This window comes from Lampetra planeri, chromosome 45, assembly GCF_965212315.1.
Source record: "Lampetra planeri chromosome 45, kcLamPlan1.2.h2, whole genome shotgun sequence".
NCBI lineage: Eukaryota > Metazoa > Chordata > Hyperoartia > Petromyzontiformes > Petromyzontidae > Lampetra > Lampetra planeri.
Genome location: NC_136151.1, coordinates 205,354 through 277,442, shown reverse-complemented (window position 1 = coordinate 277,442; position 72,089 = coordinate 205,354). Strand labels below are relative to the sequence as shown.

Genomic DNA, 72,089 nt, shown 5'->3' with positions numbered 1-72,089 from the left:
TTTGTAACGTCTGTGTTTTGGTTCATGAAGAAGGCCAGACAAGAGATAATATTGCACCCAGACAGAGAGACGATTTCGATGCAATTTGTAACATCTGATTGTTTGCTCATGGATTTTATGGAGGGAGTATGACAACGGAAAATACCGTGGGTGATGCACACAAGGACACGGACGTACGGACACACACATGAACACACCTACACACGGACAGATCCTGACACAGTAAATCAAAAGAAAACCCCGCCTTGTGGGCAGGACCCAAAGGGATTTTTCGGCATAAAAGAAAGGACCCTGAGCATTGGAAATCAGTTCGACCAGGAGAGTCAACTCATCACGAGTGCGACCAACGGGTCGACTCAGGAGCGAGCGACCAGCATAAAGAATCGGCTCATAACCAGCTCGACCGAGAGGGTCGACTCAAGGGCGAGCTGCGACCAACGGGTCGGCTCGACTCTTCAGCTTCTGGGACTCAGCCGAGTTCAGCCGGCTCTCGGGGCTCGACTCAAGCGGCTCCCCGTCTCCTCTGCAGGCGGGCAAGACCCGCTTGACAGCTCAACTCGGCCAACCTCTGCCGAGTCGGAGGTCCCTCTGCTGGCCGCCAGCGTCGCGGTTTGGCGACGAGGTGACGACCCAACACTGCGCGCTGCGAGCGAGCTGTGGGCGCCACCTACCGACCGGGTTCCGAACTACGACAGCGTATCAACAGGCATCCAACCAATTCACCACGGTGACAGAGGAGCGACTAATACGTATGACGCGCACCGCCCCCTCACCACACGACCACCAGGCGTCTGTTTGACATAAAGAACCGACTCCGAACACTGACTATTGAAGACAACTCTCACCACTCAAACCCACTCGAACCCATAAGCCATCCGTGGCTGTGAGGGCACAACGAGAACGAGTGATGGCCATCCGTCGTTTATAAGAGTATTCGTAATTTTATCTTTAATATTTAGTGGGCTGTACTCTTAATCGCATAAATTCCCAACAGATCCATCAATACGAATTGATTCTTGGCACCTTCTTCCGCCGAGCAACGCTCACGTGGGGAGTGGTGGCCCACCAGATCCTTAACAGGTGATCTGGTCCCCAATTAGTAAACTTGATAAGATAACGATCTTCGGAAAAGGAGCGCCGTCGCAGGCCCTTACTCCGAGCCATTCTGTTGTCAGATAACCTGCCGATGTATCTGTTGAGATTGGTGCCTTTAAGAATAATAACTGTTTTGATTGTGTTTTTTTTATCGCCGTATAATCTTTCAAGTATTTTTCATTCATTAACGTTAAGGTTTTCTTAGCATAGTATTTGCATGTTTTAACGACTCTCTCTCTCACTAACAACCATCGCGTTATGCGGGATCTATGTGCCGTTGTCAAAGTGAAATCAGACAATCGTTGATGATACTGTATTGATGCCGTATTGACGTTCCGAGATTGAGAGTTCGCATACTATATCATAGTTGAGGTTGAATTAGTAATAAATTGATTAATACAGAAGTGGTTGTGTGATTCTTTCCTGAAATTTATGCATAAGATCTGCTTCTGCGTTGAGATCTAAACTTGGTGACCTTAATAAACACACTAACACGTACTCAGTAAATGTTAAAGCGATAACGGGGTGAACCGGGGACCTAAAAAAAATAAGCGAGAATGAGACGAACCTAGACAACGATGCCGAGTTAATCTAAGTTAATCTTGCATACTTACACCACACCTGCATAACTGCATAAGATTAATTGCCTTATTCCGATCGATAACCCACCCTCGTCACCGAGGCGGGGTCTGGTTATCATAACGACTTGCATCATCATAATTACACCCACTCGCATAATTACTACAATTACCTCTCGAATTGGCATAATTAAATGTGCATAATTACATAAAATTAACATATTTCCGGATAATTACACATTTGGCCAAATTTCATTTGATTACTATTATTTTCAATGAATATTCATAACCCACATATACAACATAATAATTTCACCCACGCACGCATACAACATATCAAAATTTTCATACCCAACATATACAACATAAGCAAAACTTGATCATCATCTCTCTTGCATCCAGAGTCATTAATCCTTCGTCATATTATGTGGTTGTTGTGTTTGATTCCTGTTAGTTCGCTTGTGACTAACAAGACCAGCGTTTGAGCGACACAACTTTCCGCAAAGAGTGTAACTGCGGTGTATGATAGTACTTACGCCAGGAGGCGGCAGTATAGACGGGAGGGGGATATCTGGGGGAAAGGTCACAGAAGGGGCACATAGGGGAAGCCCCGGGAACCCGCTGGTAGTTTCTAGAAAGGGGCGTGGCCAGGGCGGAGCAAGGCCACACTGGGAGCATAAAAGAGGGGCCCTGAACGAGAGCTCAGGGCTGTTGATTGTAAGTGGGATCCCTGTCGTGCTGCTCAAGTCCATCATTGTTCTGCTCAAGTCTATCGTCGTCATTATCACCATTCTCCTCTTAGTCGTCGCTGCCATCGTCGCTTGATATTGCGCTGTTATATAGTTGTTGACTGTATTTGTCAGCGCCATCGGTGTTAGACGGCTCGTGTTGTGTATAGGCTAGGGTGTGTGTAGCCTAAGCGACTGTAGGGTATGTGAAGGAAGATTGTGAGAATAATAAATTAAGTTCCTCAAATAATTACTGCCTCTAAGTTGAACCACTACACATGCACAGTGGCCTGAAGTGCAAAACTTGATCAAGGAAGCAGGAGCGCTGTACAGCATATCACAAGGGTCAGTTCTGTTGCGCATGTATCTCGTAGAGACCAGGCCGAAAATAATTTTTGAAGGGGTGTTTCCAACTTATGTTAAAGGACAATGTGAATTCCACCCTTGGCCCAACCATCCACAGTATCCTTGGTGCTGCATATCTCGCCTAAAACACAACCACCACACGTGGCTATCTGCATACTCTTTAAGTGTCAGGAACAGCTAATCCATGCACAAAAAAGTGCAACTCGATCTCGTAAACTTAATAGATGTGCTTGTGTGTTTATAAAGTTTGTTTAGGTCGACTCTCTCACAAATGAGTACCTGGTGCAGTGTCTAAACATCGCCACTAGTGAGACAAAGGCGGCCAGACGGGGATGGTGCTAGAAACCCACCTTGTGTGCCATGCTGACCTTCATGGGTGCCCGCTAACAGCACTTTCCCCAAACGTTTGTTAAGGGCTAGACAGGGGATATTTTCCTTTGTAACGTATGTAATTGTAACTTTCACTATTTGCTAGTATTCAAGCTAAAACATTGATTCTGTTATTCCCTAATTGGTTGGGGAAAATGTGGGTGTGCCCATTTCATCTAAATGTCCATCCTCATATCACCCGATTTCTGACTACTGGAAAGCATAAACTAAACAATCGCCCTCCCTTATCATAGACTCGTGTGTTTTACGAATTCATCGTTGAAAACACTACCTACCTATGTCACTATCTACCCCTGTCACTACCTACCCCTGTTCATGGGCGAGGGGGGGCGTGTGGGGGCCGTTGCAAATCCGACTACGTGGGACTATCCGATGCCTTCAAACCAAGCTGGAAGTATTACATCAGAGACCGTAATGTTGAAGCGCGCACCCCCCCCCCAAAAGCGCGGGGCCCGGGGATGGTCCCCCGAATTCGCCATACACTAGGGACAGCTCTGGCCACATGAGTTAAATCCCCTTAAGTGGCAGTAAATTTTACATGAGGAATAATACGTGGTTGTTCAAGCCAGTAATTTTATAATTGTTTGTATATGAGAGTAGACTGTTTAACATGTTTCTTTATAAACGTGTTATTTTTATATGGTATGTCTTTAAATATGATATGTGTGACAGTCATTCATTAAAATATAAAGTGTGTGAGAAGAGGTATGACGAGTTAAACAAGATAAGGGAGTGAGATGACGCTATTCACACAAAGATGCTGGAACAAAGACTGAGGGAGAGGAAGGAGTGCCGTGTTTCACAGTGCGCATCACTACTACAGTAGGACAGAGGTCGCAAACGGGTTTTGATTCCTTAACCGTACCCGTACCCGGCCGCACCAGGGTCGCAAATGGGTACCCGTACCCGTACCAGGCCGGGTACGGGTACCCGTACCCTATCCGTACCCTACCCGAAATGAGTGACAAACGGTTACTCACCAGTGACTCACGGCCTACCCGTACCCGTACCGGGCCAGGTACGGGTAGCCGGATATCGGGTAGGATACGGGTATCGGGTACCCGATTGCGATCTCTGCAGTAAAAGTACTACAGCACTACAGTATACCAGCTCCCAACATCACCGAACAACGCTTACAACACCCACGCCACTAACGCGAGTCGAGCTTGTGATGGATTACTCGCGACAATGCGAGTTTAGAGCACGATGGACTACTCGCTATAACGCGAGTCTAGTACGTGACGGACTGCTCACTATAACGCGAGTCTAACGCGTGACGTAATACTCGCTATAACGTGAGTCTAGAATGTGATGAACTACTCCCGAAAATGCGAGTATAGCACGTGACGGACTACTCACTATACCGCGAGATTTGTGCATGACAGACTTTTTTCTGGCGGCGTGGTTGTTGGCTGCATTGTCCGGTGATGCTGGAAGCTTGTAGTTCTGGATTTGCAAGTTTTGCATAATCACGAGTTACTAAATGTAGACTAATCTCCTATTTGCGACCGACCAGCCTCCAGTATTCGTGAGTGTACGTGCCGGACCACCGACACCAGGGAGATGTGTGCAGAATGTTACATTCGAAACTGAAAATATTAGGCACGCCCCCCCTCGGGTGCTCACGTCGTCAGACTCGCGGTAATCCAGCTCTGAACTTGCTATTGTGCCATTTTACTTTACACATACTTACAGGCGACTCGTTTATACATTTTGGTAGAAATTAGTCATTCGTGATATCAATTAAAAAGAACGCGAACACAATAAGGGAAAGTGTAATGACAAGCGCTCCCGAAAGTGCTAAAATGATAAGTGCATTATCTCCCGATGAGTCATCGTTCCTGAATTTCTCACAATCACCACCACCTCAATCGTCGTCAAAGCATCATCAAAGGTAATTAAAAAAAGAAAATTGTTCTTTATAATTTATTTATTGCAGTCATTGTTATCAAACATTTACCATCTTCAACCTATGTTCACTCATACCAGGAACATAACCCCTTTTTCCAATGGAAGGTTTCTGCATTTGCGAACATTATCAAGATTCTAACCCTCACGGATAGAAAGGGTTTGCTTTATTGTACTGATGCGTGCTGTACTGTACTTGTTTTGTTGGAAGCATTTTTTAGGTTTTAATTTGAAGTGAGCTTCCCTCAAGCATTGAAGGACCCTGTTTTCGGTGGAGTGATAGGTTCATTGACTAGATCACGCCATCTAAAAGAGCTGCAATGGGTAAACACGCGATTCACAAACTCAAAGCCAAATAGGAAAACTATGGATTGGTTCACAGTTTGTAATACGACTCTCCCTCATTATGTTTCATGTACACCCTACATCAACCCAAACATTAAACGTGAAGTATTTTGAATGTAAAATAGGATTAATATTTTCTAGTTTGAAATATATCTCATAGAGTATATATATATCCATAATACAGGTTTTTGTGGTTAGATCGCGTAAATATATAAATGTCTTAAACCCGCCACCACCCGACACGGCCAATAAGTAAGGTGTTTGACGAAAACATAACATGCCACTTCGTTACTAGTGTAATGCGAGCAAGGACAGGGTGGGCGCTGCCTCCGCACCACTCACACGGGCCGGAGTATTGGGGAGGCAGAGACTGGTCGTCGGGGTGAGTGGGGGCGGAGTCAGAGTCACGTGAGAAGGAGGAGTCAGGGTCACGTGAGAAGGAGGATATAGGGTGAGAGCCGGAAGGGATCGGGAGTCGTGAGAGAGTGGAAATAGGGGAGAGCCACGCTGGGTGCTGGCGGAAGAGTGGCGCCATTGCCACGTGGTCGGAGTCACGGCACCGTCGGCCAGCGGTGTACGTGGGGTAGCAGTAGCTAGCAGAGTGTGCGAGAGCACACGGAGCAGCGGGATGGCTGCAGAGTGTGCGGGGCACACGGAGCAGCAGCATGGTTGCAGAGTGTGCGGGGCCACATGGAGCAGCAGGGTGGCTGCAGAGTGTGCTGGGCACACGGAGGAGCGGGGTGGCTGCAGAGTGTGCGGGGCACACGGGCACCGGTGTGGCTGCAGAGTGTGCGGAGCACACGACGGTGTGCGGGGCGCACGACAGAAGAGGTGCGAGTCCGACCGGGGACATCGCGGGGTGCGAGACAAGAACCCAATAAAGGACAAACGGAGACCTACATCGCCTAAAGAATCCTTTATTACATTGCAGTTAGAAGTGGAACGGGATGTCGAAACATCTCAAGAAAAAGAACATACCTACACCATCTTCTGAAGACGACGACCATCTTCCTCCGGCGGTGGCGCTCCCGACGATGGAAGGCGGAGGCGACGCAGGGATGGGCGACGCGCCGGGAGTGCAAGATGTTACCGGAGCGGCTGGACCGTCTGCGTCGGAGGGCGCCGAGGAGGGATGGCGACACGTGGCGGCCCAACTTGATCCACTGAGGGCTGTTTTGACGCAGTTATGCGCCCTGGTGACGACGACGACGAGTCCGGGGAGGCCAAGCGGGGAGCCTACGAGTGGGGCCGAGCCGTCCGCCATTGGGGCCTTTGCCGACGCTTCCCGCCCTCTCCAACACGCGGCACGAAGCCGCCATCTTGGGCGTGGTCGGGGACGAACGGCGGGAAGCCACCATCTTGCTGCCTCCACTGAGGGAAGCCGCCATTTTGACCCCATCGCAGAGGGACGCCATCTTGTCGCCGCCGCGTGGACCACCATCGGCGGGAGACGGCGATGTGGGGACCCGCAGCCATCGTCTGACGACGGTGAAGAAGTTCTCCATCGGCAGGGATTGGAGCGCATTCGCCTGCCGTTTTCAAGCGGCGGTTCGATCCGCCAAGTGGACGGATGCGGAAGCCTTGGAGGTCTTGCCAACGCTCCTTGACGACGAGTCCGTCAGGTTCTTCCGCTCCATCAAGGCCGCGAAGAAGACGACGCTAAAGGGGGTGTTCGAAGAAATGGCGGAGGCTTATGAGCCCCCGGACGATGCACATCGCAGGTTCGTGCAGCGGCAACGGGCACCTGAAGAATCGCTGGTGGCTTTCCGGGGCGCTGTGTTGGAACTGGCTATGGCCGCATATCCGGACACGGAGCCCGACTTGCTGGAGCCCTTGATATTGGGTAAAATGTTGGAGTTGTCCAGGGATTTGGGCATCCCCATGCCAGTGTGCAGCCACGACAAGCTGACGTCCCGGATGGCGGCTAAGTGCCTGGATGCCCAATTCAACCTTCGCCGGTGGAAGCAGGTGGCGGTTTGGACGGGGAGCCCCACCGTCGAAGGCGGTGCCACAGGGTGGGACCCGTTCAAGGCCGTTTACGTACGGGACGAGAGGGGGCCTGAGGAGCTGACGGCAGCATCGACCCAGTGGCCTGCTCGAGGGGGAGCGGGGTTGCGCTCGGTGCCGTCGTCGCGGGAGCGCCAAGACAGAGGGAGTGCTGCACGACGAGCCGACTTGTTGTGCTTCCACTGCGGCCGTCGGGGGCACTTCGCCAGAGAGTGTTGGGCTCGCATTCGGCAGCCGCTCCAGCAGGAGGCCCCGGGCACGGACGCGATGCGGCAAGATCACCCACGACAGGCAAGTCGGTATGCATCAGACACCCGGCAAGACCTGTCATCTCATGCATCACCATCGCTACGCGGGCCGGGTGCCATTAATAACGGGGGGGGCGTTCATTGATCCGCGTCGCTCACTGACGCAGTGGCGGAAATTGGCACGGAGAGTGGTTGCGGCCGCTACTGGGTCGTCGACCGTGCCGGGTTCGATCCAAAGGCTCGACGTGCGCATTTTGGTGGACTCAGGTGCGTCCGCGACCATTATCTCCGATGTGATATTCCATCTCTTGTCCATTCCGCCGGGACGGGTGCGACCAGTTTACGACTCTTGCATAGCGGCGAACGGGGGTAGTATGGGCATTGTGGGTCAGGTGGACGCCAGTATATCGGTTGGGGGCGTTTCGGCTTCAGGGACGGTGTTGATTTCCAGGTCCCTCGCGGTGCCCTGTTTGTTGGGGACCGATTTCCTGGCGAAGATGCCCATTCAAATAAGGGTGGATCATAATTGTATCGAATTGCCAGGGGGTCTGAAAATGTCTTTCTTGCCGTCACCCTGGGGCCAGTCCGCTCCTGACCGCCAGGTGCAGGCGCTGTCCGAGGTATCGGTTGATATTCCACCTGGCTCGCAGATGCTTATTCCGCTGCGGTATCGGAAACCGGTGCCTGGAATCGAGGGTGCGGCCGGTGTTTTGTTATTGCCGTCCACTGCTATAACGGGTTGCTTGACGCTGGTCGGGGCACAGACGATTGTCCGGCCGGGTCAACCTCCGTTTTTACAAGTGTTGAATGGGAGCGCGGATAATGTTGTTGTACCAGCCGGAAAGGTTTTGGCTCATGCTACGACTGCTTTCACGAGCCATGACGATGGGGACCGCCGGGGCCTTGTAGGGGGGTATCAGCCTCCACGTCACAGGATGATTGATGGATTGCCGAGTTGTGCCGAGAAAATGCGTCCTTAACTCGGGACCAACGGTCCGCGCTTCGCGCACTGTTGGGAAGGTATTCCGACATCTTTAGTTCGGACGATTTTGATTTGGGTCGCACCTCCTTGCTTTCCCACCATATTGATACGGGGGATGCCGCTCCGATTTGGATGAACCCGCATCGGTTGAGTCCGCCGGAGCGGGATCATATTCGCGGCGCAGTGGAGGAGATGCTGGCCGCTGACATTATTTCCCCGTCCAACAGTCCGTGAGGCGCCCCGGTGGTCCTTATGAAGAAAAAGGATGGGAAGTTGCGGTTTTGTGTAGATTTTCGCAAATTAAATAAGGTGTCGGTTGAGGACGCGTACCCCCTGCCGCATATGGATGATTCCCTCGATGCCTTGTCTAGGGCGAATTTATTTTCTACTCTTGATCTCTCATCGGGATTCTGGCAACTTCCCCTGGACGAGTCCTCGAGGGAAAAGACGGCTTTCCGGACGCCGCAGGGATTATTTCAGTTACATTGTCTTCCCATGGGCTTGAACGCCGCCCTCGTGACGTTCCAGCGGCTGATGGAGCTCGTGTTAACGAGTCTGCAGTGGGAGACGTGTTTGAAATATTTAGACGATGTTATCGTCTTGAGCCGCACGTTGGAGGAACATCTGCGGAGATTGGACGCGGTGTTTGCTAGAATGCGTTCCGCCAATTTGAAATGTAAGCCCAAAAAGTGTCACCTGTTGCAAAGATCCGTGCGCTATTTGGGCCACATAGTCAGTTCGGACGGGGTGGCCACGGACCCGGAGAAGATGGCGTACGTCCGAAACTGGCCGACTCCGGCCACAGTGGGGGACATGCGTCGGTTCGTTGGGTTCGCTTCATATTACCGCAGGTTCATTCCAAACTTTGCCACGATCGCTAGGCCGTTGCACCTCCTTACGGCAAAGGGCCGGAGGTTCAGCTGGGGACCGACGGAAGAGGTGGCGTTTCAAGGCCTGCGCGATCGTTTGGCGTCGGCACCGACGTTGGACTATCCAGATTTTACTTGGCCTTTTATTCTGGATACTGACGCTAGTGACACCGGGATTGGGGCCGTTCTGTCCCAGTCTAAGGACGGCGTCGAACGTCTGGTAGCTTACGGTAGCCACGTGTTGTCTCCGGCGGAGACCCGCTACTGCGTTACTCGCCGCGAACTTTTAGCTATTGTACATTTTCTTCGCCAATATCGGCCCTATCTGTACGGCCGTACGTTTATTGTGCGCATGGACCATGCGGCTTTGCAATATGCCCTGAGAGTTGACCAACTGTCTGGCCAATTGGCACGATGGTTGAAAACCCTGCAGGAATTTTTGTTCGAAATTCAGTATCGTAAGGGGTCACGTCACGCGAACGCGGACGCACTCTCCAGATTGCCGCAGGGGTCCCCTTGCACTTCGGGCACGAATAGGTGTACGCGGGTTCCGCAACCCCCTCGGCCTGTTATGTCCGCTGTCGAGGTGCCTGAGGCTCCCGTGTGCCCGGGACCAGCTGATGGGGTTTTGAACTTGCCGCGTTCGGTATGGGTTCGTGAGCAATTGCTCAATGATACGCTGAGGGCCTTGTGGGGTCGGGTTGCGAAGGAGACAGGTGGACCGCTGTCCGATGGGACGCCGGGAGCCGCTCTCCGGGATGGGTTGCTGATGTGGAGGGAAGGGTTGCACGATCGCTGGCGTCTGGTGGTGCCGTCGTCATTACGGTACGAGTTGGTTCGGACTCTCTACTCCGAGACGTTATTACATCTCGGGGTGCAGAAAACCTTGTTGACGTTGAAGCGGGACTATTTCTGGCACGGCATGACGACTGATGTCGTCGGGCACATTCGGGCGTGCTCTGACTGTGCCCGGCGGAAGCCGCCTAAACACCCATATGTTCCACCAGTGGAGTCCATACAGGTGTCTCGGATTAACGAGTTGGTGGCGTTGGATATTTTGGGGCCCTTTCCGCCGTCCGCTCGGGGGAATACATTTTTGTTGGTCGGGGTGGAACATCTTTCCCGCTGGGCGATGGCCTGGCCCTTACCCGACCAGTCAGCGGCGTCTATCACGGTCGCGTTCCTGTTCGGATATGTAATGGACAAAGGGGCGCCGGAAAGGTTGCTCACGGACCAAGGGCGAAATTTTTCTTCCAAATTATAGGCCGAAGTGTGTGCTGCACTGGGGACCAAGAAGGTTCGGACGTCTTCCAACCACCCGCAAATGGATGGGATGGTGGACGGCTGAATCGGACCCTGTCGGCCATGCTCTGTCACACGGTTAGCGAAAAGCAGGCTGATTGGGATTTGCATATCCCTGGGGTGCTCTCCACATACCGGATGACGCCTCATGCGTCGACGGGGTACTCACCTTTCTTTTTAATGTACGGCCGCGAAAATGTGCCGCCGGTGGAAGTGCAGCTGGGTACAGGGGCGAAGGGCCCTGTTAAGCCTCTCCCGGAGTATGTTCGGGACACTGTTCGTCGCGTGGCAGAGGCGCGGGCGGGGGCACGGTTGGCTACGGCCAAGACCCAGGCCGGAACGAACGTTGCACTCGGCACTCAAATTGTGAGTCCCCCTGGCGAGTGGTGGACATGGCCTGGCTGCACTGCCCACAGGTGCGGGTGGGGACCTCCCCTAAGTTGCACAAACCGTGGCAGCGGCTGGTTGTGCTTATTGAGGTTCCTAGTCCGCAGTCCGCACGTGTTCGGTTCGGATCGTGGCGCTGGTACGTTCATACGTCTCGATTGAAACCCTACGTGGCCCCGCGGAAGGATGCGTCATCTCCTAATGTTGCCTTGCCGGTGTCTGTTGCGTCTGATGCGCCACTGACTTTGCCTGTTCAACCTGCAAGTGCGCCTGTCGTGCCTTCTACAGACGGACCGGCCGTGACCCAGCCGGACACAGTGATTCCTGCTCCGGGTGGACCTACCACGGTGACGGGGACACTTGACCCCGCTGCCCCTCCAACCCCGCCGCGGACGCACTTGCAGGAGACCCCGGCGACGGGTCTCTCTGGGGAACGGGACGCTGGACTTGACAAGCCTCAAACAGCGGCGGGCGGTTCCGATCCCGCCGCTACTAAAACCCTGTCGCGGTCACAGTCTGTGCGGGGGCCGCCCCCCGTTCGGGACGGGCCGGCGACCTGCAATCGTTCTAAGTCCCTTCCCTTTCATTAATTGTTGTTGTTATAATCTCCGTTTGTCTTGTCATACCTGATTGTTATGTTGTTGATCGCATTATTTTGTTCTGTTACAGCCGGGGACAGCTGGGTTTTTCATAAGGGGGGGGGGGGGTCATGTAATGCGAGCAAGGACAGGGTGGGCGCTGCCTCCATACCACTCACATGGGCCGGAGTATTGGGGAGGCGGAGCCTGGTCGACGGGGTGAGTGGGGGCTGAGTCAGGGTCACGTGAGAAGGAGGAGTCAGGGTCACGTGAGAAGGAGGATATAGGGTGAGAGCCGGAAGGGATCGGGAGTCGTGAGAGAGTGGAAATAGGGGAGAGCCACGCTGGGTGCTGGCGGAAGAGTGGCGCCATTGCCACGTGGTCGGAGTCACGGCACCGTCGGCCAGCGGTGTACGTGGGGTAGCAGTAGCTAGCAGAGTGTGCGGGAGCACACGGAGCAGCAGGGTGGCTGCAGAGTGTGCGGGGCACACGGAGCAGCAGAGTGGCTGCAGAGTGTGCGGGGCTACACGGAGCAGCGGGGTGGCTGCAGAGTGTGCGGGGCACACGGAGCAGCGGGGTGGCTGCAGAGTGTGCAGGGCACACGGGCAGCGGTGTTGCTGCAGAGGGTGCGGAGCACATGACGGGTGTGCGGGGCGCACGACAGAAGAGGTGCGAGTCCGACCGGGGACATCGCGGGGTGCGAGACAAGAACACAATAAAGGACAAACGGAGACCTACATTGTCTAAAGAGTCCTTTATTACACTAGTACAGCATACGGTGTGTTGGGCTTGCTCTCCAACACACCGGTGCGCTGTCCTAGTAACCAATAGCATGTTTGTTTACGTGACAAACCTTACTAATTGGCTGTGTCGGGTGGTGGCGGGTTTGACGACACATTTATATATTTAAGTGATCTAACTAAAAAAACCTGTATTAAGAATGATATTGGTCGTGAAAGCCTACGTCTTCTTGGTTCTTTCGGTAAAGTCACGTAGAAGGGAAGTAATACAATAATAAAAATAAAACATAATAAAATAATTCTCACGACGTTTCGGCCACAACGCAAGCAGCCGTCCTCAGGTGAAACCAGGTCTGTCGAGGCAACAGCGTCTGAATGAAACAGCACACGTGCTTTGAGCATATATAAGCTGGGTTGGAAGGGGGGGGGAAGGGGGCGCCTTGACAAAAGAATTTGCATATCAAGAGGAATTTAGCATATTTATGGGAAATGCAGGTATGTGATTAGTACTACTTGTGTCCGTGCATTATGCAGGATTAGCAGCATCCAAGGGAGGGGATATGGGAAATGCAGGTATGTGATTAGTGCTACTTTGCCCGTGCATGATGCAGGATTAGCAGCATCACAGGGAGGGGATAGGGATAGCATTAATAAAGGGAAGAAGTGTTAATAGTATGTAGCTGCAGTAACTAAAACCACCACATAAACAACTGAAGTATAAACTACATAGTATCATCATTATACTAGATATACTCTACAATAAGCTGAGTTACTAACAGTAAGTAATACATTACAATTATAAAGTCGTAAAAAATATAATATGCTTCCATCTAAATTTTATTCTCTTACATCACACGGGCATACACCGTACTATATACTGCCATAGACAAACCTAACGTTAAATTATATACTGTATTGCTATAAACCACCCTAAACCTTATCCATTGTAATATTACACTATGTATTATTCTACCCACCCTAATGTATATCACACTGCTGTATATTCACTATACAATTACGGTACTATATATTACTTTGTACATTGTATTAAGCATATACATTTTTAAACTATTTGTTATTATACACTGTACCGTTGACCGTCGTGTGAAAGATACTAAGAGGAAGCAACAAAATATGTCAATGCAGCGGAGCAAAGAATCCATTCCCTGCGGAGAATACAATGCCAGTGAGTGGAACGCGGTCTGAAAGTCACCGTAAACGTGAACACAATCAGTTAAGATCCGAAATGGTGTATTACGTCCTTCCAATGATTGCTAAGCCAGAATCCATCTTCTCGGTTGAAATTGTCTCTGTGTTTGTATATGTGGATAGCCTCATGAACGAATCTCTCATGGTAGCCAGATAGCTTGCAGAGAACCTCTGTCTTGGAGAAGTCAATATCATGTGAGCCCACTGAATTGTAACAGTGATCTGCCACGGCTGAGGTGTTTGTCCTACCGTGTTTCAAGTCTGCTTTATGTTCACGGATGCGGTCTGAGACATGTCGTTTGGTTTCTCCAATGTAACTGCTACCACAGAGGCAACTTAGTTTGTAGACGACAGGGTACTGTATGTCTGGAACCACATCTTTAACAGACGGGACCAGATCACGGATTTTATGTACTGTGTTGAATTGGACCTGGATCTTGTGTTTAATCAGGATTTTGGAGATCTTTTTTGTGACCCCAGCAATGTAGGGTAAGGTGATGGTCTTGAAAGGCTCCTCAACGGGATCCTTCTTGATGGTTGGAGTGATGGCTTTGCGGATTGTGTAGTCGGAGTAACCATTAGCCTTAAGAGCTTGGCGTACGTGTTTGAGTTCACTGGCAATGTGTTCCTGGTCGGATATGCATTGGGCTCTATGGTATAGCGTCTTGATGAGGGAATTCTTCTGGGATGGATGGTGGTGGGAATCCGGTTTTAGGTAAGCATCCGTATGGGTGGCTTTCCTGTAGACAGAGTAGCTCATTGAACCATCAGGTCTCCTTTTAATTAGGACATCCAAAAGGGTAGCTTGCCATCTTTTTCGACTTCCATGGTGAATGTGATGGCTGGGTGTATGGAATTAATGTGGTCGAGAAATTGGTCTAGAGCAGGACGGCCATTTGAACAGATGACAAAAGTGTCATCTATGTACCTCTTCCATAAGGTCGGGCGTAGAGTGGCAGTCTGGATGGCGTCAGTCTCAAATTTCTCCATGAAAATGTTGGCTACAACCGGAGATAGGGGGGAAGCCTACGTGTTAAAGTAAATAGAATGAAAACAATATGTAGTGTACAATACTGTATACGTATCCGTGTACAGTACTGTACACTACAGGAAGTAAAAATTCGTGAGCAGCTGAACCTCACTGCCTCCCCACTGGAGGCTGGGAACACCACGTGGTCTGCGAATGGTTGAGCCACAGGGGCAGAATCGGTTAATAAAATTGACCAAAAACATCAAAACCGCTAGGAAAGCGTTTGCTGTACTGTGTTGTATCAAAGTTTATTTCAGAGGAGCTGTATTTCTCTTGCAAACAAGGCTCTCTTAACCTCAGTCATACTTGTCAAGAATCAAACCTTGTCATTGTCTGCTGTTCTTTCATTGTCTTTATCTATAATCTAGCTATTGCTAGTTAATAATCTGATACAATATGTGTGTTTTTTGTAATTGCCCAACATGTTGATGTTATACTGCTTTTTCACGTTTGTTCGCAATTGTGAAGTTGTTATTGTATTGTCGATAATTTCTGAGTCAACATGAACATTTTGAAGTGCATAACTATTATAAATGTGTCAATAAAATGTGGTATTGTATGTCAAAACTGTGAATATCACAATATTTGAAATTCCTTTCATAATTTTACCAAATCTGTATCTTGTAATGTGCAGGAAGGAGAAATGCCTTATCCATTGGCCATACGCACCTGTGGAGGACAAGGAGGAACAGACTTCAACTTTGATGGGAGGAACAATGGAGCAACGCTGGAAAAAATCTGGGTGTGGGTCGGAGGGTGGCAGATCAAGTGCGTGAAGGCCTGGCTGACGGATGGAAGGTCTGCACAGTATGGCAATCCCTCGGGATCTCAGAAAGAGTTTGTGTTCCAGCCTGGGGAGCTCTTTTCATCCCTCTCACTGTGGGGGAATGGGGCTGGCACACGCATGGGCGCCTTTAAGTTCAGGACAAGCAAAGGCAGGGATTTCTTCGTGAAGATGACAGACTGGGGCCTAAAGACCGAGTACCCAGTCGACATCGGCTCTGGGATCTGCCTTGGAATTCAGGGCAAAGCCAGTTCAGACATCGACTGCATGGGCTTCGTGTTCATCAATTCAGTGAAACGTTCAGAATTGATTAACGTGACATACCCTACACTGCGCAAGCAGCTTCCACAAGTCCAGATGGAAGAGATCAAATCAATCAGTTACAAGAATAAGGGTTCTGTCGACCAAACCTATAAAATAGAATCCTCCAAGACCTTGACCAAAACCTCCTCCTGGTCGATCTCAAACAAGCTGGAGGCAACCGTGAGCATCAGCGTCAAAGCCGGCATTCCGGATGTCGTAGAGGTTGAAAGTGGCTTTAGTTTCACCGTTGGCACCGAGAGTACGCGCAGTGTGGAGAATTCAGAATCGAAAACCGAGCTCCTCTCATTCGACGTCACGGTTCCTGCAGGCAAAACCACGGTGATCGACATAACCATCGGTCGTGCAGAAATCGATCTCCCGTACAAGGGTACGGTGCGCATGTCCTTATTGAACGGCACCACCTTCGACATCCCAATGGAGGGTGTCTACAAGGGCCTCGCCTACACCAAGGCGACTGCAGAAACAAAAGAAAAGTGAATCGGCATTGGAAAAGCACGCACGTGCTGTGCTTTACCAGCTGCATGCTGCATGCAACGCTGCCTAGCTTTTTAAAAATAATTTATTGAAACCTGCGGTATAAAATATGATGCAATACATACGCCATTTGAGAGAGTACAGTTATTGCAATTAAGGAATCTTTGAATCGGTGAAAAAATTATTAACACAAAGATGCAGTTATTTCAACGACTTTTTCTCGCACATACCGTACATAAGCGAGTCTGTTCGCTCAGAAATCACAATGAAATGATCATAATCATAATGTTTATTTATCCTGGAGGAATCCGATGATCTATGAATCGCTTTTTTACAGATGTCCAGTAGGGGCGAGTCAGCAAGTTACAACAACAAACAATACACAACATGAAAGGAGTACAAAGTAGAGCAATGGTAAGCAAGTAGCTAAAACGTAAATAAGTAAGTAAAAAATAAAAAGTATATACGTACAAATAGCATAAGTAAATTCCTGACAATTTTTCAACACTAAATGCTAACTTGGGCAAGGGAACAAAACGACGACAAAAACAGTTCCAGATCAAACCAACACTGCAGAGGGTATCTTCATAATATTGGATATTATTATGAAGATATCTTCATAATATTGGATATTATTACGAAGATCCGTGTGCCCCGCACACTCTGCAGCTACCCCGCTGCTCCGTGTGCTCCCACACACTCTGCTAGCTACTGCTATCCCACGTACACCGCTGGCCGACGGTGCCGTGACTCCGACCACGTGGCAATGGCGCCACTCTTCCGCCAGCATAATATTGGATAATATTGGATCAAAGCTAAAAATCACATTTGCCAATTACTTAGGTGAGAATGAGCTCCAACTAGCAAAAGCAAATGAACGTAACCTTCCTGCAGTAGTCTGGGCAATGTAACAAGACAACACAAACTGGCATAGGCAATGCTGATCGGCAGAGTACAAATCTGGAGGGGTTCGAGGCATCAAAGTACAAGCTGGATGACCGATCTTGATTTGAAGCTTTCGTAACCGAAAGAACCAAAGAGGCTGGATGACCGATATAAAGAACTGGAAGGAGGTGAAAGAGGTGGAAGCTTTATGGGCAGCAGAAATGAGAAGATGGAGAGTAAAAACCTACACAGAGCAAATTATCTACGGCAAAACAATACGAACAAATATTGACATTACAGATTCTGCATGCTGCCACGTACAGAAAAATCGATTAACTTAACCAATACCAAAATTGGAGAGAGACGACATCCACGTTTGAATGATACCAAACAAAACGGTGACAAAAAGACAAAGATTCCCCATACAATCTACCAATCATCATTTGTGTTGGGACAGCTATTTTCATGAACGCTCATATTTGTTTTCCATTTCACATTGCATGGAAAATACAAATTGACAACTGGCCTCGAATTAGCAACAGTTTCTCCAAAATTGACATCCACAAATTCAAGAACCGCTCTTGCAGTATCATCACCACCACCACCATCTGGATTTTTGTATTTAGATTACAATTGCATGCTCTTTTAATTATAGGAAATTGCAATGCTAATAGTAATTTGCATGTTATGCAATGCTTTGGGATGGATATGCAAAATTAAAGATCTTCCAAAATACATTGGATTGTGTTTGAATTCAGTATCACCATTATCACATCCACAACCGCTTGAGCCAGCATCACTGAAAACCTCAGTTCGAATCCAGGCAGTCGCCTGTGATTAAACTGCACGCTCAAGTGTGGTGAGTTGGTGGTCTCAAACCCTTCAGAGTGCTGACATGATTACGAATCCAGGACCTTAGCAGTGCAAGCTCGCCAATCAAACCTATGAGACACCTGGCCACATCGTCTCCAAAGCATCTTAGGGTTGCTTGATATAGTCTGATTATTTCAGACAACTTCAAATTTGTCGTGAATTTTTAGATCCATCATCCATGATACTTTAATTTATCCCTGCAGTCTGCCTGCTGTATATTGCTCTTTCAAGGAAAACACAAATTTGTAAGATAAACATTGTAGACAAGGCAGTAAACATACAAATGATCGGAAGAGAAGTCAGGGCATTAGAAAACAACTGGAGGCACCAACTAGTATCGACAATGTGAGGGAAGCGAGACTGAGATGCCATGGCCATGTAGTGTAGAGTGAGGATGGACACATCATGAAATGATGAAAAAGAATCGGCTTTCCCTTTGCCAACAATCACACATTAGGTGTTAAGATGTTCAAACACCACATAAACACATAATGCAAGGCGTCGCATCTGCATTAACCACAAGTGCCTGCGTTTAAACATGCAAACATATTTTTTTATAATGTATGCATTGTCCTTGAAACTGATTGGCCTACACCAGGGACAGCCTCCTTTATGGCCTTGTCTCAGCAGTTTTAGCCCAGAGAACAACATCAAATGTTAAACAGTACAAAGGCAATGCAAATATCAAAGCATTACTAGTTTGGGCTGAGGAGTTATGCAAATGAAATCATTTCTATATTTGAAGCTTTCGTGACTGCAAGGATTCATACTTTTAGTTCTTTCGGTAAAGTCACGTAGGTAAAATTAATAAAAATAAAACAATACAAATCACGACGTTTCGGAGGCAACACAAGCTTCCGTCTTCAGGTGAAACCGTCACAGCAAAATATCTGTACCTTATATAGTGGTTACGGGGGGAGGAGCCAGGAAGGGCAGCGGGGGAGGAGGAGTTGTGAAGTGGTCAATTACTGCTTTTGTTATACTGCTGGGTGGGTAAATGAATTAGATACGATTAAGCCGCTCTTTGTTATGCTGTTTGTGCGCAAGTCACTGTGGGATGAATGGACTCGTGGTCAGGGACGTGTTGCGCAAGTAACTGTGGATGTACATAATAGATAATGAGCGGAAATGCCCATGTTTATACCAGTGTTGGCTGACAATAAAGAGTACTGTTAAACGTTAGGGATGTTAACACTCGGTGAAGTAAAATAGTGCCTGTCAGGTGGTGTTGGTCAGAAATGCCAACGCTATACCACAGAGCTCATGGCATTTCTGACCAACACCACCTGGCCAGTGAATTGAGACATGTACATCGGGCCCTCAGGGTGAACGCATACTCTGAACGCACCATCCGCCAAGCTGTTTCTCCCACCATACAGAAACAGCCACTTGAAACTCCGATCAAAACTGTCACGTTACCATACATAGCAGGCGTGAACAAAAAGATCTCCAAAATTCTAAACAAACATAAGATCCAAGTCCGATTCAGTACAGTACATAAAATCCGTGATCTAATTCCATCTGTGAAGGATGTCATCCCTGACTTGCAATACCCCGGAGTCTATAAACTGAGTTGCAGCTGTGGTGACTGTTACATTGGGGAAACGAAACGTCATGTCTCTGATCGTGTCCGCTAGCACAAGTCAGATTTGAAACACGGCAAAATTGAGTCGTCCGCCGTTGCCGATCATTGCTACAACTCGGTGGGCTCTCATGAGATTGTTTTCTCCGAGACTAAGGTGCTCTGCAAGCCTTCTGGCTACCATCAAATGTTTGTACACGAAGCCATTCAGATATACAAACACAGACATAATTTCAACCGTGATGATGGGTACAAACTTAGTAATCATTGGAAAGATGTTATCAACCATGCAAAAAAGATTTAATTACACATTTTTGGACCATATTATCTGACAGGCACTATTTTACTTCACCGAGTGTTAACATCCCTAACGTTTAACAGTACTCTTTATTGTCAGCCAACACTGGTATAAACATGGGCATTTCCGCTCCTTTTCTATTATGTACATCCACAGTTACTTGCGCAACACGTCCCTGACCACGAGTCCATTCATCCCACAGTGACTTGTGCACAAACAGCATAACAAAGAGCGGCTTAATCGTATCTAATTCATTTACCCACCCAGCAGTATAACAAAAGCAGTAATTGATCACTTCACAACTCCTCCTCCCCCGCTGCCCTTCCTGGCTCCTCCCCCCTTAACCACTATATAAGGTACAGATATTTTTCTGTGACGGTTTCACCTGAAGACGGAAGCTTGTGTTGCCTCTGAAACGTCGTGATTTTTATTGTTTTATTTTTATTAATTTTACCTACGTGACTTTACCGAAAGAACTAAGAGTATGAACTGAAATCATGTTTATCTTAATACATTTATATCAAATTTATTAAGGTACAATTTACTTCCAGGTTTTTGTAGGTGGAAATTCGACAAAAGCAATTTTAATCAAATTTGTCACACACAGAGTGGTCTCATGCTTGGATTCTGGTGCTGCCAACTCTGCAGCTAACCCAGCGCCGTATTATCCAAAAGGCATAGTAAGTACTGTGCCTAGGGCCTACGGAAACTTAAGGGCCTAAGAAAAAAAATGTTGATCATGTTTTTAAGTATTACAAAAAAAATACCAGGATATCTTCTTGCATTAATATATGTATATAGCAAGGATACAGTAGCACAGGGTATTTTTTTTTCTTATATATTAAAGTCTCCGCGCACGCGCGCTAGCGAGGCATTTGGCTCTCGAACGGTGGGAATAGGCTATTTATTTTTCACGTTTCTGTGCACAAAACTATTTTTTCATTATTAGCTTGCTAAATATTCCCTTTTTTGCTGTGCTTTTATGACGCTGCGACGGTCTACTGCCAGTTTGTGATGTGGCCTGCTGCCTGCTGATTAATTAACGTCAGTGCACTGGCACGCTATTATCTACACTGCTAATTTTCCTTTTGACCATTATGAGTGTATGCCAGTCTATACTCTGTTGCCTGCTTCTTTACCTCACTCAGTGTACTGCCAGCCTTTCATGTCGACTGGATTCTGCTTTTTCAGCTGCTGCCCGTATTGACATCTTTTTATGTCGACTGTAGCAATGCCTATGTCATTGAGTCGGCGTACTGGCAGTCTATAATCTAGACTGTAGCCTGCTTCTCAACTTACCTGTGCATACTGCTGCTCTTTAATTTACACTTATTTCTGCTTATTTCTTCAATGTTTTGATTGCTCACGTCACGCTATTTACTCATACGTAGTAATGCGATACTCATAGCTGTGCCATCATCGGGGATTGCTGTGCACGTCAACGTGTGTGTGAGTCGATGTGTGTGTGTGTTTGGTGGGGAGCGGTAGTGTAGCGGTTAGCGCGCTGCGCTATGAACCTGGCGACCCAAATTTGATTCCCACTCACGGCCAACACCAGTGACGATTATTTGAACCGGTCCTGGGCCTCCCCTAGGTCGACTCAGCCTCAAATGAGTACCTGGTGTGGTGTGTAAACATCACCACTAGGGAGATAAAGGCGGTCGGGCGTGGTGCTGGCCACCCACCCCCTCGTGTACCGTTGCGGCCTTCATAGGTGCTTGCTCACAGCACTTGCCCCTACAGTCTGTTGAGGCTATACGGGGGATATTTGATCTTTGTGTGTGTGTTTGAGTCCATTTGTGTGTGCGTGTAGGTCCATGCATGTGTTTAAGTCCATGTGTGTCTGTCTTTTACGAACGGACAACGCCCGTTGTGTGTGTGTACGTCCAAGTTTGTGTGTGTGTGTGTGTGTGTCAGTCCATTTGTGTGCGTATCAGTCGCTGTGTGTGTGTTAGTTTATGTGTGTGTATGGCTCCATCTCAGTGTGTAAGTCAATGTGCGTTTGTGTGTTTACGTGTGTCAGTCGATGTGTGTGTGTGTATCAGTCCACATGTGTGCGTAAGTCCATACATGTGTGTGTGTCACTCGATGTGTGTGTGTAAGTCAATGCGTGTGTGTGAGTCGATATGTGTGTGTTAATCTATGTGTTTGTATCTGAAGTAGATGTCTGTGTGTCACAGTCCATATGTGTATGTGTGTGTAGGGCAATGTGTGTGTCAGTCTATGTATGTATGTATGTGTGTCTTAGTCGATATGTGTGTGTGTAAGTACATATGTGTGTTTACGTCAATGTGTGTGTGAGTCCACGTATGTCTGTGTGTGAGTCGATGGGTGTGTGTGTGAGTCGCTGTATGTGTGTACGTCGATATATGTGTGTGTATCTAAAGTGGATGTCTATGCGTGTGTGAGTCCATATTTGTGTGTGTGTAAGTCCATGTGTTTGTGTGCGTGAGTCGATATGTCTGTGTGTGTCAGTCCATGGGCGTGTGTGTTAGTCGCTTTGTGTGCGTGGCTCCATGTGAGTCAGTATAAGTCAATTTCTTTGCGTGTCTGTAGGTCCATGTGTGCGTGTGAGTGAATGTGTGTGCTTTATTGACCGTGGTCAAGGCCTATGATACCATCAGTAGACCTAGCCTCTGGGTTGTTCTTCATGCTTTCGGAGTCCCTCACCCTTTGCTCACAATCCTAAAGGACCTTCATGATGGTGAGCGGCCCCGCGTCAAACTACGTGGCCGTCAGTCAGAGCCATTCCCTCTACATCTTGGGGTGTGACAGGGATGTCCTCTGGCTGCCATATTATTTAACATATCTCTTGACCACGTAGTTCGTGAAGACTTCAATGGCTGTACCGGAGGAATTACCATATGGTACAGATACAATGGGAGGCTGATCGATGCCCGGGTGCAGTCAAGGGATGGCTCCCTATTTCTCAACCATGTTATGTACAGCGAGGGAAAAAGTATTTGATCCCCTGCTGATTTTGTACGTTTGCCCACTGACAAAGAAATGATCAGTCTATAATTTCTATTGTAGGTTTATTTGAACAGTGAGAGACAGAATAACAACAACAAAATCCAGAAAAATGCATGTCAAAAATGGTATAAATTGATTTGCATTTTAATGAGGGAAATAAGTATTTGACCCTCTCAATCAGAAAGATTTCTGGCTCCCAGAGTGACAACAGCGGTAGTAACATGGGCAGCAGTACCAACTGGAGAAAGTTATAATTGAAGGTCGACGGAACAGAAGTGCCTAGGGCCTACAAGAAATTTAATTCCACCCTGAGCTAACCATAAAGTACGTACAGCTAACTGGGCATATTGACTGCTGGCGTAATCAGAATTACAATTTAATCTGGAGGAATCCAATGCGCTATGAAGCTCTTTTCCATAGATGTCCAGCACAGCTGCGTGGTGTGGTCTGGGTCTGTTCTTGCTGTTGTTTTTATGCCTTGCCCAAGCTTGGGAATTGGAGTACTTAGGCAATTTGAAAGTATTTACTTTATTTATTTAACTTTTTATTTTTTAGTGAGTTGCTTTTCTTTTCTACATTTTGCATTCTGTTCCGTGTTTGTATTGTTTGTTGTGGTAACTCTCTGACCCGCTCATACTGGACATATGTGAAAAAGAGCGTCATTGCTTATTGTACTTCTCCAAGATAAATATTCTGATTCAGATTGATATTCTTCTCACGAATTCACCCAGTACATTTTCAAAAGTGTGAATCTTAGGTAACCATCTCAGTATTCACGTATGGCATTCCTCAGATGAAAGGACAAAAACACCTCAAAATAATTATAAAACGATCAATAACAATTTTTGATCTTCAAGAATTCATACATGACACTCTCTATTTTGAATGGGATATGATGATCAACATTTCCTGTTCATGAAAGTATTTGGACATCCTTTAAAAACCAATTTATATAATAATAATGAAAACTAGAGTCATCGCCTGGAATAATTCAAAAACATAATTTTGGATCAGCAGGGTAGTTACAGGACACATCAGAGTAAAATGTCTCCTATACATCTACACCCCGACTAATTATACCGCCGGACGTTCGGTCGCATGAACAGACTCGGTGATGAACAGGTGGAGAGCACGAAAAAGTGCCTGAACACACATTTGGCAGCAAGAGAACTATAGCGAGATGCATCACTGCCCACATCCAGTACAAATCAAAGTGCAGAATCATAAAGTGGGTTTAGTCTGTTTAGTGATTCATTAGCAACTGATATGTAAGCAGCATCACCATAGTGGTAGAATGATAGCCTCAACAATGTGCTGGCTTAATCAAATGGGAAAACAATGTTTGTTTAAACATATATAACCTATTTTTTTTTCTTCGAGATGTGATAAATATGGGGTTGGAATGTAGGTTTTGAATACATGTGTAAACCCAATTATGTTATGTACTCTATTCATTGATTTAGTTTCTGATATCAGTAATAGGTGAAGATGATGGAATTGGGATTTTTGTTTGAGGAAAAAACCATGATGATAGTTTCTTTTAGGATGTAGGAACAATTTTAGTGATAAAAATGTATTTTTCGATGTAAAGCTTTCGTGACTGCAGGGATTCATATTCTTGGTTCTTTCAGTGAAGTCACGTAGAAGGAAAATAATAAAATTAAAACATAATTAAATCAAATTCTCACGACGTTTCAGTCACAACGCAAGCAGCCGTCTTCAGGTGAAGCAGATTAGTGATAGTTGCAGCCAAATTTGTACAATTTTCCTGAGGGACTGTGTGTTGTCTTGGTGTTGTCTGGGACTGTTGTTGCTGTTATTTTACTGACTTGCCCAATGATGCAATTTTAACTTATAAACTCCATTGATTTATTTAAAGGGCATCACGGTGGTGTTGTCTTCCTCGCCTGGTATGCAGTAGGTCGTGGGTTCAAACCCAACCCTGATGCCTGTATGTTTGGAATTTGCATGTTCTCCCCGTGGTCACGTTGCAAAACCGGGTACTCCGGTTTTTCCTCTGCATTCATAAACATGCATTGAGATTATTTAGTTTATTTTGCTGCTATAAATGTGCACATGATAAGCCACTTTTTAAGCTATCGTTTGTGGCCAGGTCCCTTGTGAAAAATAAGTAAATACCTCAGTGGGCTTTACCAAGTAGGATAAGAAAGGTTTCGTTTAATTGGTATGTTTTTTGGTGGTTTGTTTACCTTTCTTGTACTTTGCACTACTATTGTGTTTTGTATTGATTGTTTTTGTAGCGATCTTACCTTCTCCTACTGGACATCTATAAAAAAGAGCTCCATAGCTCATAGTATTCCTCATGTATAAATACAGATTCTGATTCCATAGATGAGACAGGAGGAATTTATAGTGGGGGTAGCCACATGGAGCTGATTTAGGTAGAGAGATATAAATACTTGCAGACCTTGCTTGGTGCGACACCATAAAACGCTAATTGGTTATAGCGCTCTTTGTATTGGAGACAAATATGCAAAATAAATAAAATCACGTAATATAAAAGCAAGAGGACGCCTTTTGGTGTCCTCTGGTCTAGCACCGTTTGAGACGAGGCTCAAAAGAAAGCTGTCTCTGGTGTGGACCAATCAGTTTCAAGGACAATGCATATATTATCAGAGTGCGTTTATTGTTTGCATTCTGACCATAAGTATTGTGGTTATTGCAGACATGATTCCTCATAAGAAGGTTTCGGTTTTGTTGCCAGAAAAAAGGTGAAAAATAATATTCTTATATTTTGGAACTGGCAAGGGAAGTCAAATTATGAAATATAAAAGCACTTACAATGAAGAACATGAAGCAGTGCCGGCCGAGGTAACATACCTGCCCCCCATTGTTCGATCACCCAATGAGAGCGACGTACGCTGAGCCAACCGGATCCCACCCCCTGTGGTCATGATTACATAGGAAAAATAATCTTATCACAGTTCGTTTAGTCAGGTGAGAAGCAACAAGAGCAGGATAAAGTCTCAGGTTCAACCTGAAAGAAACCTCACCACAGAAATTAGACTGATGGGATCACGAAAACCCCAATCGGGAACATAACAGCCCCAACCTCGTCTCCTACCGCTGCCGTGTAGGAGGAGTACCATCCAATGAACTCCTGAATGCACATGTAATGGGTTCAACTGAGTCGCAGACGTAAACTTGGAGGCAACACATTTATTCAATTCCACACACAGGGTAACTTTCCCCTTAACAAAATAACAACCTAAGGTGGTCACCACCAGGCTAACTACACTAATTACTACACTAGCTACTACACTAGTTACTACACTAGCTACTACACAAGTTACTAGACTAGCGATTACACTACACTAGTAACTACACTAGTTACAACGTAACTGCTACTATGGACCGGGACCAACGACTTCGGCCCGGGTCCATGTGTTGGAGACTCGTTGAACGGAAAACATAGACGAAAAGTTTATTCCAGGATGAACAACAACCCTGGTCCCTTCCGGGACCAGGCTTATATTATCTGTGGCATGGCCGGCTCCGCCCTTGGTCACGTCCACCTTCCAGAATCTGGTTCCTAATCACGTGACCACCCCTAGCCCCCTCTTGGGGCCCCTTTGTCAACTTAACCGGTCACGTGTCCTTCCAGGTCAACCAGAGTGCCATGGCCTCACATAACCTCATCTCACGGCCGGCACCCACACACCCTGTCCTGTAGGGTAGGCACTGCACGTAAGGCGTGGTGCCATCTCGGGCTATTATTCAGCACTCATTGGGCCCCGCTAGGGCCGGTACTACACCCACACCATTATGGTATCCGCGATGTTGCTACACTACAGGCCGTGCCCCTCTAGGGCCGGCACTGCACCCAGCATGTTGACATCCAGTGATGTCACTACACACATAATACTTACTGATTATAATACAGTATTATTTTTATTTGTCAAATAATGTTAACCATCTGTATTATGACTAGTGATATTACCGAAACCCGAATGATGCCCTCACATATTTCTCTTACGAAAGAACTAACGCTGTTGGGAATGCATTTCCATATACACAATGATATAATGACCCCTTTTAGTGCTGATTCAATTAGCACTCACTTCTCTATGAACGTATCTTGAGCGCTGCCTGTCTTACACATTTGTATTATACAATTGTTTGTTGTGTTTTGCTTTACTTCAGATACATTTTTCTCAACTTTTATTCAACTGCAGACAACTCGGCATAACTCTGCCACCTGATCATTAAACGTTGACAGTCTGCAGCGCATACATGCTGTCAGTTACACGCATCTTAACCAAGTAATCAAAGGAGCTACAAATATTTCGACGTTACGTAATCATCATCTATTACACTGCTGGACGCCTTCATACAGAAATGGATTACAGAGGGCCGTACAGATGCATTGTTGATGCATTGGTTTCTTTTCCATTGTGCGAGTGAGTGCGTAAGTGGTGAACTCAGCCCAGTGCTGGGCGAGGCTGTGTCTCCCTCGTGCACACAAAACGTTCAACGTGAGCAGGCGCGCTGCCTACCAGCTTCTGGTTGCTGTTGTTATGGTGAGCATCTCGGATTCCCTGGGGGGTTGTTTGTGTGACTTTCTGGTATTTGAGAGGGGTCAGTCTATCCCCTTCCCTGCCCTCCCTCTGCCCCTCACTGCTGTACTGGGTAGATGTCTACACGGTGCACTCGTACCGCCCTTTTGTTCGAATCAGAATCTGTATTTTGCCTGGAGGAATCCGACGAGTTATGAAGCTCTTTTTCACAGATGTCTAGTAGCCATATGACAAAAAATAGAGATTCAAATAGGAAAAAATTAACCCGTAAAAACAAAGTTTTTCACTAGAAATCCTTAATATGCGTGGCGGCTAGAGTCCTCTCGTCCTCTGGCTTGAGATGGCTGCCACCTATGGGTCAGATGATTGTCTGGCAGCATTAAGCAATTGGTAATTAAATATTTAATTTGTTTTCCCTAAACACACGGTCGTAAGCAAGCAAGCAAGCACGCAAGCACGCAAGCAAGCAAGCGAACTTAATATAAAGGATTAAAAAATTAGGAATGTGTTTCGGACAGTGATTCTAACTACTCCTAACCAAAAACATAATAATCCTCCAACATCACGTTTCACAACACGAAAAAAAAGAATATACGTAATAAAAAGATTAAATAATAGATTCAAACAGCAACAATTTATGGGACCTCCTTTGCCAGTACCAAAATATACTAATACAGTTTTTCCCCTTTTTTCTGGCAACAAAACTGACACCTTTTGCAAGGAATCATGTTTACATTAACCACAATACTTGCAGTCAAATGTAAACAAAAAACAATACTCTGATAATTTATGGATTGTCCTTGAAACTGATTGGTCCACACCAGAGACAGCTTTCTTTAGAGCCTAGTCTCATATGGTGTTCGACCAGATGACGCCTTTTGGCCTTTTGGCGTCATTTGGTTTAATATTAAGAATAATTCGGCCAATCATATTTTTTTGGTTCACAGTCACTCGGAAGCGCAAACACCCATTTCCCCACCTCCGCGAGCAGCTGCTCAGACACGCTAGCAACAAAAGGCCAGAGGGCAGGAGATGAACCATAAATGGTCATAAACCCCTCCCCGTATACACACACAGAGAGGGGGGGGGGAATTGCGAATGGGGTTAAAACAGTCACCTCTACTTCAAAAGGCCCCCACACAATACAGGCAGTAGGCGCCACGAGACATATATAATTAATTTTTTTGTAACGAATAAAAGTTCAAAAATTGGCAACAGGGAAAGCAAACAGATGGGTTTTGAGCCATATTAGTTAAACAAAGTTACCAACTTAGCCACGAAGATTAAGCAAACATTATCTACCCTCATCCTCACTCTAATTAAAGACACACGCACAAGCCGGGGTGCAGGATTACAGTGTGCTCTGTGGAGAGGGAGCCGCGACCGCCTTTGTCTTCCCGCAGCACGGATAGCAATATTTGCACACACAAGCGAATAACATCTCCCCATAAAGAAATCAAACCACGATGGAAATACTGTGAACACGGCTACAACATACCTTGAATCACTTACAATCAAATTACAATAATACTATAAGCAGTAAAGTGAGTCTCATTTTAACTTCCAAACAGGAAACGAACAACTTAAAGCTGTGTGAGACAAAGGATAACGCCCAGAGCGAGGGAAGGGATTCTATAACTCGTTTAACGCGTAGGCTTTCGCGACCAATATTATTCATAATCTAAACCCAAAAACGTTGATTATGATTATGTAATTCTCGGTGCGAACGCGAATCGTCAGTCTGGTGACTCATCTGTGATGCCGTTTCGCGAGGAAGACCCCCCCCCCCATCTTTCCAGGTTAATTATTACGGACAGCTGCTTCGCTTGAATCATTTTATTCCTCTAATAAATCGCACACTCACGGACACACAGGGACGCAGTTGAAACCACAAAGGATGTTCGGTCCTTTGAAGACATCGCAGAAGCTGAGTGGTTTTTCCAGATATATATCAGACCTCGATCATCTCAACTCAGACCATCGGAGCTCATCGGAGATCGTCGGAGCTCAGCTCATCGGGGCTCAGCTCATCACCTCCAACGGAGGAGGTCTCTCATCACCCAGAATGGCGATACTCGCTGAGCAGCGACGTGCTAAGCCAAGCCGAGGTCTGCACCACCTAAGAATCGCTACACCGAGCCGCCGAGGTGCGAGTGAAACTGACGGAGATTACAGTTATCATTCTCGAGCCAACGAAGACACCCAAGGACAACCCAGCAACGAACGAGAGCATCGTTCGTCGTCAGAGTGACAACAAGCAATCAACCTGGAGAAAAGGGCGGAAATCGCCAAGCATCGACCAAGCGAGCACCCGCTGAGAACCGACTCATCATCCCGCAGTGAAGGAGCTGCGCGCTATCCAACGACGGAATCATCGCGCACCACGACGGCGAGCGTCGTGGACGCCACTCATCTAGCAGTGGAGAGAGTGCCCGAGCACAGGTGCCAGTCTGCCAGCGCACAAGTGAACGAGTACCGCCGCGCCGTCAGAGCTACAGAGTACGAGTGCCAGTGCCGAAGCGCCGCCAAGCGCCACCAAGCCCCACCGGGCACCACCCAGCGACCAAGCCTCTCCACGAACAGAAGCTGGCCCGACGCCGCTCATCTCCCAGCGGAGAACGTCACGGCTGTAACCCCGCACGGGCGAAAGGAAAACTCCGAGCCGTTCGTATCACCTCCCCCACTCACAAACCCAAGGAAGCACATACACGCACACATCTACATCCCCAGGGCTCATGCAAGAATTTATCTAAGAGACAATCCACCTCTCCCACACAATGGTACCGACCCTAGACAATCATCAGAAGACTAATTATAAAGTTTGAACACCAGCTGGCCGTTAGGAATCGTGGCCATCGAGTGATTAAGAATCCGTCGGTTATAGGAGTATTAGGCGTTTTGTTTTTATTTATTTTTCGTTTTCTCTTATCGCATAAACGACAAATAGATTCGTCGATGCAAACTAAAACTCTTGAAATCCTCATTACGAATCTACACGTTTTCAGAGAGAGAATATCGTGTCAAACCTGTTCGTTTGTCATAGAGTCTCGCTTAAGAATTAATTAAAGCAGAGCTAGAATACGTTCTCACACAAACACACGCACTCACCCACCATTGTCTCAAACATTTCGTTAACAAATTTAATCTTGCCAACGAATCTATTGACATATGCTTCGCCTTTGGTGTATAATAAGTGCTTTTATTTCCCTTCATATTAATATCGTTGCATGTCTGTTTTAAAACTCTGCCTGTCGCCGGATGTGCTCGGTACGCGGTGGAATTAATGAGATGTGCGGTGGGAAAGGAGAAATTACGGTTGTTAGAAGTGTTTTAGTCATTCATTTTCGTTAATTGCATAATCCCGCCAATGAATCTATGGACGTATGCTTTCGCCTTTGCATATTAGAGTGTAATATGTTTGGTTAGAATTAAAATTTCTTAACACAAAGTGGTTGAGTGTTTCTTTCCAAGTCCATGCAAAACTCTTATTTATAAGAACTGTATCTTGCGTTGAGATATGAATTTGGAGACCTAACATAACAAAAAAACACACTAAGATAATCAATAAATGTTTAATCAAGGATAATCGTTATATCCTGATTGATACAACTCTGGATAACGAAGCTAAGCCTAATTATCATAAATGCACACATAAACCTAATCGCAAGCATTCACATAAAATAATACGATTATCTCCGTGATTATCATAATTTATGCATATAATTACATACATTAGCATAATTTCCGCGAATTACGCATTTTTCGAAATTTTATCCATTTTTATAATTTTTTTTATCAAAATTTCATAATCCGACATATACAACACTTGTAAGGGAACTTACAAAAATATCTGCTGCATGTTAAAATGACTAGAAAGATGATGTGGAGGCGTTATTGTTGTTACCTGCGCCCTCATGCCCCATTCTGTCTGTACCGGGTGCAGGTCCATCCTTCACGCACTGTGCGGACTGCGGCTTAGCTTCCGAGATTTGTCGAGATTGGGTGGATTCTGAATTATTTGTTCACAGGCAATCAGAGGGAAGGGGTACATTTAGTGGGTGAACAATCTGAGTCCCTTGAATTTTCTTTACATCTGTGTAGGACTTGAGATGACACGGGCCACGCGTTTGGTTGCGATGCGAGCGTGCAGCGGACAGTGGGGGCAACTGAGGACATACAGTTGTTGTTGCACCAATTAAGGGGTGAGGTCATTAAGAGACGCCACAGGTGTTAGGGGTAACTGATGCCATACAGTTGTTGTTATGCCAATTAAGGGGTGAGGTCATTAAGAGGCGCCACAGGTGTTAAGAGTAACAGAGGATGCAGGCCAGTGATTGGTCGAGAGGGTAAGTGTCTGGGACTGGCGTCGGGGTGTCCACGAAAACAACATCACGTGACATCACGTGAGGCTGGGGGCCATGGGGGCGAAGGGAGGAGCGGGGGATGACATAACTAATTGGGACTAATTGGTTTGGGGATAAAGGCAGAGCGTAGAGGAGAGACGGGGGGATTGTGAGTGTTGGAGTCGCAGTTGGAGTTGGTGCCTGGACAAGAGTGTATAGTATGAGATAGCAGTGGATAAGAGTGTATAGTATAAGGTAGCAGTGGATAAGAGTATATAGTATAAGGTAGCAGTGGACAAAGAGAATACAGTATACGGTAGCAGTGGATATAGAGAGTGCGGACAGAGTAGCAAGGATGGAGCGAGTACAGCGTAGCGAAGCAGCGGAGTAACGTACCTTGGTGGAGAGAGAGAGAGCGAGCGAAGCAGCAGAGCGAGCGAACGGAGGGATATTGAGTGGGGCTGATGGAGAATTGTACATTGAAGAGTAGGGAGGAACATTGAACGATGCTGTCGGAGATGTGAACTATGCACAAAATAAAAGGAACGAGAAAGACAAGAAAGTTGTCGCGTCAGTAAGAGTCCTACATCTGTAATGTGAGCGTAAGCGAGGTTTCACCGCTCAGCTCTGGGCCAATCGGACGGCCTGGAGTATTGGGGGCGGGGCCCAGTAAGGTGGGCATATGGAGAGGTCCGCCGCCCACCTCCGGTCCAATCGGATGCCCGGATGATCAGGGGGGAGCCTAGGGGCTGAGCTGGGAGGGGCGCTAAGTGAAGGGCGTGATCTGGAAGGTTCGGAAAGGGCGTGGTGGAAGGTGGAGACGGGATGACGAGGGAGGGGAATATAAGGGGGATCCGGAAGAGGCTAGTGGCAGTTGGCATAGACTCGAAGTGGGACCACGTCGAGCCGTGGAAGGTCTCCAGCGCCATCGGCCACGTGGCTGGAGACGGCTCCAAGCACACCGTCAGCCAATGGTGTGTGGGAGTGCAACTAATGGAAAAAGCGCGCGGGGCGCGCCAGTGCAACAACCAGTCCATGGTCGGGACCGGCGGAGTGTGACCAGCATAACAAGAATAACGACAGAGACGGAGACCAAGCTGTGTGTTGTCAAAGTCCTTTATTACACATCTCCCGTAGTTCTAAATAGAGCCACATACATAACTAAACTATGAAGTTATACAGGCTACAAACATGAATCACAGCCCAGGGTAACTTTGCAAGTGTGGTCCAGATCAGTCAGTCACTCTGCTCCTTGGCCAAGGTGCTATACAAATTGCGACAAGATAAGATTTATCTTTCGATTTAAAGCTTCCGTGACTGCAGGGATTCATCTTCTTGGTTCTTTAGGTAAAGTCACGTAGAAGGGAAGTAATAAAATAATAAAAATAAAACATAATAAAACAATTCTCACGACGTTTCGGCCACAACGCAAGCAGCCGTCCTCAGGCGAAGAATGAGATATTATCAAGCTAGGAGCTTATATAGGTGTAGCGAGGAGGAGCGCCTTGACAAAAGAATGCATATGAAGAGGAATTTAGCATACCAATGGGCAATGCGTAGGAGGTGGGCGGAGGGGTTTCAAAATCCCATTATGCCCATGCATTATGCAGGATCAACAGCACCACGGGGGGCGCAAGGAACAGCGTTAATAAACGAAAGGAATGTTAATGATATGTAGCTGCATTTACCAAACAACCATGTAGAAAACCAAAGTAAAAAACTACATAAAAAACTAAAATATAAACTGATACTTACTATACTCTACAATAAGCTGAGTTACTAACAACAAATAATAAATTACAATTCTACGTCGTAAGAAGTATATAATATACTTCCATCTAAACTATATTCTCTTAGCATATACAGTACTATATACTGCCATAGATAAACCCAACATTAAATTATATACTGTATTGCTGTAAACCACTATGTATTAGTCAACTCACCCTAATGTGTATCGAAATGGTTTATTACGTCGTTCCAATGATTGCTAAGCCTGAATCCATCTTCTCGGTTAAAATTGTCTCTGTGTTTGTATATGTGGATCGCCTCATGAACGAATCTCTCATGATAGCCAGATGGCTTGCAGAGAACCTCCGTCTTGGAGAAGTCAATGTCATGTGAGCCCACTGAGTTGTAACAGTGGTCTGCCACGGCTGAGGTGTTTGTCCTACCGTGTTTTAGATCAGCTTTATGTTCACGAATGCGGTCTGAGACGTGTCGTTTGGTTTCCCCAATGTAACTGCTACCACAGAGGCAACTTAGTTTGTAGACGCCAGGGTACTGTATGTCTGGAATCACATCTTTTACAGACGATACCAGATCACGGATTTTATGTACTGTGTTGAATCGGACCTGGATCTTGTGTTTAATCAGGATTTTGGAGATCTTTTTTGTGACCCCAGCAATGTAGGGTAAGGTGATAGTCTTGAAAGGTTCCTCAACAGGATCCTTCTTGATGGTTGGAGTGATGGCTTTGCGGATTGTGTAGTCGGAGTAACCATTAGCCTTAAGAGCTTGGCGTACGTGTTTGAGTTCACTGGAAATGTGTTCATGGTCGGAGATGCATTGGGCTCTATGATATAGAGTCTTGATGAGGGAATTCTTCTGGGATGGATGGTGGTGGGAATCCGGTTTTAGATAAGCATCCGTGTGGGTGGCTTTCCTGTAGACAGAGTGGCTCATTGAACCATCAGGTCTCCTTTTGATTAGGACATCCAAAAAGGGTAGCTTGCCATCATTTTCGACTTCCATGGTGAATCTTATGGCTGGGTGTATGGAATTGATGTGGTCGAGAAATTGGTCTAGAGCAGGCCGGCCATGTGGCCAGATGACAAAAGTGTCGTCTACGTACCTCTTCCATAAGGTCGGGCGTAGAGTGGCAGTCTGGATGGCGTCTGTCTCAAATTTCTCCATGAAGATGTTGGCTACAACCGGAGATAGGGGGGAGCCCATTGGGGTGCCCTCAATTTGCTTGTAGAAGGTTCCATTCCAGGTGAAGTATGTATTGGTTAAGCAGTGTCTCACCAGGGGGGGTACCCCAGCATTTAGTCCTTGATGAACCAAGTCTTCAATGATTGCGATGGTGTCAGGCACAGGCACCTTGGTGAACAAGGAAACCACATCAAAACTGACAAGCAGGTCGTCTGGGGACAGGGCAATCCCCTTGATTGTCGATACCAGGTCAGTAGAGTTTAGTACTGCAGAGGTGGTTTTTCCAGTGAAACGCCGTAGGATTTCGGACAAAAAACGAGCCAGTTTGTAAGTGGGGGAGTTGATAGTAGAGACAATGGGACGAAGAGGTGTATCTTCTTTATGTATCTTTGGCAAGCCGTACAATCTTGGTGGCCTGGCTGCAGAAGGTTTCAACGAGAACTGTTTGGTCTGATCAATTAATGCGGTTGAAGCAGAAATGATGTTGTTGGTTTTGGAGACGAGGCTGTTGGTGGGGTCTCTTTTTATTTTTGTATAGCTGCCATCGTTGAGTAGTTCTTGAATTTTGTTGTTGTATTCTATTTTGTCCATGATGACAGTGGCATTGCCTTTGTCGGCTGAGAGGATGACAATGTCATCCCTCTTTTTTAATTGAGCTAATTCAAAACGCTCATCTTTGCTGATGTTGCTAGCTGGCATCTTAGCGTTTTTGAGGGTTACAGAGATTTCAGATCTTGCTACGTCTGCAGCGATGTGACTCAAGCCCTTGAGAGCTACATCTACTCGAGCAATTATATCATTAACTGGTATGTGTCTAGGTGTGACTGCAAAGTTTAGTCCTTTAGCTAAAACGGATTTCAAACCTTCAGAAATAGGACTGTTACTGCGATTAATTACGACTTTGTTAACATCTAGCTTTTCAATGTGTGGGTCCGGTTTCTTGTTTGAGAGGCGGTTGAATTTGGAAATCAAGTTGTCCTTACATTTAGTCGACATAGCGGCAGCTGAAGAGGCAGTCATTTTTTCCACGTGTTCCCAATCCGATGTGGACATTGTTGCACTCAAAGATAAGTGTGATTTGTAGAGTGTCTTGTCTAACTGATCTAGTTCGGTGCGCGTAAGTCTGATTTTCTCTGAGATAAGAGCTAAGCTAGTTCTAGACAGAATTCGTTTCGCATTAGAAGAAGTTACAGCAGCAGATGTTAGTGTAAATGCGTTTGGTATTACCTTAGAGTCGTGGCATCTCTTCAGAAAGGTGAGAGACTCGATTAGCTGAGCCTTCTTATCCCGGAGCTTGTTGAAGGATCTCAAAGTTACGTGGAAACCCTCCACGTAGAGGCGGTTAAATTTCGATTTAAAGCTTTCGTGACTGCAGGGATTCATCTTCTTGGTTCTTTTGGTAAAGTCACGTAGAAGGGAAGTAATAAAATAATAAAAATAAAACATAATAAAACAATTCTCACGACGTTTCGGCCACAACGCAAGCAGCCGTCCTCAGGCGAAGAATGAGACATTATCAAGCTAGGAGCTTATATAGGTGTAGCGAGGAGGAGCGCCTTAACAAAAGAATGTGCATATGAAGAGGAATTTAGCATACCAATGGGCAATGCGTAGGAGGTGGGCGGAGGGGTTTCAAAGTCCCATTATGCCCATGCATTATGCAGGATCAACAGCACCACGGGGGGGGCGCAAGGAACAGCGTTAATAAACGAAAGGAATGTTAATGATATGTAGCTGCATTTACCAAACAACCATGTAGAAAACCAAAGTAAAAAACTACGTAAAAAAACTAAAATATAAACTGATACTTACTATACTCTACAATAAGCTGAGTTACTAACAACAAATAATAAATTACAATTCTACGTCGTAAGAAGTATATAATATACTTCCATCTAAACTTTATTCTCTTAGCATATACAGTACTATATACTGCCATAGATAAACCCAACATTAAATTATATACTGTATTGCTGTAAACCACTATGTATTATTCAACTCACCCTAATGTGTATCGAAATGGTTTATTACGTCCTTCCAATGATTGCTAAGCCTGAATCCATCTTCTCGGTTAAAATTGTCTCTGTGTTTGTATATGTGGATCGCCTCATGAACGAATCTCTCTACAAACTAAGTTGCCTCTGTGGTAGCAGTTACATTGGGGAAACCAAACGACACGTCTCAGACCGCATTCGTGAACATAAAGCTGATCTAAAACACGGTAGGACAAACACCTCAGCCGTGGCAGACCACTGTTACAACTCAGTGGGCTCACATGACATTGACTTCTCCAAGACGGAGGTTCTCTGCAAGCCATCTGGCTATCATGAGAAATTCGTTCATGAGGCGATCCACATATACAAACACAGAGACAATTTTAACCGAGAAGATGGATTCAGGCTTAGCAATCATTGGAAGGACGTAATAAACCATTTCGATACACATTAGGGTGAGTTGAATAATACATAGTGGTTTACAGCAATACAGTATATAATTTAATGTTGGGTTTATCTATGGCAGTATATAGTACTGTATATGCTAAGAGAATAAAGTTTAGATGGAAGTATATTATATACTTCTTACGACGTAGAATTGTAATTTATTATTTGTTGTTAGTAACTCAGCTTATTGTAGAGTATAGTAAGTATCAGTTTATATTTTAGTTTTTTATGTAGTTTTTTACTTTGGTTTTCTACATGGTTGTTTGGTAAATGCAGCTACATATCATTAACATTCCTTTCGTTTATTAACGCTGTTCCTTGCGCCCCCCCGTGGTGCTGTTGATCCTGCATAATGCATGGGCATAATGGGACTTTGAAACCCCTCCGCCCACCTCCTACGCATTGCCCATTGGTATGCTAAATTCCTCTTCATATGCACATTCTTTTGTTAAGGCGCTCCTCCTCGCTACACCTATATAAGCTCCTAGCTTGATAATGTCTCATTTTTCGCCTGAGGACGGCTGCTTGCGTTGTGGCCGAAACGTCGTGAGAATTGTTTTATTATGTTTTATTTTTATTATTTTATTACTTCCCTTCTACGTGACTTTACCGAAAGAACCAAGAAGAAGATTTATCTTGTACAAATTTACAATCTGATGTCCAAAAACTCCACTTTGTGTCTTTTAACGCGAGAACGAAGCATGCCAATATCAGAGACAGGCAGAGCTTACATCGTAATGTCCATACCGAGACTGTGGTATGGTTTTACGTCATTGACCACAGCTGTCTGTGTCATCACACACACACATCAGACTGTCAGTGTGGAATGAACGCAATGCAGGAAGTCACAATTCCAATGACGACATAATGATGTTTTCTTTTCAGGCATGAAAACGAAAACATTCTGTGCTCTCCCCACACTCATGCAAACACTCGCTGTGATACTCAGCGAGTATCAGTCACTCAGTGATCAGCACTGAGTGACTGAGACAGGAGCAGAGCCATGGACACCTCAGCTTCTGCTGCTGTATCTGAGGAGCTCAGCTGCTCCATCTGCCTGGGTGCGTTCCACTGCCCTTCCACACTGAGCTGTGGCCACTCGTTCTGCCTGCGGTGCCTGGAGGACGCGTGGCAGGCGGCCGGGCGCTGCTTCTGCCCCCAGTACCGAGCCGAGTTCGAGCAGAAGCCGCAGCTGAGCAGGAACGTGGCACTCGCCAACCTCGTGGAGGAGCTCAGCGTTGTGGAGAAAGAGGCTCTGCAAGTTTCCTGTGACTGCTGTCTGGACGGTGAAGTATCCGCTGTGAGAAGCTGCCTGACGTGTGCGGCGTCCGTCGGTGAGTTCCATTGTAAGCGTCACCTGCAGAACGCGAGATTCAAGAAACATGAGCTGGTGGAGCTGGGTGTCAGCACGGAAGGTCGCAAGTGCAAGAAGCACAAGAAGCGTCTCGCGTTCTATTACACGCAGGACGAAAGCCTGGTCTGCACTAGCTGCGCCATCGTGTGGGGGCACGCGGGACTCAAGTTCAGCAGCGTGGAGGAAGAGCACGAGGCATGGAAGGTGAGTGGAGTCGCTCAGAGACCGGAGCACAAAGATGGGGTCGCGCCAGCACTCACCTCTGCAACACTCATATGAACTTTCAGATAATTTAAAGTCCAAATTGGATAAACCATAGTCATGCTAATTACGTTTAAATAAATTAAAGCATAAATATTAGCTTCACCTTACAATGTATATGCATTGTACGTAGCGGTGGTCAAAATTAGTTGACCCGTTTGTTCCCGTGATTCGTATCACCCACAGCAACAGTTTTGTAAATATATGTGGTAGATTCCACTTATTCATCATTGACATCCAACCACCCATGGTGGTCGCCAACCACCTTTTGTTGATGGTGATTCCATCTAAAAACAGTTGGTCTTGAATATAAATCTGAAGTTTTCGTGACTGCAATGATCTATACTCTCTGGTTCTTTCGGTAAAGTCACGTAGGTATAAAATAAAATACATTTTTGGTGGTTGTACACCACCCTCATAAGGTCATCCATTACCCAACTTTAGGTCATCGATTTGATCTCCGTGATAAAAATAACTATCCAAAAAAAGCCCAGCCATGTTTTGAAATAGATACACGTTTAAATTAACTGTACAACTATACTTAACCGATGTTATGACAAAATAAGAACGGTTTACCCTTTCTGACAATAAAATAGGTGTTAATATGTTCAAACGCCAAATATAAACCTTTTACAAGCAATAATGACTACATTAACCACACGTACCCATATTGTTTGTAGATGCTTCTTTTATGATATTATTAACAAGTTTACGGCCATGTGTGTTTTAAAATAAAACTTCCACATTCGAGTTTGAAATATATTCTCATAATTTTAGTTGCTGCAACGCCAGTCACACACAGCAGCTCTTGGTTGCATCGTTGTATAAATGAACTCATATATTGATCAAAATCACATTATTTATTATTGTATTTTAAAGAAGCAGCTTAAATTTAAGAGCAAAAATGCTGCAATTTTAATTAAAATATGCGCGTTTAACTTTTCAGCCCACATTACTTGGGCTTTGGACTGCCAAAGGTTGATTCGAGACATTGCATTTTTTGTGAATTCTCGGAAACCTTGTACAGCAGTGATTTTACACTTTTTTCTCGTTGGGGAATAAATTGTTGGAAGTAAAAATAAATTCCACCTATGATGCCGATTGAAGACAGGGAGAAATGACCAGCAACTCCTCGAGCCGTACAAAATAAATGCAATTCTTACTCAACCCATCAACCTCACGGCCTACTGAAAGTGCATCATTTCAGCAGCATTGATTCAATGTAAGCAGCCTCTGGATCGGGCTTGACATACAGGTCTTATGAGCAAAGTTTGGCTCGCTTGAACCGAAGCTCATGGGTTGAATAGAACGTATTTTTATTTGTATACTTAAAGTTTGTACGTGGGGAGACATATATGAGTGAGGAATAGTCTCCTTATCTATTTAATGGCTTAATGATGTTTAATAACATGCTTTATAGTTGAATATGCACTTTACATGTGCGCCACTGACCATAAAACTGTAAAAAAGACATTTTAATATTCCAAATTCTACTTTATATGTTAGTGTTTTAACACAAACACAATTTGTTTGTCTATCGAATAGTGGAGAAGCATTGGCAGCTGCTGCGGATTACTTTGATGATGTAGTTTTGAGCACGTTTGTTCCTCTTCACCACTCAGGAGGAGCTCAGACTCGAGAAGACGAGGAGAGAGGAGAATACAAAAGCGGCAGAGTTACAAACTCCCTCTTATAATTCGCCTGTGAATTGTATGAAATTGATTTCCTTTCTATCATTGTTGCGTTTAATTTCCCCCATGCTCTCATAATGTAAGTCTCCTGCCTCCTTTTACAAAGTATGGATATATAGCGGTGTAAGAGATGTTGTATGATGTCACATAGCTCCATGTTAAATGATGAGCGATTCTATAACGCGTCATCGTATCTCTGCGTAGGAGTCTCTGCGTGGGACCAAGGAGCGGATCAGCCGAGAGTTTGAGCGCCGGAGGGAGCAGTTGGGGGAGGAGGAGAGGGAGGCGCTGGAGCGCGTGGACGAGGAGAGCCGCTCCGTGGTGTCCAGAATCCAGGCGGACATCGCTCGCTACGAGAGAAAAGCAGGCGGCCTGGATCAGGAGATCAACCAGCTGCTAGCCACCCTCAACGTGCACGACCCACTCGCCTTCCTGCAGGTGCCTCCACCTCCATTCACTCACTGCCTTGGTCTATCAGAGGGTTTATCTACAACCAGGTGAGGTTCACCACTCTGTGAAACATTGATATTGTTGGCAATTTTATTTCAGAGCTTTACGATCTGGGGAGGAGGGGGGAGGGGGGGTGTCCAGAAATAGACATACATTTTTTTCCGCGTGACATTCAGACCTGGACTTGTCCAGTACAACCTCACCATATTCAGAGCTCAAACACACGAGTTCTTAAACTGTCTTTACCATTTGTTAGATGCTAGACGAAACCTGTGAAGAGTGGTTTTGTCATTTGTAGATATCCGTCCGGGTCCAGTTAACCAAAATGTTTTACCATTCTCCATTTGCAGGTATTTGTGAATGTTCTGATGTTGCACTATACTGTAAATAGCAGGTGACTATATGGAAGTAGGGCATGTATTAATGTAAAATGTGGGTTGGTGTTTTTCAGCATCCCGTGCATGAGAATCTCAGGTCAGTACCAATCCAGACTCAAACTCGAGCTCTATCTGCCACCAGTTGGACACAACAGTCATCCACGAATCTCTCTAAAACCACTGTCAGTCATCCAAATCTAATTCATATCACATATAATGTGTGTGCATTACCATTTGCCAAATAAACCCCTTCATAAAATATTGCCAATGACTATGATTGAATGACCACACTCATCCTTAGTCCAGCATTAAGCCCAATATCAGTTTAAACAAGTAACCAGTCACAGGGTTTTAATAAATCAAGGAAGGGGGCTGTGGTTTGTTCAGTAGAGGACAGACTTTGAGGCCTCTGTGTGGCTTCTTGTACAGCAAACACTCAGCTCCACATTCACTCACCACAGCTTCAGCACTGTGGAGCCAGAGGGAGCTCAGACTAAAAATCAGAATCTTTATTTAGACTGGAGGAATCCGATAAGCTATAAAACTCTTTTTCATAGATGTGTAGATGTGTAATTGTGTATGGGCGCGGATGGCTAACAAACACAAGGGGCGTGGTTAGGGCCGTACACAGAGGAGGTGCTCACACCGACGTCCGCACCTGCATCCCCCACGGGCCCCTCCCGGGGGCCGAGTACTATAAAAGGTGGTGAGCCGGAGGGCTCGAGGTCGAGTATCAGCTTAAACCAGCGAAGACGGAAGACCAGCTAGAATAGGCCCCGAGAGCCCAGACTGATGTTCTTATAAGAGCCGGTCTGGAGACTCAGGGTGCCGGGATCCCAGCTTGACCAGGGCTGGGATAGGTAGCCTCCCCTAGCTCCGTAGTGGAGGACTTGGGCTTAGGTTAGCGGGGTTAGATGTTGTGTCTCCCTGTTAGCCGAGTAAAGGGGACGATAACCCCTTAAGTACTGTGTGTACCCGTTACTGTACACAAGTTGGTGTTAATAAATAAGTGTGCCTCCGACCCCATCGTCAAAGCCTCCTGAATACTTATTACATCTGGTGTCAGAAGTAAACGTTCAACGATGGACACACGAGGGACGACATGTACCAGGGAGTCGGAGATGGAGGACACCGCGGCCGAATCGCCACCAGAGATGGCCGAGGTCGGATCGGAGCAGCCGGGGCCGAGTACACCCGCGCTGCTACGACAGGAAGAGGGGGATGCGTCGGCAGAGGGACTTCGGCTGGCTCACTCCCGCCTGGCGGAGCTGCTCTACGCTGCGGCCGTCGCGTTGGAAGAGATCACGCGGCTGGGGGCTGGAGGGGCTGCGCGGGACGACGACAGCAGCCGACGCACGGCGGCATTTCCCGCCACCCCGACGCGGCTCGCGGTTAAATTTCCCGCCATCACTACAGTGCGAGCAGAGGGCGGGGCCGACCTGCGTCAGGTGACTGCTGAGGGCCAAGCACAAGCCGTGACATCATCAACACTGGCCTGCGCGTCAACAACAGAGCGACCGGCAATGCCATGCTCGCAGCCCGCCCACACTGTAACGTCTGCTGGGAACGACGGAGCGTGATCCGCAGCCACGGACGTCGCGTTACAGCAGCGACTGCCGCCTCTCAAAGAATTCGTGGGCGCGGACGGAGACTGGGGCGGCTTCAAAAGGCGGTTCATCGCTCATCAAGAGATGGCGAACTGGACGGACGCCGAAGCACTACGCGCGCTGCCGGCGATGCTGGACAACGACGCCCTGGCTACTCTCACCTCGGCGCCTAAGGAAAAGAACGCCACGCTGCACTTGGCGCTGCAGCTGCTGTCAGCTGTCTATGGCCCGCCTTCGGACTGCAGGCAGCTATTCCACGATCGTCATCGGGGCGCCAACGAATCGCCCCTGGCCTTCCGGACGGCTCTCCTGGCCCTGGCGAAGGCAGCTTTCCCGCGGATGGACGAGGAGGGAGTGGACGCTATGGTGGCTGAAAAGCTGCTGCTACTCGCGGATGAGCTGGACGTCGCCGTCTTGGCTCAAGATGACGCAGAGATGTCGTCCTTGCTGGTCGCGCGCCAAATCCACGGGAGCTTGCGGTCCCTGCGTCGCAAGGCCGCCAAGGGGGTGGCCGGCCATGCCATGGCGGCCACCACCCTCCCATCGGAGGAGGTCTGCGGGGTGGAGCGGCGGGGGGAATGGAGATCGGCGGCACCACAGGCTCGGAATGGACCGAGCCGCCAGGAGCAGCCCAGGCCATCTGGGGCGCTCACACGCTGCTACAACTGTGGCCTGCAAGGCCACGTTGCTTCAGGATGCCGGGCTCCCCGTCAGCGTGGGGCGACACCTCGTCAGGACGCCGCGCCGTCTCCACCCAAGCTCCAGCAGAGAAATACGGCGAGTCGTGGCACCTCACACGTTTGGCCCATGCACACATCCGACACACACTCACGCGCTCAACCGAACAGGGCTCGAAAATCGCCGGCCGTTGCGCCCGATTGTTCTGAAATGCGGCGAGCGCTCCAACCGGGTCAGTGGTCGGAGCTCGCCCATCGTGTCGTTGCAGCGTCGGCGGGATCGTCGGTTGTGGTCGGTCATATTGATGGGATAGAGGTGCGGATTTTAATTGACACAGGAGCGTCGGCGACCATTATATCTGATTTGATCTATAACATTCTTCCCCTTCAAAGTCGTCCCTTGCTCCCCGTTGACGTGCCATGCTATGCTGCTAACGGGGGCTCGCTAGGCATCATTGGCCAAATCCGCGCCAAAATTTGCATTGGAGACATTAAATTATCCGGCCCTGTTTTGGTTTCCTCCTCACTGGCGGTTCCGTGCCTGTTGGGGACGGATTTCTTGGCCAAAATGCCCATTCGTATCTTGATTGACCAGGGGTGCATCGAGCTTCCGTCGGGTCGACGCGTAACGTTTTTGTCTTCCCCCGCCACGGAGCGTCGGGCGTTTGCAACCGTGCAGGCGCTCGTGGCAAAAACTGTGCGCGTACCCCCGGGGGCTCAGATGCTCGTCCCTCTTAGGTTGCGTCGGCCGTTTGCTGAGGGGGTTGCGGATCGGGGGGTCTTGTTGGGACCATCTCGGGCCGGGGTCAATGGTCCCGATTTACTAGCGGCTCAGACCATGGTGAAAGGGGATGGGGACCCCTTCATTGCAGTCCTTAATGTAGGATCGCGAACGGCCGTGGTTCCTCAAGGGACCGTGCTTGCACACGCAACGCCGGCACCCTATGAGGAACCACTCGTGGGTCAGGTAACCACCGATCCTCCGTCGCGACCGCATTCGGACTGTGATGATGGATGGCTGGATGCACTTTGCGCGGGATCAGTGGACCTGTCCGACTCGCAGCGTGCGCAGCTGCGAGTTCTCCTGAAAGAATTTGCCGACGTTTTTAGTCAACACAAATTTGATATTGGTTGTACTAAATTGCTGCGACACCATATTGACACGGGTGACAGCGCGCCAATCCGCCAAAATCCCTTTCGGCTGAGTCCCGCCGAAAAGGATCATGTCAAATCGGCCGTTGATGACATGCTAGCCGCCGATATCATTTCCCCTTCCAACAGCCCGTGGGGCGCGCCGATCGTTTTGGTGAAAAAACATGACAGGCAGATGCGTACCCGCTTCCTCGAATGGATGAGTCGCTCGATGCCTTGGCGGGGGCGCGATTCTTTTCCACCCTCGATTTACTTTCTGGATTCTGGCAGCTTCCTCTGGATGACGAATCAAAACCTAAGACTGCTTTTCGTACACCGCAAGGTCTCTTCCAATTTAACCGTTTGCCGATGGGCTTACATTCTGCGCCGGCAACTTTTCAGCGGTTAATGGAACTGGTCTTGGCGGGCTTGCAATGGGATTCGTGTTTAATTTACTTGGACGATGTCATCGTCTTTAGCAAATCCTTCGAGAAACACCTCCAGAGGTTGCGTGCTGTTTTTCTCAAAATGCGGGCTGCCAATTTGAAATTTAAACCGCAGAAGTGCCATTTGCTCTGCGAATTGGTGTGGTATTTGGGTCACATTGTTGGGCGCTCGGGGATATCCACTGATCCCGCCAAAACGGAATGCGTCAGCTCCTGGCCGACTCCCACCTCGGTGGGAGAGGTCAGGAGTTTCATTGGGTTCGCGTCGTACTACCGACGGTTTGTGGCTGACTTCGCTACGATCGCGAAACCATTGCATGCCTTGACGTCCAAGGGAGTCAGGTTTCATTGGGGGCCGGAGGAGGAGGCTGCTTTTCGCGCCCTCCGGAATGCCCTGGTGGGGGCTCCGCCGTTGAATTACCCCGATTTCTCACAATCCTTCTTGCTCGATACAGACGCAAGTAACACGGGCATTGGGGGCGTGCTGTCCCAGGTCATTGGGGGCGTAGAGCATGTGGTGGCTTACGGTAGTCGGGTACTGTCTCCAGCGGAACAACGGTACTGCGTTACCCATCAGGAATTATTGGCAATTGTTTATTTCATTCAGCAGTACCGCCCGTATCTGTACGGTCGGCGTTTCACCGTCCGTACAGATCATGCGGCTCTACAGTACGCCCTGCGGGTTCAACAACCATCGGGCCAGTTGTCTCGATGGTTGGAGATTCTCGAAGACTACGACTTTGTCACCACATATCGTAAGGGCGTCCGCCACACGAACGCTGACGCCCTGTCGCGGTTGCCACCCACTTCGGAGTGCGCTTGCCTCTTGGGTTCGGGGCGTTGTAGGCCCCCGAACGTCACCACCGATTCGGTCCTCGTGGCCGCCGCCGATGCGCCTTCGGCTTTGGGTCCTATCGAGCAAGAATGGAGGGATTCGTTGCTGGGGTTGTCGGTCGCGGAGTGGGGACGCCTCCAAATGAAGGACACCTCCCTCCTCGCTCTGTGCCGTTGCACCGGGGGGGTTGGTCAGGGGGTGGCGAACGTTGACTCGTGGGGGTTGTTCCAGGGTCTTTTAATGCACTGGGATGGAAAATCCCGCCGCCAACGGCTCGTGATGCCTGCAGAATTAAGGGGTAAGGTGGTATGGGCTGCTCATGAGCGGCTCCTGCACTTGGGGGTTCACAAGACCTTTGCCACGCTCCAGCTCGATTTCTTCTGGCCGGGCATGGCAAAGGACGTGGGGGATCTCCTGGGGTCGTGCACGCAATGCGCGCAGCGGAAGCCACCAGCAAGGGGGTCCAACCCTCCGCTGCAGTCCATAAAGGTTTCCCGGGTTAACGAGCTCGTTGCTCTAGATATTCTCGGGCCATTTCCCGCTACACCCAGGGGAAATAGGTATTTATTGACAGGGGCCGAATACTTCACGAGATGGCCTATGGCTTGGCCCCTGGCCAACCAGTCGGCAGCAGCCATCGCGGAGGCCTTTGTCCAGGGCTATGTCCTCGACAAGGGTGCTCCGGAACGGCTGCTGACTGACCAGGGTAAGAATTTTTCGGGGAAACTCCTCCGCGAGGTGTGCGACCTCTTGGGTACGGAGAAAATTCGGACCTCCCCGTATCACCCACAAACTGACGGGATGGTGGAACGGCTGCATCGGACCATCACGTCCATGCTGTCCCAGCAGGTATCGGAATCCCAGACAGATTGGGACCTTCGCATTGCCGGTGTGTTGCAAGCCTACAGGATGGCTCCCCATGCGGCCACCGGATTTTCCCCTTTCTTTTTAATGTATGGCCGCGAGGCTAACCCCCCTGTGACGACCCAGCTGAAGCTCTCGGCGCCTCAGGCGAAGTCTACATTGTCCGAACACGTTAAATTTAACATCGGCAAATTATCTGAGGCGCGGGAAGCGGCCGTGCAAAATTCTGAACTCCGCCAGAAGGCGAACGAGAGGCTTCGGCTGGGGCGGGTACATGTGTTCAAATGGAAACCAGGGGACAGGGCATGGTTGCACTGTCCCCAGGTGCCGCTGGCGACCTCGTCAAAGTTGGTACGGCCGTGGCGGGGGCCCGTGGAGGTCATACAGGTCTTGCGGCCGCAATGTGTACGCGTCAAATGGGGGAGGCGTCGGTGGTACGTGCACCCCTCAAGGTTAAAACCGTTCATTGCGCCGCCCCGTGGTTCGCACACACACACGCATGGCCAAACGTGTGAGGGGTCCGCCGACTCCCCAACGTCGCTGCTCTCGCCTAACCTGACATCAACTGTTCCATCTCCAGGTGCAACTTGAGTGACGGGTCCACGACCGCCAACCCCCCCCCCGGGGGGGTCGGGGGTCACTCGGCAGCGAAATCAGACTCTCTCGCACCCGGACCGTCAACAACCGCCACTGAGCATGCCGGGACGGGCCCTTGTGACGGGCCCGCCGCGAGAACGCGCGCCAAAACGTGCAGACTATTGTAAGGTCGGCCGTTGGGGGGCCTTTGCGGACGAGGGGGGGAGGCGCCCGGAGCGCGTGTATATATATGTTGGTTTTGCGGAATGGGGTATTTATTCGGGGGGGTGCGCCGGGTTATTTTTTTTCTCTTTCTTCTTCTACCTGTTTCCTGTTGTTGTTGTTGTTATGGTTGTCATTGTTCTTGTTAAAATTACGCGAGGCACACACGGTTTTGGGGAGGGATGCACCTTTATTCTGATTTTGTTGCAGCCGGGGACGGCTGCGAGCTGTACAGGGGGGGGGTGATGTAGAGGTGTAATTGTGTATGGGTGCGGATGGCTAACAAACACAAGGGGCGTGGTTAGGGCCGTACACAGAGGAGGTGCTCACACCGACGTCCGCACCTGCATCCCCCACGGGCCCCTCCCGGGGGCCGAGTACTATAAAAGGTGGTGAGCCGGAGGGCTCGAGGTCGAGTATCAGCTTAAACCAGCGAAGACGGAAGACCAGCTAGAATAGGCCCCGAGAGCCCAGACTGATGTTCTTATAAGAGCCGGTCTGGAGACTCAGGGTGCCGGGATCCCAGCTTGACCAGGGCTGGGATAGGTAGCCTCCACTAGCTCCGTAGTGGAGGACTTGGGCTTAGGTTAGCGGGGTTAGATGTTGTGTCTCCCTGTTAGCCGAGTAAAGGGGACGATAACCCCTTTAAGTACTGTGTGTACCCGTTACTGTACACAAGTTGGTGTTAATAAATAAGTGTGCCTCCGACCCCGTCGTCAAAGCCTCCTGAATACTTATTACAGATGTACAGTATGGACAGATCAGCAAGCTACAACAACAGACAATAATAACAACGATAGGAGTGCAAAATAGAGAAAGGGTGAGCAGGTCACGAAAATATATATAAATAAAATTGCAGTGGTCCCTCGGTTAACAGTGACATCAGTTAGCATTTCATAATTTAACGTTTTGTTTCCCATATCACCCCATGGTTTGATTACCGTTAACAATTTGATTAACGGCATGTATACATTATTCACATGGGCGCCAATTTCGGCCAATACGAGCTTTCGTAAGGTGGCTGAGCATGCCTCAGCCAATCAGAGACGCCCATTTATGAGCATTTAGACCTCAACCGGCTTTGTTTACGTTGTTTTCTGTTTGTTAGTGGAAACAGCTCTCTTGCAGACTCAGTGAATTTTGCTTATTTTTCAACTTTTAAGTGAATTCGATTAACAGTTATATCGGTTAACAGTAGTTTTCGTGGAATGGATTAAACACTTTAACCGAAGACCTACCGTGTATAAGTACCAATTACATAAATTTGTCAAGACTAAATGCAAGCTTGGGCAAGGCAGCAAAACAACTGTAGTAGAGTTACCCACTCGATATTCACAAACTCGGAGAGCAAATTGTTAACAAGGTTTTCCCGCTCAAACTAACGGTCAGGGTCTCACAAGCTGTGAGAGCTGACCGTAAACAAGGTTTTCCCGCGTGACCAAACGGTCAGGGTCAGATAGGGTGAATTGGGATCGAAAACCATATTGGGAACGACCAATCACAGGGTTCCACAAGGTGGCCGGGGATTGGACAACCCGGCCACGAGCAGGTATAAAGCCAGAGCGCTCAGAGCTCTCGGGGAGTTGAAACGACACGAAGACCCAAGACGGCGGAAGAAGCCTAGGACCCTGGACCAAGCCCTCCAGCCCTTATCAGGGCTAGGGTTCAGTGTAACCAGTGGTCGGGAGACATCTCCCTAGGTCCCGCCAGAGGACACTGGAAGAGCAGGATATTAAGTAGCCTGTAGGGTACGCGGGCTTGTACGTTCTGAGTGTAACGGGTGAGGGGACCGTATACCCCTCAGTGCATAGGGACTGTGTTAAATAAACGAATAAAAGTGTGTGCTACAAAAGTCGTTGAAGAGTCCGTCTGTACAACACTACAGTGGCGTCAGAAGATGGAGACAAGACGAACGAACCGCACGCGAAGTCCCGATGATGCAAGCTCCAACTCACCTGTGGGTGCTGCGGGCGGCGCTGAAGATGTTGGCGTGTTGCCAGCCGCCCCACCACCAGCTGTGCAGCCGATCGCCGCGAGCGACGGCACCCACGCTGCTCACGCCCGCCTCGCCCAGCTGCTGCATGCTGCAGCAGCCATCCTGGACCAACTTACCCTGGGGGCTGCGGGCGGGGAGGAGCGGCCGACGGCGGGTGTCCCCGCCATCGAAAACCCGGAAGAGAATGTCCTTCCCGCCGACGGGTCACGTGGGGGCGGAAGCCAAGCGCATGCTGGGACCTCCGGGGGCCAATCACAACACACCGCGTCATCGCTGAGCGACGCTGCCTCTGCAGGACCCTCCAGCAACACCGCGTCATCACGGCCGCGACGCTGTACAGTACATGTTGTTGACCAAGCCATCGCTGCGTTCGGGACCGAGTCTGAGCTTGACGAAGACGAGGACACAGCTGCTCTACAGCAGCGACTGCCTGTCTTTCGCGAATTCTCGTCCACAGGGGGCGACTGGGCGGCATTTCAACGTCGCTTCCTCAGCCATCAGGAGATGGTGGGCTGGTCGGATGCACAAGCACTTCGTGCACTGCCAGCCACCTTGGACGATGACTCTCTCGCTGCACTCATCTCCATTCCCAAGCGACAAAGGGCGACACTACAAGCAGCACTTCAGCGGCTGTCTGATGTCTACGGACCTCCTTCCGCCACACGCCACCAGTTCTACGAGAGACGGTGCAAGCCAAGGGAGTCGCCATTGGCGTTCCGCACCGCGCTACTCGCCATGGCAAGAGCGGCTTACCCCCGCATGGACGATGAGGCTATCGACGCACTCGTCCTTCAGAAGCTGCTGGAGATGGCGAGGGGGCTGCGCCTTGTCATCCAGGCCGTGGATGACGAGGACATGTGCTCACTGCGAGCTGCCCGGAGCATTCATGCTCACTTAATGCTGGACCAGGACGAGACCATCACCGCATCGGCTACGACATCGGTGCCTGCCAGCAGGGACAACGCTCGCTCTCCTGATCGAGTCTTCTCGACGTTCAGCGCGACGCCCCAGCAATCACCGGATCGCACCAGTCGCCGCAACGACTGGGAGCGGGGATGGCCCTTCCCCCGCGGCGACGCGACGTGTTTCAACTGTGGCCGCCGAGGCCACTTTTCTTCCGACTGCCGTGCACCTCGCCGCCGCTCCGCCGGATCCCGAGACCGGGACTACAGAGCTTCCAGAGCAGCGCAGCATAACCAGGCAAGTCGCGGCACCCCGCACGCTCGGCCCTCATACACACCACAACACACCATTGACTCCGCTCGGAACACGGCGTATGACACGCGGCGTTTGGCCGACTCTTCGCGACCACTGCGACCCGGGCAGTGGTCAGAGCTGGCCCATAGAGTGGTTGCAGCAACGGCGGGTTCCTCGGTGGTTGTTGGTTCGATCGAGGGGGTGGAAGTGCGCGTGCTTGTCGATACCGGTGCATCGGCCACTATCATCTCCGAGTTAATTTACAACATACTGCCCGGCCGATGTCGTTCATTGGAAAAGGTTTCCATTCCGTTTTTCACCGCTAATGGAAGTTCCCTAGGGATTCTCGGGCAAATTCGGGCTCAAATTGCCATTGGCGATATTAAATTGGCCGGACCTGTTTTTGTGTCTTCTTCCCTTGCGGTGCCGTGCCTTCTGGGAACTGATTTTTTTGCCAAAATGCCCATTAAAATCCTTATCGATCAGGGATGTATTGAACTTCCCTCGGGCCGCCGGATGGCATTTTTACCCGCGGCCACGCATTCACGGACGGAAAATGCTTCCGTACAGGCTTTTGCGGCTTGCACTGTACGCATTCCGCCAGGGGCACAAATGCTCGTACCCTTACGGTTAAAGAAACCGCTTGCTCCCACCGCCTCGGTAAATGGCATTTTATTGGGACCCTCCAACACAGCAGTTAACAGCCTTTCGTTGGTGGCCGCACAGACTCTTGTAGCGAGCGACAGGGAGCCATTTATACAAGTTTTGAATGTCGGTCTGTCAGACACCGTCATTCCACAGGGGACAGTGCTCGCTCATGCGACAGTGGCGCCCCTGGGGACCGGGGTTGTCGGACACGTAGCGAACAGTCAGCAGCCTCTCCCTCATAACGTTGACGAGGGATGGATTGACGCTCTCTGCGCGGATGCCGGCGATTTATCCGGGTCACAGCAGAGTAAATTGCGGGCTCTTTTGCGGGAATTTTCGGATGTGTTCAGCAAATCACAATTTGATATTGGCTGCACCAAGCTGCTGCGTCACCACATTGACACTGGTGACGCTGCCCCTATCCGCCAAAACCCGTTTCGGCTCAGCCCTGCGGAGAAACAGCATGTTAAATGGGCAGTTGACGACATGCTGGCGGCTGATATCATTTCTCCTTCCAACAGCCCCTGGAGTGCCCCGATAGTGCTGGTCAAAAAGCACGATGGCAGTCTTCGATTCTGTGTAGATTTTCGGCGCCTAAATAAAATTTCTGTGGCTGACGCATATCCTCTTCCACGTATGGATAAGTCATTGGATGCTCTGGCAGGGGCGCGTTATTTTTCCACTTTGGACCTTCTGTCAGGGTTTTGGCAACTCCCCCTCGACGAAGCATCAAAGCCAAAGACTGCTTTTCGGACACCACAGGGCCTTTTCGAGTTTAATAGATTGCCCATGGGGCTCCACTCGGCTCCAGCGACGTTTCAGAGGCTCATGGAGCTGGTCCTCGCTGGGCTCCAGTGGGACTCATGCCTTATCTATCTTGATGACGTTATCGTCTTTGGCGCACGTTCAACGAACACATTGAACGGTTGCGCGCTGTTTTCGAAAAGATGCGAGCTGCGGACCTTAAATTCAAACCACAGAAGTGCCACCTTCTGCGTGAGTCTGTGCGCTATCTAGGCCACATAGTCAGCCGCTCGGGTATTTCCACAGACCCTGAAAAGACTAAATGTGTCAGCCAATGGCCTACCCCCACCTCTGCTGGGGATGTTCGCAGTTTTATCGGGTTCGCGTCGTACTACCGACGTTTTGTGGCTGGTTTTGCTACAATCGCCAAGCCACTACACGCTCTTACAGCGAAAGGGCTGAAATTTCATTGGGGAGACGCGGAACAGGCCGCATTTGACTCCTTACGGAATGCTCTTGTAGCAGCACCGCCCCTGGCTTACCCCGATTTCGCAAAGCCATTTATTCTGGACACCGATGCCAGTAACACCGGGATCGGCGGGGTGCTGTCCCAAATCGTTGATGGCGTTGAGAGGGTGGTTGCCTATGGAAGCAGGGTTTTGTCCCCTGCAGAGCAACGTTATTGCGTAACCCGACGCGAGCTGCTGGCCATTGTTTACTTTATACAACAATACAGGCCATACCTGTACGGTCAACGGTTTACCGTGCGCTCCGATCACTCTGCGTTACAATACGCTTTGCGCATTGACCAACCGTCTGGCCAGCTCTCCCGATGGCTTGAAGTCCTCCAGGACTACAATTTTATGGTGATTTACCGTAAGGGTACACAGCACAGTAATGCGGACGCGCTATCTCGCCTCCCGTCAGAACAATGCGCCTGTTTCACGGGTTCTGGCCGGTGCAAACCGCAAATAGTACGCCCGGTTGCACCTCCTGAAACGGTTTCTGCTGCCCTTCCTTCCGATCCTGCGCCGGGTGTGGACCACCAAAATCCGCCAGCAAGTGACGACTTGCTGGGGATAACGTTGGATGAATGGGGTCGGCACCAAATGAACGACGCGTCATTGTTGCCTTTGCGTCGTCGCGCATGTGATTCGTCCTCACATTCAAGTAAATAAAACTCTTTTGCCATGCGCCGCGGTCTGCTCATGCATTGGGATGCTGATTCTTGCCAGTACAAAATTGTAGTGCCATCGGCTTTGCGGTGTTCGGCTGTGTGCGCAGCACACGAGCGATTGTCGCACCTGGGTGTGCACAAAACCATTGGCTTGCTAAAACTACAATTTTACTGGCCGGGCATGCTCCGCGACGTAACTGATATTTTAACGGGCTGCACCCAATGTGCGCAACGTAAACCTCCAGCGAAGCCGGCATGCCCACCGCTGCAGCCCATCACGGTATCCCGTGTGAACGAGCTGGTTGCTCTCGACATTTTGGGGCCTTTCCCTACGACGCCTCGTGGTAACAAGTACCTTCTGGTTGGGGTGGAGTATTTTACACGGTGGCCTATGGCCTGGGCCCTCCCCAACCAGTCGGCAGCAGCCGTGGTGGACGCCTTTGTTCAAGGCTATGTGCTGGACAAGGGCGCTCCAGAACGGTTGCTGACCGACCAGGGAAGAAATTTTTCAAGTACCCTGCTGAGTGAGGTATGCCGCCTGTTGGGCACTAAGAAGGTGCGCACTTCGCCCTATCACCCCCAAACAGATGGCATGGTGGAGCGGTTGCATAGAACCCTCACCTCTATGCTATGCCATCAGGTTGACGAATCCCACGTAGACTGGGACCTGCAGATCCCAGGGGTCCTCGCTGCTTACCGCATGGCGCCACATGCAGCGACAGGGTTCTCCCCATTTTTCCTAATGTATGGCAGGGAGGCCATTCCCCCCGCTGATGTGCGGCTTGGGATAGAGCAGCTCCCACAGTCATCGAAGCTCACTGACCATTTGCGGTTCAACCTGCAAAAGCTGTCTGAGGCTCGTGATGCGGCGATTGAAAATTCTGCTTCCCGCCAGCGGGCAAATTCGAGGTTGCAGGCCCCTCGCACGTCCGTGCATCAGTGGGCTCCAGGTGATATGGCGTGGCTTCATTGCCCCCAGGTGCCGGTGTCCACATCGGCTAAACTCCTAAAACCATGGCGAGGTCCGGTTGAGGTGGTCCAGGTAATGCGCCCACAGTGTGTTAAGATACGTTGGGGACGACGGCGCTGGTTCGTGCACCCCTCTCGTCTGAAGCCATTTATTGCTCCGCGCGGCTCTGCGTCACACTCAAAACACGAGGGCCGAGCGTGTGATATGCCCGACGAGCTGGATGTCGCCCCGTTGGTACCTAATCCACAGCGCAGACGTCTCATTCCTCCCACAGATGATGCGGGACTGAGGGAGCCGTGCGAGCCACGAGTCTCTGCACGAAGGCCCCGTGAGCCGCCCAACATGTTTGCCAGGATGCCTGACCCGTCTACAACAAGAGTCTCTGCAAAGAGACCTTCTGACCCACCCAACATGTTTGCCAAAATGCCTGACCCGCCCAACATGTTTACCAGGATGCCTGACCCGCCCAACATGTTTGCCAGGCTGCCCGACCCGTCTGCTCCAAGGGTCCACGCAGAGAGGCCTCCTGCCCCTGCTGACAGTTTTGCCAGGACGCCTGGTCAGCCTGCAGCCCGGAAAGGGGCACCCATCCCCTACGACGGGCCAGCGAAATACACACGGGCTAGATCGCGTCGCTTTTCTTGATTGCCCATCGTTTTTTTTGCGGCAGCTGAATGCTGCATGCGTTGTGCGTCGCGAATGTCGTTATTTGTGATTGGTTCTGACCATGTACATATGTTGCGTTGTTGATGGGTGGGGTGTTCCTGTTCTTGTTGGATGTTCCTGTTCTTGTTGGATGTTCCTGTTCTTGTTGGTTGTGGCACACACACACTTTGATTCATTGATGGGGATTTTCTGCTTGTAACAGCCGGGACGGCTGAGGCTTCCGAAGGGGAGGGTGATGTAGTAGAGTTACCCACTCGATATTCACAAACTCGGAGAGCAAATCGTTAACAAGGTTTTCCCGCTCAAACTAACGGTCAGGGTCTCACAATTCTAGATTTGAAGCTTTCGTGACTGCAAGGAATCATCTTCTTAGGTTTTTTCGGTAAAGTCACGTAGAAAGTAAAATAAAATAAAAACAAAAATCACGACGTTTCGGAGGCAACACAAGTCTCCATCATCAGGTGGGACCGTCACAGCCAGATTAGCTGTATCAAGTGAGGCAATGATTCAAGATGTAATCCCAGTATTAGACCTCCCCTCCTCCTCTCTGCCCATTGTGTTGGCGGGTGCAGTGGCTGGCCGCTTGCGCACAATCGCTCCATTGTGTTGGCGTGTGCAGTAATTGGCCGCTTGCGCACAAGCGCTTCCACGTCCATCGCCCACCCTTTTGGCCTCGCCCCCCCTCCCTCCCGATACGTTCATTTCATTGGCTACCATAGTCTGATGAGCTCCCCCCTCCCTCTCCCTCCCCCCTCAACTCGCTTTTAAGGGATTACATCTTGAATCATTGCCTCACTTGATACAGCTAATCTGGCTGTGACGGTCCCACCTGATGACGGAGACTTGTGTTGCCTCCGAAACGTCGTGATTTTTGTTTTTATTTTATTTTACTTTCTACGTGACTTTACCGAAAAAACCTAAGAAGAGGGTCTCACAAGCTGTGAGAGCTGACCGTAAACAAGGTTTTCCCGCGTGACCAAACGGTCAGGGTCAGATAGGGTGAATTGGGATCGAAAACCATATTGGGAACGACCAATCACAGGGTTCCACAAGGTGGCCGGGGATTGGACAACCCGGCCACGAGCAGGTATAAAGCCAGAGCGCTCAGAGCTCTCGGGGAGTTGAAACGACACGAAGACCCAAGACGGCGGAAGAAGCCTAGGACCCTGGACCAAGCCCTCCAGCCCTTATCAGGGCTAGGGTTCAGTGTAACCAGTGGTCGGGAGACATCTCCCTAGGTCCCGCCAGAGGACACTGGAAGAGCGGGATATTAAGTAGCCTGTAGGGTACGGGGGCTTGTACGTTCTGAGTGTAACGGGTGAGGGGACCGTATACCCCTCAGTGCATAGGGACTGTGTTAAATAAACGAATAAAAGTGTGTGCTACAAAAGACGTTGAAGAGTCCGTCTGTACAACACTACACAACAATAAAACAGACCCAGACCACACCAATGAAATAGTCCATTAAAATTTAAGTATCGACACAGGGATTCGGATAAAATTTACAAATAAAATTTTCAAATGCAGTTGTATCCAACTCCAATGCTTTGCTTCAGGATATTTTAGCAGTGTTGAATAGGCAGTGAACTTGGGGAGCCGTTTCCTCATGCCCTTTCACTCCCCGTGTGCCATGCTGTGTAAGTGGAGGGACTCCACCCACTATGGACTCCGTTTCTCGTGCTGTGTGAGTGCAGGAGCTCGGACTTGCAGGGGATCCAAGATGCCCCTCCTCCCACATTCAGTCACCAAGCGCTCACGGGGGTCATCTCGATAGGAGGAGTGAAGACGAAACTCATGGGTCTCGTGTGTGAGTCTCTCTGCATTCTACACTGATCTCTGTCAACATCATTCATTCCAAACACAATGATCCAGAAAGGCACTGCTGGGTAGGCTGGTGTCCTTTGTTTAAGTGAGGTGGCATAGCATTGGGGCGTGTGGCTTAAAAAAACATTCAAATATATTACTTGACCAAGTAAAGACCGCTGAGCTATATCTTTTTTTTCAGAAGCGAACTGGCCACAAATGATAGTTCAACTAAGTGGTTCATTATGTAGAAATGTATAGCAGCCAAATACCCTATATGCGTGATGTTGATTCTAAATATGGAGCGAAAAACCGGAAGACCCGGAGAAAACTCCACACAACGATGGGGAAAACATGCAAACCCCACATATGCAGGCGTTAGTGTCAGGACCGAATCCACAACTTCCTGAATACCATACGAGGGAGATAACATCTCGCCATCGCGCTGAGTACAAACTTAACGTTGAGTAACCTGGATAAAGAGGAGTGCTGACCTCAAGCGGAGGTCGTGCACGCTACGCTGTGCGGATTCAGAAGCTCATAGCTTTCGTTTATCAAAGATCACGTGAGAAGATACACACGCGTTACAGAGCGGGTCTACATACGCCACACATCATCCCTGAGGATCTCCATATCACCCAGGTTTCTATATCACTCAAGTCTCTTTCACCTAAATCTTGATATCACCCAGGTCTCTATAATCACCCAGGTCTCCATATCCCCCAGGTCTCTATATCACCCAGGTCTCCATATCACCTAGGTAGGAAGCCCTGCAACTTCATGTGAACAAGTGGGGACCAGTTGAACATGCTTGGAAGCAAATCAGTTGTGAGCCTGGTTAGATCAGAATCAGAAAGGGTTTTATTCGCCATGAAAGTTCGCACAGACAAGGAATTTACTTTGGCCGGAGGAAAATAGAATGTAATGATTGACCACCGTGGGGTTGTGAGATGACCAGGGGATGGCAGTACAGCAAATTGTTCAGTCCACAGACGATGCGGTGAATCTGATCTGCCTCTGGATTGAATTTATCTGTGTGGAGTTTTGGGTGTCACTCCCTCGTATACAGCATGGCGGTTTTCTCCAGGTTCTCCGGCTTCCTCCCCCACGAAGCCAGCATCTCATCAATGGGATTCATGGCCTCGCATCCCAATGTGGCAGGACCCTCCTGCAGGACATGTCATCAAACTCAGCGAGACCCTCCTCGGTAAACAAAGTGCACTCTTGGTGTTGTGTTTGGCTAATTCCATGACTGAGTGCGGCGGCCAGCATAGGATGTGAATTACATCGCGATGTCCGTGCACATTGCGCACCCCTCTAGCGGCCTCGCTCTGCTCCAGGGCGCGATGTCAACTCGGGACGCCTCGGGGTCGAGAACTCTGGCCGTGAAGAGATTGACACAGAGGGCGTTATAAAAAGTGGTGAAATAGAACGTAACCCACTTGGTTATAATAATGTAGGGGGACGAGGGACATTCTATTGTTATCCATGCCACCCCTCCCTCCACACACTCAGCCACCACAAAAAGCAAAGATCCCCCTCTATAGCATTTAACAGACTTTTGAGGCACGTGCTGTAAGCGAGTTGTACCGATGAAGGCTGGCACGGCACACAAGGGGGTTGTGGGTGGCCAACCTCACACACACACAGGTTAGAGACACAGCCGCATATGCTACACAAACAGATGCTGTACATACACACAAACATAGGCAACCACAGATTACACAAACTAAACGCAAACAAAACCCCCGCATAGCCTTCAATAGCATGTTGTGGCAATGCTGTTAATGAGCACCTATGAAGAAGGTCACGGGACACAGCACATAAAGGGGTGAGTGGCCAGCCACCACGCACGGCTGCCTGTTTTTCCAGGGTGGCAATGTTTACACACCGCACCAGGTACTCATTTGAGGCTAATTCGAATTTGGAGAGGTCCAGGACCGATTAAAATATTCTCCACTGTTATTGGTTGTGAGTGGGAATTGAACTCGGATGGCCGGGCTCGTAACGCAGTGTGCTCACCACTACGGTACCACTCCCCGCACAGACACACACGAAGAGTCACACAGAATACACAAAAGCTGCACAAACACATATACCCTGCACATACATTGCACGCACACTACACATAAATACACTACACCAAGTGTATAGACGCATTCAGCTGAATAGGCGTTTAGTTTCACTGAGAGGTTATTTTCCTGCACACAGCCCCCTCCCGGCAAACAAAAAATCGGCTCAGCCTATACCAGGGGTGGGCAAACTTTTTCACTCGCGGGCCACAATGGGCTCTAAAATTGACAGAGGGGCCGAGCCAGGAACGGATGGATGGAGTGTTTGTGTGAACTAATATAAATGACATGTAAAAATCATTACATGAAAGGATTTGGCCTTTAACAGGTAGCAAAGCATTTATTTGCAAGGAAATTTAACAAATTGCACGAACATGAACAATACAAAAACATGTCGTAACGTGACTAATGAAACATCATGAAAACATCTGAAGCCTGCGCCCAAACCAATTACTTCACTTGAACTTCTTTAATATCTACATTAACAGGTTAGAGCAGCCACGCAGGCTGTGTGATGGAGATTTGGCTCCAACCTCGCTGCAGCAACAGATCATCACTTTCAGTTTCAGTGGGAACAGTGTTGTTGATCTCCCATTTTTGCCAGTGCATCCAAGTCTGGATTTATTTTGGTTGTAGCAATTCTCAGGATACATCTGAGGTGCTGATCCGTTAACTTTGATCTGTGACGGGCTTTGTTGGCGTTCATGACGCTGAATGTCTGCTCACACACATAAGTCGAGCCAAACAAAGTCAGTATCTTCTGTGCAGTCGTCTGGAGGTTTGGAAACGTGGCTCTATTAAGTGAAGCATAAAAGTCATTCAGTTTAACAGAGTTGAACTTCTCCTTTAGGACGGAGTCAGACTGAAGATCTATCAGTTCCAACTGCAGCTCCTGTGGTGCTGTTTCAGGTTTTTGTGACAAGGGACAGGACACCAGCTGAAGTGAATGTTCAATGTTTTCGAAATCAGAGAACCTACGGCAGAATTCTCCGTACAGGTCCTCAAGCGATTTGCTGTATTTTTTTGCGTTTCGCGGTGCCTCTTCCTGCATGGCAAGTGTGGGGAAATGAGCGAAAGATTTGTTTGCAATTTGTCCGGAGAACAAAGTGAGCTTGTATTTGAAGGCTTTCACATGTTTGTACATGTCGTGAACAAACTGATCTTTCCCCTGCAGTTTGACATTCAGCTCATTCATGTGTGAAAATATGTCCACAGCAAACGCAAAGTCACTAAGCCAGTTCTTGTCGCTTAGCTCAGGGAATTCGTCAGATTTCCCCATCAACTCCAAAAATGCGATGATGTCCTCTTTCAGCTCCCACACTCGTTGTAACACTTTCCCCAAACTTAACCAGCGGACACGAGAGTGGTACAGCAAGTCCTGATGATCCGCATCAGTTTCCTCCAGGAACGTAATAAACTGACGGTGCTGAAGTCCCCTTGCTCGTATAAAGTTCACACGTTTTACGACTGGATTCACGACATGATTAAGCTGTAATACAGACTTACACAGGGATTCCTGATGGATGATGCAGTGAAGGAAAATAAGATCCTGGACAGGATTTTCCTCTTTCACTTTATCCTGGATTCTTTTCAGCAGCCCAACATTTTTTCCAGTTAAATTTGGCGATCCATCCGTTGTGACATTGACAAGTTTACTCCGAGGTAGCGTCATTCTTTCGATGACAGCAGATACCTGGTTATACAAGTCATCTCCCCGCGTTGTTCCTTTCAGGGACTCCATGGTCAAAAACTCCTCTGTTATCGCAAAACTATCGCCAATGCCTCGGATAAAAATGAGGAGCTGAGCAGTGTATTTTACGTCCGTACTTTCATCCAGTGCTAGTGAATATAATTCAAAGGAATCAGACTTTTTGTTTAATTTACTGGTTATATTTTTATCAATCAGTTCCACACGGCGAGTCACAGTCCTACGTGATAAACTGACGTTTGAAAATTAGCTTTTGATCTCCGGACACAAGATGTCTGCTGTCTGTACCATGTATTCTTTTACAAACTTGCCTTCGGAGAAAGTGGTAATGAGTGGTAATGTTGGTGAGAAGAAGTTTTTAAAGAAAATTTAAATCGAAGTGAAGAAGGAAATTATTGAAAAGTTTGTATAATTAATGATTTTTCAAACTTTAATTAAGTTTTCTGTGCTTAAAACTATTTTAAAAAACTCTGGGGTCTAGAACGGACTCGTGAAATTCGGAGAGAACTCGGAGTTAGGTTTTGTTTGTTTTGTTGAATTGCATAGAATGTGCCATTTAATGGGGAAATGGGGGCATTACAGGAGGAAGGTAAAATTTTATTTAATAATAATATTTGGACAAGTTCGGCGGGCAGGATTAAAAAGCCCAACGGGCCGTATACGGCCCGCGGGCCGTACTTTGCCCATTTCTGGCCTATATCTTGGCTCCTCAGCCTCCACCTGACAGCCTCAACTCTCATTCACAGCTACCGTGTGGCGCCTGTCTTCATAGCACACCCCCCCCCCCATGTCTCTGCTTGTCAGCACTGACAAGCAGAGACACAGACACAGGCACTCCTATCATGAGGAGATCACACGTGGAGATGTCTCAACGTGAACACGCACCAATGAAAATACTTCTTTAAACGGTTGCAGTGGTCTAGGATTTATTACATTAAACATATACATTTGTAAGTTTTGGTCACAGGCGTAATATAAACACGACAACTAATTTATAACATTCTTCGATGTTTTGTTGGTGTTGTTTGTAGATGAAGACGCGAATGAAGAAGTCAAACATGAATTTGACAAAAGCGAAGGCGAGAACGAAGGAGGGAAACCTGAAGCGGGATGGAATTTTATGGCGCTGATTGTCGTGATAGCGTTAATTTGCCTTGTTATAATCATAACAACAAAGATGTCCTGATGTTTAAGATTACTTGAAGAAAAATGAGAGGGATAAGAAAATGTGTTTCTAATAACCTATTATTATTTCCATTTATATACCATATTTTCCCGCATATACAGTGAGGGAAAAAAAGTATTTGATCCCCTGCTGATTTTGTACGTTTGCCCACTGACAAAGAAATGATCAGTCTATAATTTTAATGGTAGGTTTACTTCAACAGTGAGAGACAGAATACCAACAAAAAAATCCAGAAAAACACATGTCAAAAATGTAATAAATTGATTTGCATTTTAATGAGGGAAATAAGTATTTGACCCCTCTGCAAAACCTGACTTAGTACTTGGTGGCAAAACCCTTGTTGGCAATCAGAGGTCAGACGTTTCTTGTGGTTGGCCACCAGGTTTGCAAACATCTCAGGAGGGATTTTGTCCCACTCCCCTTTGCAGATCTTCTCCAAGTCATTAAGGTTTCGAGGCTGACGTTTGGCAACTCGAACCTTCAGCTCCCTCCACAGATTTTCTATGGAATTAAGGTCTGGAAACTGGCTAGGCCACTCCAGGACCTTAATGTGCTTCTTCTTGAGCCACTCCTTTGTTGCCTTGGCCGTGTGTTTTGGGTCATTATCATGCTGGAATACCCATCCACGACCCATTTGCAATGCCCTGGCTGAGGGAAGGAGGTTCTCACCCAAGATTTGACGGTACATGGCCCCGTCCATCGTCCCTTTGATGCGGGGAAGTTGCCCTGTCCCCTTAGCAGAAAAAAAACCCCAAAGCATAATGTTTCCACCTCCATGTTTGACGGTGGAGATGGTGTTCTTGGGGTCATAGGCAGCATTCCTTCTCCTCCAAACACGGCGAGTTGATTTGATGCCAAAGAGCTCCATTTTGGTCTCATCTGACCACAATACTTTCACCCAGTTGTCCTCTGAATCATTCAGATGTTCATTGGCAAACTTCAGACGGGCATGTGTATGTGCTTTCTTGAGCAGGGGGATCTTGCGAGCGCTGCAGGATTTCAGTCCTTCACGGCGTAGTGTTACCAACTGTTTTCTTGGTGACTATGGTCCCAGCTAGCTTGAGATCATTGACAAGATCCTCCCGTGTAGTTATGGGCTGATTCCTCACCGTTCTCATGATCGTTGCAACTCCACGAGGTGAGATCTTGCATGGAACCCCAGGCCAAGGGAGATTGACAGTTCTTTTGTGTTTCTTCTATTTGCGAATAATCGCACCAACTGTTGTCACCTTCTCACCAAGCTGCTTGGCGATGGTCTTGTAGCCCATTCCAGCCTTGTGTAGGTCTACAATCTTGTTCCTGACATCCTTGGAGAGCTCTTTGGTCTTGACCATGGTGGAGAGTTTGGAATCTGATTGATTGATTGATTGCTTCTGTGAACAGGTGTCTTTTATACAGGTAACAAACTGAGATTAGGAGCACTCCCTTTAAGAGTGTGCTCCTAATCTCAGCTCATTACCTGGATAAAAGACAACTGGGAGCCAGAAATCTTTCTGATTGAGAGGGGGTCAAATACTTATTTCCCTCATTAAAATGCAAATCAATTTATAACATTTTTGACATGCGTTTTTCTGGATTCTGTTGTTATTCTGTCTCTCACTGTTCAAATAAACCTAACATTAAAATTATAGACTGATCATTTCTTTGTCAAGTGGGCAAACGTACAAAATCAGCAGGGGATCAAATACTTTTTTCCCTCGCTGTATGTGCGTTTTGTGTGTGTTCACTTTGTGCTCAACTCTTTGAGTTAAGCGAGCGCCGAGTTGGGGCATCCCTTGTACCGAGAATACCTCGGTTCCCTGCTGGGCGATGTGTGTGTGGGCGTGTCATACACACGGCGCTCTATTTCTCTCTCGCTTGGTGGCAGCTCCAGGCTTCTCCACTGCCGGATGATTGTTGAGTCGGCACGATGCTCGCCTTCGGCGGTGCCCGATAGTGCTCACAGATCGTCCGCTGGTCGCCAGCGCCGACACTCTTTATCAGTTGCGCTGGTCACGCTCTTTTCTCCTCTGCTAGGTGATTCATACTCTTTTTTTTCTTTCGGTAAAGTCACGTAGTTTAAAAATAATATAAAACAAATCACGACGTTTTGATCGCAACACAAGCGACCTTCATCAGGTGGCACTGATACAGCAGGACAGCCGCAGGAGAAAGAGCTGCTGACAACAAGAGTTTATATAGGGTTGTGGTGGGCCCAACCCAAGGGCAAGTGGGCAGAGCTAGGGAAGAAAAAAGGGGGGGCAAGGGAGGGAGGGTGAGAGGGGAGTGGGTGCAGGTGATCGGTGGAAGGCAGAGAGATGCTGTGCCTGTGGAAGGCAGAGAGAAGCTGTGCCTGTAGAAGGCAGAGAGAAGCTATGCCTGTGGGGCCAATGTGGCGAGGCGTAGTCCCGTGCAGAGCCTCTGTCCTTGCCTATATTGCCCAGCCTGCCGAGGTGGCACCTTGGCAGGCTGGGGATGGGCTGCTACCATTGCCCCCCCCCCTCGCAGCCACGATGTTCCCGGCTGCTCTGCAGTAATATCTAGGGCCTATAGTGGTAAGAATTTACCTGAGCGTTTAGTGTACTTTTACAGCATTTTTAACGCGGAAGAAAATGTCCCCCTCACTCCCACCAAAGGCGTGTGACTTGACATGGGCTGCCCCCCCACCAAAGGCGCGTGAGTTGGTACGGTCGTGCAGGCGTAATAAATAATTCTATATAATTGAAGCGCACAAAAATCGCACTAAATCGCTAATTAAACTAATTAAAAGTTGACGGATGTGAAAAAGGAATAGCGCTTGCTTATGGCGTGGTACCTGGCTATTTCTTTTTTACATAAACCCCACCGTTGGAGAGCAAAGCGCGCGACCACACACAAACCCACAAACCCACAATTTTTTACTTTTATATAGATAGAAGAAGAAGATATATATTTGGTATAGGAGGAAAGAGGCGAACCCAGTCGAAACCCATCCAAGAGAAGAGGGTAACACACAAACCCCACACAAAAAGGAACCTGAGTAAAGAATCGAACCCAGAACATCTAATCTGTGTTAACACTGTGACACCCTGCCTATCTAATTGCCTACACGAACTGCAATAAAATTGGGGGGGGGGGGGGGATCCCCCAGCAAATACAATGAAAGTAAAATTGTGATACATTGGAATTATGACAAAAGTTTGTCATTAAAATGCCTAACGATAGTATGTGTAATAACAGCTATCGTGGGTTCACGTGGGGGATTGGCTTGCCGGTCCTGCTTGTAGCCAATAAGGGTTGAGATAGGGAGTGTGGGGCCGGCGTGATCACGGCATGTCAGCAGGAGTGATTGGCCCAGCCAATTGGGACCCCAGCCAATGGGTATCCGGGTAAGAGGCGTGGTCCCGGGATTGACAGGGAACCATCGAGAACGGTCGAGATTGTCCATGGAGGATTGGCTGGGAGGACCACGTGACGAAGGGATTAAGAGGGAGAGAGAGGAAGGATCGAGGAGGGGTCTGGGAACTGAACGGGGGCGAGAGCCACGCGCGTACGGGGCTCCGGGTGCCACGTGCGCGGTGGGAGCTGGTGGGAGTCCGCTGACGCTACGTTGTCTGCCAGCAACGGAGCGTGTGGGAGCAAGTGTACAGTCAAGTGAAAATAAAGAGGACTGATTCCGAATCCGTCTCCGGAGAATTATTACATTGGTGTCAGAAGTACTTCTGCGACTGTTTGGACGATCGTCAAGATGTCCAAGCACCCCAGAAAAAAGAACCTGCCTGTGCCTCTATCGGAGGAGGAAGTCGAGACGGATGAAGATGAGCTGTTGGGAGCTACAGCCCCTATGCCGCCTGTTGAAGATGTACCTCTCGACGTCTCTCAGCGTCGACCGACGGCAGATGCAACCGCTGCAGGAACAAAAGACGAGTGGCGGCTGATGGCGGAGCAGATCGAATCATTACGCGCCATTCTGCTTAGTCTGGTGACCGCCGTGGCATCCTCACCAGCCGCGGGCCGCCAGATTGCCGATCAACTGGACGCCGTGGGAAGGAGTCCGGTGAAGGAACCTGCGTCCGCCATTCCTTCTGCTACGCGGGAGGACGCCGTCATTCTGGGTGGAGCAGCTGCGCCGGAGCCGTCGGCCGCCATTTTAGGCGCGCCTACCGCCACGCGGCCGCCGGCCGCCATTTTGTCTGATACGGGTGGAGAGCGGGAACGCCAGTCGGAGACGCCCGCGGCGCGCGCTTGCCACCGCGGACATCGCCTTCCACAAATCAAAGAATTCATCGCCGGAGGTGATTGGAGTGCTTTCACATGGCGCTTTGAATCAGCTTTTAGATCCGTCAATTGGACGGAGGAGGAAGCACTGGGAGCGCTACCTACACTGCTCGACGATGTTTCTCTGGGGGTCTTCCGTTCCATTCCGGCGGCCAAGAAGAAGACACTGCGGGACGCGTTCGTGGAGATGGCGGAATTCTATGACCCACTGACGTCAGCCACCAGAAAATTTATGTTACGTCGCCGAGCATCGGAGGAATCGCCGTTGGCCTATCGGGGGGCATTGATGGCGCTGGCCATGGCTGCCTACCCCGACGCGACGGCCGACCATTTGGATCCTCTCATCCTCTCCCGTATGCTGGAGTTGGCTCAGGAACTCAAGATTTCGCTGCCAGTGTGCGGCCACGAACCACTTACATCGCGATGGGTGGCGCGCTGCCTGGACGCAAAATTTAATATCAGGCGTTGGGACCAGATGGCGGCGTGGACGGGGAAACCGGAGATCGACGGGCCACCTTTGGGGTAGTCTCCACGACTAGTGGTCCACTGCTCCGACGACTCGGGTGACGACGACATGCTGGCTGCTGCTGTTTCGCACGAGAGTCCGGGACGGCGGCTGCGCGACCAGCGTGGCAACTACATGGGCCGTCCGCGTGCAAGGGCCGGGTCGTCCGACCGCCGGCCGACGTCGGCGGCTTGCTTCAAGTGTGGCAGACGGGGCCATTTCGCCCGTGACTGCCGCTGTCGGCCTCTGCTGTCGCCTCCTCCGACGAGGGGACCTTCATCTCCTCCACCTGCCGCGGAGCCGCAACAACCTCGGGCGAGTCGGCACACATCGGACACCCGGCAGGTCCTGTCACATCACCCATCCATTCGCACTCATTCTCACACTCCTCGGGAAAAATTTACTTCCCCCGCTACAGTTACGCGCTCTGCTACGCAGTGGAAAAAATTGGCTCGCAGGGTGGTAGCTGCGGCTTCGGGCTCGTCGACGGTACGAGGTACCATCGACGGCGTTGATGTGCGCATCTTGGTGGACACGGGCGCGTCGGCCACCATCATTTCTGATGTTATTTTCCATCTGTTGTCCATCCCTGCGTCGCAGATACGTAGGGTTAATGATGCGTGTGTCGCCGCGAATGGGGGAAGCATGGGTATCTGTGGCCAGGTGGATGTGAGCATCGCTATCGGTAATATTACCGCCGCAGGACCTGTGTTAATCTCTCGCTCGCTAGCTGTTCCATGCTTACTCGGTACTGATTTCCTGCGTCGGATGCCGCTGAAAATACGAGTCGACCAGGACTGTTTAGAAATGCCGGGGGGTCGTCGTATGGCGTTCCTGCCTTCCTTGTTGGACAGCGCGCCTACAGGTAACGCAGTCACTGCCGTTGTTGCTGCTACGGTAGAAGTGCCGCCGGGAGCACAGATGTTGATACCGTTGCGTTACCGTAAACCCCTTCGAATGGGGAAGGGTGCAGAAGGCGTGCTGCTATCCCCATCTAATTCGGCATCTAAATCATTTTCTTTAGCGGCGGCGCAAACGATCGTACGACCGGGTCAAGCACCTTTTATACAGGTGTTAAATGGGGGACCTGACCGCGTTATTGTTCCAGAGGGGTCGGTGTTGGCTCACGCCACTACCGACTTCGCCTCTTGCGACACAGCGCCGCGCGCACGAATGCCCGCTGGTAGGCCCCCACACGATCACTCTCAAGAACGTTGGATCGCAGATTTGTGCGGAGAAAATTCTTCCTTGTCGAACGAACAAAGGAACGCCCTGCGTTCATTATTGATACAGTACACTGATGTTTTCAGTAAAAATAATTTGGACCTCGGCCGCACGTCGCTTTTGTCGCACCATATTGACACCGGTGCGATGCCTCCCATCTCTATGCACCCTCATCGCATGAGCCCGGCGGAAAGGGATCACGTGCGCGGAGCGGTAAATGAATTGTTGGCGGCGGACATCATTTCGCCGTCCAACAGCCCCTGGGCCGCGCCCGTCGTTCTGGTAAAGAAGAAAGATGGCGGTACAAGATTTTGTGTTGATTTCCGCCGGTTAAACAAAATTTCGGTGGCGGATGCATACCCCTTACCGAGGATGGATGATTCGTTGGACGCTTTATCGGGTGCTAAGTTTTTTTCTACCCTTGACTTGTCCTCGGGGTTCTGGCAGCTTCCCCTCGACGATGAGTCGAAGGCAAAAACGGCATTCCGCACGCCGCAAGGTTTCTTTGAATTTAATCGGTTGCCTATGGGCTTGAATGCGGCACCGGCGACGTTTCAGCGGCTCATGGAATTGGTGCTGACTGGACTGCAGTGGGAAACGTGCCTCATATATCTTGACGATATAATTGTTTTCAGCCGCACGTTCGAAGAACACCTCCAACGTCTAGTGGCGGTTTTTCTAAGAATGCGTACGGCTGACCTTAAATTTAAACCTAAAAAATGCCACCTTCTGCAACACTCTGTCCGCTACTTGGGTCATATCGTCAGTTCGGACGGCGTATCCACTGACCCGCTGAAAACGAAATGCGTACGAGAGTGGCCCACACCCACTTCGGTGGGAGATGTTCGGCGGTTTATTGGCTTCGCTTCCTATTATCGCCGCTTCGTTAAAAATTTTGCGACGTTGGCAAAGCCATTACATGTTCTGACTGGCAAAAATCAAAGGTTTCAATGGGGAGCGGAAGAGGAAAACTCTTTTATGGCACTTCGGGACCACCTCGCCACGGCGCCAACGCTGGATTACCCAGATTTCTCACAGCCGTTCATCCTCGATACGGACGCTAGTGATATCGGCATTGGGGCCGTTTTGTCGCAACGTAAGGACGGGGTAGAGCGAGTAGTGGCGTACGGCAGCCGGGTTTTGTCCCCTGCGGAAACACGCTATTGTGTGACAAGACGGGAACTTTTGGCAATTGTTCACTTTGTTCGTTTGTACCGGCCGTACCTGTATGGACGGAAATTCCTAGTTCGCTCAGATCATGCGGCTTTACAATACTCCTTGAAATTAGATCAACCGTCAGGCCAATTGGCCAGGTGGCTGGAATCGTTACAAGAATTTTCCTTTGATATTACATACAGAAAGGGGGCCCGTCATGCGAACGCTGACGCGCTCTCAAGGCTGCCGCTCCTTCCTCCGTGCGCTTGCCTGACGGGCACGCACCGCTGTGCGGCACCGGCCGCTTCGCCTTGTCCGGTTATGGGGGCGATAGCGGATGACGATGCAGGGGCGGAAGCGAAGGAGGACAACCAGCAAGGGTCGGTGGACACGGATGGTATCTTGCGGTTACCGCACGCGGTTTGGCTACGTGAGCAGGAGGCTGATGCCTCGCTGTCTCCACTACGGAAATTGATAGGGAAACAAAAATCTCGATTGGCGGGTTGGAAATGGCAGATGATCCGAGGCAAGTCGGGATTGTTAATGTGTACTGACGCGTTGTCTGATCGGCCACGCTTGGTCGTGCCTACTTCACTTCGCTACGACCTGCTTCGTGCTTTGCACGCTGATAAATTGATGCACCTCGGCGTCCAAAAGACTTTGGCCGCACTGCAGAAGGATTTCTTTTGGGCCGGTATGACAACAGACGTCAATGACTTTATTCGCTCATGCCAGGACTGTGCAAAGAGGAAGCCGCCTCGTAACCCCTATGTACCACCGTTACGTTCCATTGAGGTGTCCCGCATTAACGAATTGGTCGCGCTCGATATTCTGGGCCCGTTTCCCCCGTCGGCGAGGGGCAATAAATACCTTCTCGTCGGGGTGGAATATTTTTCTCGATGGCCGATGGCCTGGCCCCTACCCGACCAGACGGCAGCATCCATTACCGACGCTTTCTTGAACGGGTATGTCATGGACAAGGGGGCACCTGAAAGGTTGCTCACAGATCAGGGGCGGAATTTCTCTTCCAAATTGCTTAAGGAAGTTTGTGACGCGTTGGGTACGAAGAAAATTCGCACTTCTCCTTACCACCCACAAACAGATGGTATGGTGGAACGATTTAACCGCACCCTCTCGGCTATGCTTTGTCACACGGTCAGTGAAAAGCAAACCGATTGGGACCTGCACATACCAGGCGTCTTAGCGGCTTACCGCATGGTTCCGCACACATCCACGGGATACTCACCATTCTTTTTGATGTATGGCCGTGAAAATGTTCCACCCATCGACGTGCAATTGGGTGAGCCAAGCAAACGGCCGTCCCGTTCCTTGCCTGACCACGTGCGTGACTCGCTTGAACGGGTGACGGAGGCGCGAGAGGCTGCCCGGTGTGCGACAGCCCGTGCTCAGGCGAGGAACGAACGTTATGCGCGTCGATCGCATACGCACATGTCTTGGTCAGTGGGGGACCGAGCGTGGCTCCACTGCCCCCAAGTACCGGCGGGCACATCCCCCAAACTGCACAGGCCGTGGCGGGGGCCTGTAACACTAATAGATGTTCGGAACTTGCAGAGTATCCGTGTTCAGTATGAAAATCGGCGGTGGTATGTCCACTCCTCACGGCTCAAACCCTATGTTGACGCGCGTGTCGGCCCTTCATCCCCATTAGTTGACCTGCCGGGTTCCGTCGAGCCGACCACGCCGCTTGTCACACCTATTGATCCCAAGGGGGACTGTGTTGTGCCTCCTACAGATGAACAGGTTCTGAGGGCTGAGGTGGCCCCAGCCGCCCCCCCTCCAAGGAGACCTGATCTGGACGTGACCAAGCATCCACAACCTACTTCTTCTTCAAGCCTACCACCTCCTGTCCATCCGGAAGCAAAGGGATCAGGCGCTGGGAGCGGAGGGGGTCCCGCGTCGCGTACGCGGTCGAAATCTCTCCCGTTTCGTTAACGTTTTATCGTTTGTTTTATTCCCTGTTGTTACTGCGCTGCAGGGGCGCCCTAATGTATGTCGTTGTTTTGTTGTATGGGTGACTTTTTATATGTTGTAGGCGCAGGGACGCCGGTTCACCCTTATATCGTTAAACGCACCTTGGTGCCCTAATAATATGTTTCGGAATTGGTTTATCACCCTTTCCCAGCCGAGACGGCTATTTTTTTCACCGGGGGGGGGGGTGATGTAATAACAGCTATCGTGGGTTCACGTGGGGGATTGGCTTGCCGGTCCTGCTTGTAGCCAATAAGGGTTGAGATAGGGAGTGTGGGGCCGGCGTGATCACGGCATGTCAGCAGGAGTGATTGGCCCAGCCAATTGGGACCCCAGCCAATGGGGATCGGGGTAAGAGGCGTGGTCCCGGGATTGACAGGGAACCATCGAGAACGGTCGAGATTGTCCATGGAGGATTGGCTGGGAGGACCACGTGACGAAGGGATTAAGAGGGAGAGAGAGGAAGGATCGAGGAGGGGTCTGGGAACTGAACGGGGGCGAGAGCCACGTGCGTACGGGGCTCCGGGTGCCACGTGCGCGGTGGGAGCTGGTGGGAGTCCGCTGACGCTACGTTGTCTGCCAGCAACGGAGCGTGTGGGAGCAAGTGTACCGTCAAGTGAAAATAAAGAGGACTGATTCCGAATCCGTCTCCGGAGAATTATTACATATGTATTACTTTGTGCATTTACTGAAACATATAACCCTGAACTGGGTAAATAAAATTATCTGCTATACCAGCGGTTCCCAACCTTTTTCTATGATGTGTACCCCTACCAGCCCTATCACCATATACAGTAATCATATGCTGGTAAGTGAAGGGGGAAAGTAGATTATAATCAACTGCGAATCATCCCTAACTTATATTCTTAGGTCTATTCGGTAAAGTCACGTAGGTAAAAACATTAAAAAGTAAAATAAAATAAAAATAAAAATCACGACGTTTCAGAGGCAACACAAGCTTCCATCTTCAGGTGGTACCGTCACAGCCACGACAGCTGTATCAAGTAAATGAGAGATTGCAGGAGTTACCACTGCGTTTATATAAGTAACTCCTGCAATCTCTCATTTACTTGATACAGCTGTCGTGGCTGTGACGGTACCACCTGAAGAC

General features: G+C 49.0%; 2 protein-coding genes across 7 annotated transcripts; both read left to right on the top strand.

The window, feature by feature from the left end:
* Window positions 1-15,396: 15,396 nt before the first annotated feature.
* Window positions 15,397-17,962, top strand: LOC144732957 (aerolysin-like protein). The gene has a single exon (XM_078614619.1). It carries the CDS (start codon window positions 15,406-15,408, stop codon window positions 16,345-16,347), a length of 942 nt encoding a protein of 313 aa, XP_078470745.1. The 5' UTR covers window positions 15,397-15,405; the 3' UTR covers window positions 16,348-17,962.
* A 20,134-nt stretch (window positions 17,963-38,096) lies between these two features.
* On the top strand, window positions 38,097-61,875 carry LOC144732960 (E3 ubiquitin/ISG15 ligase TRIM25-like). 6 transcript variants are annotated; one of them, XM_078614626.1, is made up of 6 exons: window positions 38,097-38,769; window positions 40,722-40,955; window positions 41,419-41,441; window positions 56,795-56,907; window positions 57,991-58,110; window positions 61,715-61,875. In XM_078614626.1, the coding sequence occupies exons 1-6, from the start codon at window positions 38,215-38,217 to the stop codon at window positions 61,867-61,869; spliced, it is 1,200 nt and encodes a 399-aa protein (XP_078470752.1). In that variant the 5' UTR covers window positions 38,097-38,214; the 3' UTR covers window positions 61,870-61,875. The 6 variants fall into 6 exon arrangements, with proteins under 6 accessions (XP_078470752.1, XP_078470751.1, XP_078470755.1 ...); XM_078614625.1 differs by having other exon boundaries at window positions 57,973-58,110; XM_078614629.1 differs by lacking the exon at window positions 41,419-41,441.
* The last annotated feature ends 10,214 nt before the right edge of the window (window positions 61,876-72,089 follow it).

Coding starts and splice junctions, on each gene's coding strand:
- LOC144732957 (XM_078614619.1), top strand. CDS start 15,406: ATGCCTTATCCATTGGCCATACGCACCTGTGGAGGACAAGGAGGAACA.
- LOC144732960 (XM_078614625.1), top strand. CDS start 38,215: ATGGACACCTCAGCTTCTGCTGCTGTATCTGAGGAGCTCAGCTGCTCC. Junction 56,908..57,972: donor GAAACTCATGGGTCTCGTGT/GTGAGTCTCTCT, acceptor CCTCGTATACAG/CATGGCGGTTTTCTCCAGGT. Junction 58,111..61,714: donor ACTCAGCGAGACCCTCCTCG/GTAAACAAAGTG, acceptor TGTTGTTTGTAG/ATGAAGACGCGAATGAAGAA.